General features: G+C 40.6%; 3 protein-coding genes across 8 annotated transcripts in view; 1 reads left to right on the top strand and 2 right to left on the bottom strand.

Moving 5' to 3' along the window:
• Positions 1 to 8,399, top strand: part of blvra (biliverdin reductase A) — a 9,883-nt gene extending 1,484 nt beyond the window's left edge. The window contains exons 2-11 of one of the 6 annotated variants that reach the window (XM_029524838.1): positions 567 to 1,761; positions 2,166 to 2,315; positions 3,165 to 3,288; positions 5,012 to 5,131; positions 5,985 to 6,082; positions 6,265 to 6,372; positions 6,538 to 6,703; positions 6,973 to 7,551; positions 7,890 to 8,011; positions 8,103 to 8,399. In XM_029524838.1, the coding sequence (XP_029380698.1) occupies positions 1,290 to 1,761; positions 2,166 to 2,315; positions 3,165 to 3,288; positions 5,012 to 5,131; positions 5,985 to 6,082; positions 6,265 to 6,372; positions 6,538 to 6,703; positions 6,973 to 7,228 (1,494 nt within the window). In that variant the 5' untranslated portion in view covers positions 567 to 1,289 and the 3' untranslated portion in view covers positions 7,229 to 7,551; positions 7,890 to 8,011; positions 8,103 to 8,399. Of the gene's footprint in view, positions 1 to 566; positions 1,762 to 2,165; positions 2,355 to 3,164; positions 3,289 to 5,011; positions 5,132 to 5,984; positions 6,083 to 6,264; positions 6,373 to 6,537; positions 6,704 to 6,972; positions 8,012 to 8,102 lie in introns of those variants that run through there. The other 5 variants (XM_029524837.1, XM_029524836.1, XM_029524839.1 and 2 more) reach the window with 5 other exon arrangements.
• Positions 8,400 to 21,879: 13,480 nt separating this feature from the next.
• On the bottom strand, positions 21,880 to 23,780 carry LOC115058107 (zinc finger protein 184-like). Its single transcript, XM_029525418.1, has 2 exons — positions 23,515 to 23,780; positions 21,880 to 22,768 (listed from the first exon to the last, which is right to left on the bottom strand). The coding sequence occupies exons 1-2, from the start codon at positions 23,687 to 23,689 to the stop codon at positions 22,113 to 22,115; spliced, it is 831 nt and encodes a 276-aa protein (XP_029381278.1). The 5' UTR covers positions 23,690 to 23,780; the 3' UTR covers positions 21,880 to 22,112.
• Positions 23,781 to 34,210: 10,430 nt separating this feature from the next.
• Positions 34,211 to 67,522, bottom strand: LOC115057464 (junctophilin-1-like). Its single transcript, XM_029524597.1, has 7 exons — positions 66,968 to 67,522; positions 56,377 to 57,136; positions 46,762 to 46,880; positions 45,635 to 45,907; positions 42,778 to 43,208; positions 38,772 to 38,868; positions 34,211 to 36,422 (listed from the first exon to the last, which is right to left on the bottom strand). The coding sequence occupies exons 1-6, from the start codon at positions 67,344 to 67,346 to the stop codon at positions 38,788 to 38,790; spliced, it is 2,043 nt and encodes a 680-aa protein (XP_029380457.1). The 5' UTR covers positions 67,347 to 67,522; the 3' UTR covers positions 34,211 to 36,422; positions 38,772 to 38,787.
• Positions 67,523 to 72,089: the final 4,567 nt, after the last annotated feature.

The following is a 72,089-nucleotide window of genomic DNA, read 5'->3' as shown; positions in this document are numbered from 1 at the left end:
GCAAAATTTATGGGTTGGGGGTATATTGGGACTGGCCCTTCGTGTCTTTTTTTTTTTTTTTTTTTTCAGTATTATAATTTTATTAGGGGCCTCTCTGGGCCCCTCTCAATCATGGGTCCCTAGATCCCCCCTTTTTGGAGTCAGAGTCATCAGGAAACCCATGCAGGCACAGGGAGAATATGCAAACTCCACACAGAAAGGCCCCAGGCTGGGAACTGAACCTGTGACCTTCTTACTGTGGGACAACAGCGCTAAACACTACTTCGCCGTGCTGCCCAGAGCTCAATGCACTGCAACTTAATTTGACAACACATGCACAAATTATTAAAAAGAGGCGCTGCATTAATTTGACACTGCCTGTTCTCCTCCCCCTCTCATTCTGCTGCTCCTTTAGTTCAAGGTCAGAACAGAAGTTTTGTTAATATATCCAGTTCATAAGGACATATTTAATAAAGAAAGATAAAGGAACTGCATTGGTACAAAAAAAGTGAAATAGCCATCAATTTTACTTGAGCTATAACGTGTAATAATTATAATAATAATAATTAACCTCTGCCTGCACTGAGGAATTGTGAAGAGGATGTGTGTTGGCAGAAGATAAGGAAGGCCCCAGGACCTGAGGGTGTGTCCCCTTGCCCCCCTGCCTGAGATCCTGCGCTGACCAGCTGGCACCGATCTTCTACAGATCTCTGGAGCTGTGTGAGGTTCCGTCCTGCCTCAAACGCTCCACCATCATCCCGGTCCCCACGAAACCCACCATTACAGGGTTGAATGACTACAGGCCTGTCGCCCTGATGTCTGCAGTCATGAAAACCTCTGAGAGACTGGTGCTGAATCACCTGAAGGACACCACAGAACCCCGGCTGGAGCCCCTTCAGTTTTCCTGCTGGGCAAACAGGTCAGTGGATGATGCAGTCAACATGGGACTGCACTTCATCACCAACACCTCAACTTCGCAGGGACATACGCACGGATCCTGTTTGTGTTCAACGCCATCATCCTGGGAACCCTCAAGTTCAAACTCACCCAGCTCATCGTGCTGGCCTCCATCTGTCAGTGGACTTACAACTTCCTCACCGACAGGAGGCAGCAGGTGAGGCTGGGTAGCATCTTCTCCAACACCTGTAGTATCAACACTGGCGCACCCCGGGGGTGTGTTCTCTCCCTGCTGCTGTTCTCCCTATACACCAATGACTGCACCTCAGAGGACCTGTCTGTGAAACTTGACACTAAGGTTTGCAGATGACACAACAGTCATTGGCCGCATCCAGGACAATGACCAGCCAGGTATGGATCAGAACCAACTGGAGCTAAATCCGCTCAAGACTGTGGAGATGACAGTGGATTTCAGAGAGAATCCCCCCACCCTACCCCATGTCACAATCCTCAACAGTACAGTGTCTAGTGTGGATTCATTCAAGTTCCTGGGAACCAGGAAGTGGACATCCCACATGGCCCAGCAGTGGTTGTGTTGGCTGTGTCAGCTGAGAAAGTTCAGCCTGCCTCAGGAGCTGCTGGTCATTTTCTACACCGCCATCATTCAGTCTGTTCTCTGCACTTCCATCACTGTCTGGTTTGGATCGGCCATCAAGCAGAACAGGAACAGTCTGAAACGGACTATAAGGTCTGCAGAGAAGATTGTTGGGGCCGACCTGCTCCCCATCCAGGACCTTTACTCGTCCAGAGTCAGGAACCAGGCAGGTCTCATAACTGCAGACCCCTCACACCCCAGACACAAACTGTTCAGACTGCTTCCCTCTGGTAGGTACTACAGAGCTCTGTTCACCAGAACTACCGGACTTTAAAAAAAGTTTCTTGCCCCAGGCGGTCTCCCAGATCTCCTTATAAGCTGAATATCAACCTCATGAAACATTTGCACATTGCTGCACTATTTTAAATATTCCACTGCAAATATTTTTTATATTCTAATTTCAAAGTATATATATGTGTGTGTGTATATATATATATATATATATATATATATATATATATATATATATATATATATATATATATATATATATATATATATTTCCTTTTTATTTTTATTTCTTATCTTTCATTTCTGTCTTTTCTTTGTCCAAGTTTGTAACACCGGAGTCAAATTCCTAGTATGTTAAACATACCGGGTAATAAAACAATTTCTGATTCTGAACTTTTTTGAGGCCGAACAATTGTACTCCTCCATGGCCTGCCCAAGCTTCTCCAAGACCTGAATTTTTGCCTCTGCAAGCAACCAGGCTGCAGCACACTTCGCCTGCTGGTACCCATCAGCTACCTCAGAAGTCCCACAAGTCAACCAGACTGTCGCGGAGGTTGGAATTGAAGACACCTGTGACAGAGGGTTCAACCAGGTGTTCCCAGCAGACCCTCAAAATATGTTTGGTCTGCACAGTCTGTCTAGCTTCCTCCTTTGCCAGCTAATGGATCGTATTTTCTGATTGACCTGTCACTGTTATATCTATCCCCTGCTAGTGTTACCCCAGTAGTTTGCCTCTAATAATGGAACTAAACCATCCATGTTGGTTTGATTTGTAGTCTAAAACTGAAATATCCAGCACTAACAATCACCTCCAGTCTGTCTGTCTGTCCCTCTCTTTCTGTTTTTCTCTCTGTACCAACTCCATAAAGAGTTTGGTGTAGACCTGCTCTGTGTGTGTAGTGCCTTGATGTAACTCTATTATATTTGGTGCTATATAATAAATACATTTGATTTGGTTTTACCTCTTCCCTTTCTAAGGTGCCACACATTGAACAAAATAATCCAAAACCAAATATTTTGGTAGATATTATGGTAGGAGTCAGGATTTCAGTTGAATGGTTATATTCTTTGTTGTGTCCGGTTTCAAAGAGGCCTGAGCTGTATATGAGCTATATAGTTTTAATTATATATATGTGTATATATATATATGTGTGTGTGTATATATATATATATATATATATAGTAATAGATTTTTAAGTGAAAATTACAGATCCTATTTCCAATCTGTTCAAAGTTGACTGCAGAATTGGGGCTGTGGCTTCTTTTTTTTTTTTTTATCATCTATCACCTTGGATGCAATTTAAAGGCATTCACTTGGTTATTTGTGATTTGTGAAGATGTGGACACCCAGTATATCTGAGCTCACATAGCCCCAGTCTCATCTGTTTTCTTTGTGTGTCAGTCAGTATGTTTGGAGCTGTGGTAGTCGGCATTGGCACAGCAGGCTGGGTGAGAATCAGAGACATGTTGGCTCCACTGCCTGGAAGCCCAGCAGAGAAACTCGGCATCAAAGGATTCATATCCAGGTAATCCGGCATTCACCAATAGGACAGCCATCAGGTAATGGCTGATCGTCAATTAATATAATACCATTAAGACAAAGAGAAGACTATGGTTAGCACATTTAAAGCTGTAATTAACAACTTGTGAAAGAGCATCAACTTTTTCATTCATTCATCTTCCACCAGTCATTCGTTTCTGGGTCGCGGGGGGTGCTGGAGCCAATTCCAGCTCACACTGGTAGAGGGCAGGGTACACCCTGGACAGGTTGCCAGTCCATCACAGGGCCAAAACACAGAGACAAAAAAGACAAAAGACAAACAACCAAACAAACTAACCACTCACACTCAGAGCTACTGACAATTTTTTGTTATTGATATCTTTATTGAGCTTTTTCCATTTAACAAAGGACCTATACAAATATAAGGCAAGAGGCCAATTTGTGGAAGGTTATATCATTTGCAACAAAAATAAATAAATCAATAAATAAATAAAGGAGCACCTTATATCCATATCAATGATTGAATAATTGTCACAGTTTATGTTCCTTCCTATATTCAGTTTGTCATTGCAAGTAGCCAAACACACACAAGCATAAACCAACAGAGACAAGCACCAAAATAAACAAACAAGCAAACACACAAACAAGTAGTGCTGTCTTACACAGTAACAACCTTAACTACTAGAGCAACAGGGGATATGGCCATATCATCCGTAAACAGAAAAGTGAAAAATAGAAGTATACTTGTAAATAAAAGTGGGGGATTCCCCCCGCATCCAATTATACATTACACCACAGTGGCTTGTTTGACATTAGGTGCGTGCTAGCTCCTTTAGCCTCTCATGTGTTAACCCATGCTGTATTTCCTTAATTGTGGTCCACCAGGACCTTCAAGACAATAGCTGCTAGTCTTGTACCAATGTAATCTAGGAATGGGGACCAGACACGAAGGACCTCCATCCTTAACCTCCATCCTGCAATTGGACCTGTATGTTAAGTATTCCATTGGTAACATGTCAAAAATAACCTTATGCCATTCAGCTATTGTTGGGGGTTTAGAGTCTATCCATTTAAGCAATATATTCTTTCTTGCACAAAAGGTGAGGGCAGAAAAGAGTCTCCTGGAATATATACTTTCAAGTTGTGTGTCTGGCAGTCCAAACAATAGACACAAAGGGCATTTTTTGGGTTTGATATAAAAAATTAAACACATTCGAATCGCTACATCATTCCAATATCTATCAATATATGTACAAGTCCAGACACAATGAATAAAACTCCTCACTTCAACACTACACGTTGTGCACAGTTCAGATTTGTTGCTTTCTGGTTTATGTCAAACTGGGGAGTAATGTGTAAATGGTGAAGTAGTCTACTATTGACAGTTTTGATTCACCAATCAACCCAAACATGCATGTCTTTAGACAGGGAGAGCATTGACCCTGGGCAGAGCCCAGCAAATTAGATATCAAAATTTACGGCTCTGTCTTGATCAGTGTGCTATGTGTTGTTCAGATATGCATTATTGGCGGTGTAAACTGTAAGAAAGCAGACAAAAAAAAAACAAAAACAAAACAAACAGTGTCTATTAGATGTGTGTATCTGTGTTTAGTTTGACTAAAATATTTTACCTTTTTCCCAACCTTTACTACTTCCCCATACTTCGGCTATTTCATATCTTTTATACTTTTTGAGTCTGTGTGGAGACTATCACAATCGGTATCATTTGACTATGTTTGTGTCCACAGGAGGAACCTGGACCCTCAACAGGGGGTGAGTCCGATCTCAGTGGAGGAGGCTGTGAGCAGAGAGGACATTCAAGTGGCCTTCATCTGCACAGAGAATGCCTCACATGAGGACAGTGTCAGGTAAAAATGTGTGCAGTGAATTGGCAGACCGCTTTTTATTTTTGAGTGCTGTATTACACTGACAGTTTAGCCTAATCCCAGTGTCCCCATTAAGGCCCATTAAGGCCTAAATCCTGAACTCAGAATGGTATAAAGACTATTGGGACAGCACGCTGGGATCTTGTTACACTAACAGTGCGAAAACATGTTATAATAATTGTGTAGCAATTTTTGTTACATTGCTTACTCCTTCAATTTCTTTCCAGGCTGTAAACTGATTACCAACATTGGATTAGTTCTGATGGCATTGTTATTCAAAGAAACCTCAAAAATCATGGAAACCTTGTGTTAAATATCACAGTATCATACATTTTGCTAGCTGTTTGCAGATATACAAACTCACAGAAAGCGTGCTTCACAAAAGCACAAAATGTGGGGGTTACCCGATAGCTGACTGGTAGGCCACATGTCACATATGTGGACTCTCAGTTCAACACCTGGCCTAATGCCACATCATTCCTATTTCATGTCACTTTTCAATGTACTACCAAGTAAAGGAACACAGCTGCACAAAATAAGTCATGCCCTTGATTTTGAGTCTCCTGAGCCCTTTTCTCAGAGGAAACTTGTTAACTCATGTTTTCAGCTCTGTTTTGTATCATGTTTAGGTTTACTTACTTGAGATCCCCTTGAATATACGCCCAATTTTGTGTGCCATCACAGTGATCTGTACAAGAAGCATGAGCAGTTCAACACAGCTGTACTACCACAATCAATGCAGAATGGAAAATTGGTTTTTATTTCTGTAATTATGGCATTTCAGTAAGTAAGCTTCCGCACCTCATTTTGACCCAGAGAACTCGTTTCTCGTCAGAACTTTTCTGCAGGCAGGGAAACACGTCTGCGTGGAGTATCCCATGACTACGACCTACAATGCCGCTGTGGAGCTATGGGACCTCGCCCAGGAGAAAGGTGATGCTAATTTCTAAAAGTATGCCTCATAGTGTGGCCCTTGATATCTATTTTTAACTGTCATCATCCCTGAGATACCCCATCGTTATCATCAGTGCTGCTGATGATGTTTGAGGCAGCAATTAATGGCATCATCTCACTGTGAGGAGAATGTCTTGGCTAAATGTGTGTGTGTGTCTCAGGGGTGGTTCTCCATGAGGAACATATAGAGTTATTGACAGAGGACTACAAATGGCTGAAGAAAGAGGTGGAAGGAAAAACACTGCAAGAAGGAACTCTTCATTTCACAGGTCAGACATTGGGTTACTGTGACAACATGTTGGCTTTAACATGAACATGGACAGTGTTATAATTTTGGTCCCTGTCCAACAGTCACATTAAAACCAGCTGATGAACACTTTTATTGAAAGAACCAAATCCTGCAGCTCAAGCTATATGTCCATTGCAATTGTTAGGTGGAACTCTGAAGCCTGGCTTTGGTTTCCCATCATTCAGTGGTATTGCTCGCCTCACCTGGCTGGTTGAGTTATTTGGTGAGCTTTCGGTAACCACAGCAACCCTGGAGGAGGGCTCTGGTAACTGCAGCAAGATGACTGCCCAGCTGCTAACCTCTAACAACAGGTGAGAGGAGATAAACAGGTGTATCACAGTGTCTGCCACAGGCTCCACCCCCTTCTCATTTTACCACACCCACTCACACACCTGGTTTTCTAATGGGTCTGCTGCATCTGCAGTTAGCTTTTCAGACTGCACACCCGTATATCCGTGTGCCCGCATGTTTCTAGTCTCAGGGGTATTAATGTCATGTTTAAAGGCTACTATTGCAGCCGCCAACTGATCTGAAGGATTCAGGAATATGTCTAACATTTATCTCTGCCGCATGCTTTTAGACCTCTGACGTGGATTGAGGAAAGGGGGCCAGGCCTCCCCAGGGCCAAGAACATCAACTTCCAATTTGACTCCTGCACCCTAAACCAGATCCCTCCTGCACCAAGAGGTGCCACAGGCCTCTTCATGCAAGACTCCATCCATTTCGCTGCCAAGCTGGTTGGCCAAATCAGTACTGTAGAGCTCCAGAGAGAGAAAGTCAGGATCCTGCACTGCCTGGAACTTGCAGAGAAGATACAAAAGCTCTGCCAAAGCTAAAGAACGACGTTCAACTACGATGACAACAGGAACCTGGAGGCAGACCATCATAAAAACATCATCATCATTTGCTTCTATCAGAATCATTGCCTTTAGTTAATATCTGTTTCACTAAGTTTATTTTGTTTATTATAAATAAATAAAACTATGGAATATCACTAGCTGACTTTGAGAATGTATAAACTTGTACAGACAGCACTGCTAAGATGGCTTTTGTCTGCCTCTCTGCACCAACACTGTCATTTACATATTATTGTGCCCCTTTTGCCACAAAGCAGTGCTGACCCTGGAGGCCACCACATTCCACTCACGACACACTACTGGTTAGTATAATCCTGTGTGAGGTCTGCAATGTGGTGACAAATGGAGTCTGGGCTCTGATGTGTAAACCATAGACCATAAACCTGTAAGTGGATGTGGGCTCCAGCGGCTAGATTCTCCAATCTCCTATGCTGATGGGTAATTTGTTCAATGTGCCACTAATGTCAAACAAGTTTAGAGTTTGACGGCTCTGCCACAAAATATGTAGCTTTATTGCGTCAAATGTTAAAATGTTTAAAGCACAGGACGCAGTTAGGCGACACTGTTTCTTTTATCACTGTTATAATGTGTATGTGTGCAATGCACTACTTAATACTAATCTAGTCTCCATTCATCACAGGACCTGCCATCCCTCTGTCTCACTTTGAACCAACAACACAACATATCCCAAGTAACAACTCTGAAACTGAGACTGATGTGGTTAATGATGGAGAAGGGGATTTCAGTGTTGAACGAACACAGGTATGTTAGCTTGTCAAACAATTTGGCAACATTAACTGTGAAGCCTATAGATTGAAATTACCAATATGGACTTAATTGTTAATTTTTGTAGACTGCAGTGGATAACCTTCATCCAGCCCCCTCAAGTGAGGACCAAGACTGACATGGCAGAAATGGTTATGTTGCAGAGAGAATTGCTGAAAGAGATTTCAGACACTGGTACTTGTAATGTATGACAATAATGTTGATGTATCATATACAAAATAATACTAGTTTGGATCTAGCTTTAACCTTTTCAGCCTTACAATATACATCCCATATGCGGTTCTGATTTGGGTTAGGGTTAGGGTTCCGGCTTATCAAGTGGTCAAATTCAGTGTTGTGACTTTAGGGTCATAATAAGGTCATAATAAATCATTGCAAAATGTATATATATATATATATATATATATATATATATTATTATTTTTTTTTTTTAAGTTGTTTGCTCATCAAAGTGCTAAATAGCTTTACTCTCTGCTGTATGTATGAGGAAATAATGAGTGTTTGAACAGTATCTTTCATAAATCATAAGATAAATGGTGGGTGAATGGGGACAATACATCTTTTTTTGCCATGTACCCAAACCACTGAAGGCACTTCAAAATAAAGTACTGCCAAGTAAACTTACTTTGATTGCAATACAGGTCCCACCAACATGTTGAGAAATCTTGAAATCTCAAAAAACTGCTGCATTCTGCTGCTGTTGTTGAAAGCTTTATGAATTGCCTCACTATTCTGCTAAGTGCATTACACACATCCCTAAATATACAGCTGACAGAGGATTGACCTGCACCTAGAGTGCCCCCTAACACCAACTGAAAAGTTCCTGACACAAAAAATCTGTAGGCAATCATAACTTGAAGGAGTACAGGAAGTGGTGGTGATCTATTTGTGGTCATTTGTAGCTCAACCCTCAAAATATCAGCCAGAAGCAAAATTGCCCTTCGCAGAAGCCTATACTGTCTCATTAAAACATAATCTGGCAGTCTCAGTGGATCCACTCTGCCCCTCATCAGTCTTGGTGGGTTTTCCTCCCAAACTGCAACCCAAAGTGCTTCCATCTACAAAATAATAGTGTGAAAACTCAATAACAAGTGATGTAAAATATGATCTCTGTTGGTAAGTGTTAAATCTGCTAGCTTCTTTTAATTGACATGAAACAGACCAAATAAAGTCCAAAGTAAATGTTCACCTTAATGATAGGTGTAAGGGAATCTATAAGGAGCTTAAACTATGACCTACTTCCCAAAACCTGTATAGAATTTGGTGAAAAATATATTCGAGACTTTTCACTGCATGAATTTTAAGACAGGTCAAGGCTGAACGAATTTGAGAAGTTTGTTTACAAGAACACCATTTATTCTGAATTTTTTTCTCTAGAAGAAACTTATGAAGAATGTTGAGAAAATACTTCAGGACTTTATTTGAGAATATCACTTTTTCTCTTTTCTATCCTTAAGACAGAAGTTAGGAAAAGGCACTTAAGAAGATTTTTTTTTCCTTAAGAACGTTTTGGCCCCAGGGCTGTAAAGGTAAGCCCATGCTGAAAGTTGGTTTCCTCTGGTTCTTAAAAAGAAAAAGACAAATGACAGGGCTGCAACTAATTATTATTTTAGACTAGTCATTGAATTTATTTCAATAATTAAACTAATCATTTAGTAATAAATTACTTAGTGGCTCTATTTAGCTACCAACTTTTACTTGTAGCTTCAGATTGTTTTGAGCACTAACAAAGACTGCTAATTTAAAAGGTAAATAAAAATGCTTGCAGTTTAATTCATTCACAATTGAGGATTGCAGGACTAGCAAACAACAAACAAAGTTTTTTTTTCTCTATATGAAGGCTATTCAAGGCCGAGGCGATGAAAAAAAAAAAACTACATGAGCTATACTGACTGATGTGCCCCAGTTTACACAGGAAATAAGTGCTACAGATGTGAATTGTGACATTTTAGCTGATTATCACCTAGAATCAAAATGAAAAAAAAAAAACACTTTTAAAAACTTTTCTGTTATTAAAAAGAGAAGTAAAGGGCATTTGCTGTGCATACATTACTCGTCTGTTGTCTCCTGCTGTTCACTGTAACCCAACTCTCAGCAGAATTAAGTTGCGTGTTGTATCCCTTGTTCGCTATTGTTTATTTAGAAATAATTGCTTGTTTGCTTCTGGGTTGTATCTCAGGATTTCTTTTATTGCTGGTGTGTGATGTTGCATGCTTGGACCACAAGGGGGCGTTTCTTTGTTTTGCATGCCAGTTTGAGAAGACGTGTATATAGAAAAGGAAAAAAATGGGTTCAGTTGAAAACGTTTGAACAGAGAGGTTGTTTTATGTACTGTGATATTCTTTAAAGGCCAGTAAAAACCTGGAGGACAGCAGGAAGTCCTGCTTTGTTTTATCATAGAAGGTGCATATGAGTTCCCACATTTTTTGGTGCCAAAACGCGGGATGGGAGACTTAACAATTGAAGGTGGGAACTGTTAGCGATAGCTGCTGCAACTAACCAACCAACGGCAGGAACTGCGACAGTGACGGAATGGCAACAGACTAAAACAAAAGCGAGGAATTGTAAAAGCCTCGGGTTATCAAAGAGGAAACATCCAAGGATCATGTGAGCATACGAGAGCTGCTGTCCATGTTATCGGTGAGGTGCATTTACATAGACCCAAAAAGAAAATACATATTTACTAGTTGCTCTGTTATGATAACATAAATCTGTTTAATTTGTCAGGTTAATAAACCCACATTACTCCATTGATCAACGACCAAACTATCCAAGTGAATAAAGAAAAATATCCAACACCAGTTATGGCATTAACTTTGTTCAAACCTTTTTTGTCGCGGTTGACAGGGACAGAATAACGGTACAACCAGTAGTTGTGACAGTTTGTTGTTTTTCTGGAAGGTTAACTTTGGCATACTAACCCTAACTCCGTGTTTTGTGTTAAAACGCAGACATAGATTGTACTCCATCTCATAACAAAAAAGACATACCGGTTTTTCTCCTCATAGACATAGACATGTATTCGCCTTCCCATCTTTCATCCGCAACAATTTTACTCCTCCTGGACATTCTGGGATCATTTGGATTTCTCAATTCCACTGTTGAAAATCGCATTGATCTGGAAAAAATGTAATGGCGGGATGCTGTCACTTCGCGGGCAACATAATCAGCATTCATTGTGGGAAATGCAGTTTATGGTCAATGCACATTTTTGACTTCAATCAGACATTTTAAGCTCTCGCAGGCCACATAAAATGACGTGGCTGAGCGACATGAGCGCCCACTCAAGCAGAATGACCAGTGAATCGTCTGTAAAGTTGCCAAAGTTGTACACAAACAAATATGACTATTATATATTATACTAATATCTATTGATGTGGCAAGATTTCTGGGACCAGTTTCAGACTTTTGATGGACCAATGGAGTGTCATGTAGTGTGTGTGGATGGAGACACCACCCCATGATGTGTGACAAGGATGAGACCGGTGAAACCCAGAACAGTGCTCAAGAAACAACTGAGGCTGTCATCTCATCCATGGCCCCTCACACAGTAAAGCAGAACACAGTTCTACAAACAGTAACAGGGGAAGAAGACGGTACATTGTCCAATGGATGGAGGAAGTCAACAGACCTTTACCCTGGGGAGACCTTAAAGCTTCACACCTTTGGCAATGAGATCCCGGTAACAATGGAACAAAATATTGTTAATTAAATTAAGTTAATTTTGCAAAACTTCTATGACAACCTGATTTCCTCTTTTCCACCTCTTTCCGCCACAACATAATTGGTGACCCTGATGTGATCGAGTTTGTATCCTTGGCTGGGATGGAGGCCGCTGCATCCCGCACCGAACAAAGCTGCAGCATAAAGTAGGTTAAATTAAACCTACACTAGTATACTCGCTGCGGGGGGTGACGGCTAAAGTCTCAGCTATTGTGGATGCACTCGAAATGAATACCCTTGAATTGAGGCTATTGGAGAAAAAACATTGTTGAAGCATTGTTGAAGGAAAGAGTGGTGGAGGATCAGAGGGGGACACAGGTCCCGGGTGAAACCTGCACATGGAGGTTCTGCCAGCAAATTCTGTAAAAGTGTGTGTTGTGTTATGGTTATGTATTTACGAGAAGCATGGAAGGTGCTCTGTGGCAGCTTGATCAACGTAGGTATAAATTCCATTTTGGCTGATTGGACATATCTGGCAGTGCGACTGGCCAGTCTTAGTGCTTGGATAGGCTGTCTGAGAGAAAGGAGGGACGAGATGGGTCCCTGTTGTGTGTTAGAAAAGCTAAGCCGTCCAACCACAGAACGGAGCCGGAGATGCTCGAGCTGTGTGCTGTGGAAATAAGAGTTTAGTGAAGCGTTGAATGATAAGTGAAGAGCCGCGCCAGGAGCCCCCTGGTTTGTGTGCATGCGATAACCGCAGGCTGAGGATTTAAATGAGATGGGAAGCGCACTGTGAGCTATGCTGTAAATCGGTGGGGCTATGGTGAAGTCTTTGGGTGGCAATACTCTTAACTGGGGAACCACAACCCAAATTGTACTTACCTATTAATAAACATATATGTGGAGGGGTATCATACCTCATGCACTAGTTATGGAATGAAGGCGAACTTAAAAGATGCATTTCAGTAGCAATACAAAAGAAAGGAGAAAGAAGCAGTTAAGCTGCAACCTATAAGTTCAGTTTCGTCCAAGAAAATCAGTCAGATCTTCAGCCCTGGATTGGGGCAATTTATAATTGATTAAGTTACAATTATAATACCTGTGTATAACTCCTAGCTAAGAGTGAATTTCAGACCTCTCTAATTTCCAACTTACAAAAGTTCAAACAGGAGAAACATTTAAGGTCACAACAGGTGGGAACTGGTCTGGCCAGCCAGTTCTCCCACTCCCGATAAATTAGTTGGTTAAAGATTAAATAAGTCCCATAAATCTCCTGAACAACCAAGTAGGTTTAAAAAAAACCCCAGAGAAGTAGGACATAAAATAAATAATAAACTAATGCATGTAGATAATTTCCCCTGACAAAGACAACTAACCAGACGTGACTTGGACTGACAGTATGTGTCTGTGTGTGTGTGTGTGTGTGTATGGAGTGAAGAAAAGTGAGTGCTTCTGAAAATAAAAAAAGAAAAAGGGAAAGAATTAAGTGTGGGAGAGAGAGGTGCTGGGTGAAAGTATTACATTGGGTGCTGCTCAAATCTTCATGGTTCCAGTGGATCTCTCAAAATTAAAACAAAAAACAAAGCAAAGCTGTTTGTGCTGATACGCTGTGTGACTGAATATACTGTAGCAACTCTAAAATTCTGAAAGTATTTTGCATGGGCAAAACTCCATTCTATGAACATAAGGTTTGTTATAATGGAAGCTGTCTTTGCAATGTGTGGTTGTTTTGAAAAAAGGCATAAATGTATGTTGATCTGCAAAGCTGGGCGTAAGTGAATGGATGAGAGAGAAGTGTTTTATGGTTTTTATAGAGACCGTTGGAAGTGAATAAACAGAGTAAGGTGTTTAGGCCAGGTTGTGGCACAGAGTAGAAATTGTGAAGTCAGAATCCAAGGAGTTAAATCAAAGTTAAAGTAAAAGGAAAATGGTGAATGAGCAAAGAGGAACGCCTCCAGGCTCCTCCTAGTCAAGAGCGATTGGTGTGAGTGGCCAGTGGGAGTGAGTAACTGGTGTGTGGGCGTGGTAGTACAGTCTACTCAGTTGGCAACTGGCCGAGAAAAGTACACAGACACAGAAGGCTAAAAATAGCTCCCCCTCCCTTGTGCTTTTCCCAAGTCCTGCAGAGAAACTTAGAACTTTTTTTTCTCTCTTCCCCTCTCACATCACATCAGTTCAAACTAGTTTAAAAGTGCTAATAGCAAAATGAGTATCTAATAAGTATCTGGAATACTTGAAACAAATTATGAAAATCTCAAAAAAATTGGAGAAGCGAACCAAACCAAAGGAATGATCTCTGCATGGCCTAAGGATGGCACATTCAATGTGTCAGTGTGTGAGGACATGGAAAGGTGAATCAAAGATCATAAAATAAAAGACAAAAGTAAGAAAAGACAAGATAAAAGAGATTTGGAGATAAAAATTTTAAACATGATTAAAAAAGAAGGAGAAAAATACAGGAAATTCTTGAAGGGAAGTTTGACTGAGTTAAAAGAAAAACAAAATAAGTGTTACAAAAATTCCAAGCAGGAACCAGCAGGGGTAAATCCATCCCTGGCTGGGGTCGTCAACTTTTCAGGTGATTTTGATGTGTTGCCACAGGCTGCATTGAGCCAATGTGACCCTAATGATAGCTCAAGAAAACAAGAAAACACTCAAACGAGAAATGATAACATTAATAGTAATACAGTCCTGGGCAGTAATGCAGGAAACCAGGAGAACTCTCAGATAAGCAGAAGTCAGTCAACAGGGTTACACAGAACACCACAGAGTGGCATAACCATGTCCCCAGTATACTGTAGCACTGGAAGAAAACAACCAAATGTGCTAGACTGTTATGCAAAACATAATGAGTGTGCAGGGGGGTCGTCGTACTGGCTCGAACTTGACCAAACAGAAGTGGACTTGCAAAGGGGAAAATCGCACAGTGATTCAAGAAATTGAAAAAGAAATTGACAGCTTACATAAAAAGGAATGTAACCTGGAGGAAGCACAGGTAGCCAGTAATGTGAACAAACCTGCTAAAAAACCAACAGAAGGACAGCATGGGGGTCAAACATATGACCAAATCTAAAAAAACCTGACCGTTACACAGACGGCCAATATCCAATATTAATTAAAGGAACTGAAGGACATTATGTACCATGGCAAACACTTGACCTCGCTGGGCTGGTTAGCCGGCTGCCTGATATCCATGAAGGTGAAAACAAATGGATCAGAACTTTTGGGGAAGAAACTGTTGGCAAACTGCTGGCCCTGGGGGACATTAAAGCCATATGGGTGCAGTGTTGTGGAGCCCCTGTTATGGAAAACATACTAAAAGCCAGCAAAAATGACTGGATGTTGAACCCCAGAGCAGATGGAACTGAGTTCAATTCATATCAATCCATACTCTGGAAGGCACTGCGTGGTGAATATCCGACAAAAGTAGCTCCAAAGTTATAAAAGGGGAGTTCCTATTAGAGACTGAATATGCTGCAGCCTAAATAACACGTCAAATGAGGAGGTGAAAACAAGAGACAGAGGAAGAAATAGAAAACAACTTGGTGTTGACCACACTGTTTCGCAATGCCAGCCCCTGTCCAAAGAAGGTCAGAGGATGTTGTGGGATTGACATCCATGCCACACGAGCAGTTTCGTGATCATGTGGTGCACGCTGTTGACAAACACAGGATGGATGAAGGTCAAGATAAGGGTGAAGGCTATCCACACAACACACACACATAACCTGTCCTAGGTATAAGAAGCATGTCATATGTTTTTCTGGTTGGTTCTGTCTCTGACTACGTTGTTAGTAGGGCTGATGTGAATAAAGAGATTCCCCATCTGACACCTGTGTCTGCACAACCTGATTTCCTCTTTTCCACCTCTTTCCACCACAACAGGCTTCAGCATGGATCCTGAGACAAACGACTGCGTGTTAAAGGTGCTTGGCCTCGTGTGGAGACCACAGACTGATGACTTTGTTTTTAATCTGACACACCTTATGGACATTTTCAAGGACAAAGAGAACACAATGAGGAGTGTCCTGTGCTCTTCAGCCATTCACAATAAGAGTGAAATGTCTCTTCCAGGACATGTGCCAAAGAGACATCAGCTGGGATGAGGAGCTGCCAGATGACCTCTCACAAAGGTGGCAGCAGTGGTTTATGAACCAGATGATACATGATTCATAAATGTATACATTTGGACCTGGCAAACATAAATTTCAGCCAGGACCAGGACCAGTTCTAATCAGTCTATCTAATATGCATTCCATCCCAGAATGCACCTCTTTTAATGGCTTACATAGAAAAAATTCAGGCCCCATCCTCACCTTTAAGTCAGTTTGGAGTAAATTTTTTTTTACTATCAATATTGTTGTTAATGTAAATAAAAACAATAAGTTATTTTCAATAATAACTTCAGCAAAATAATAAAAAAAACATAACTTTGCCATGCCATGTCTGCCATGGTTGCCATGCAGAAGAAAATCCTGCTAAGGGAATCCGTGTCAAAAACTGTCAATCAATCCAATCCAAGTAACAGTAATAAATGCTAGACAATAGAAAGTTTGACAATAAGTCAAAAAAAATTAATAATAGCAAAATTTTACTATCATAATTAATTCACTTATTAGAAGGAGGAATGTGTTACACTCAAACATATAACTCAAGAGAGCCATATGAACTGCTAGGAACACACACTCACCCTACCATCATCATCTCTGCAGCCTGGCACCATAGGAGCATTTTTAAAGGACACTGAGAAAAGACAACACTTAGGAGAGTGACGTGAGTGTAACCCTAGTATGACAACTTAAAATCCACAAGATGCATCTGCTATTTTATTATCAACACCCTTAATATGGCAGATGTTAAAGGTGTAAGGCTGCAAAAACAGTACCCACCTCATCAACCGTTTAGGTTTAGGTTGATGTCATCATTCCACCATTATAGGCTGGTCATAGTTGAAGCTGTCCAGTCCCTGGCTTTGATTGTGGGCTTAACAACTGCAAGGCTCTCATAAGTTTCCACATTCATGGAGCGCCTGTCATCCATTAAATTGAATGATCTTTCCACCAGTGGACCTGTGAAAATGGAGAGAAGAGCTTTAACCAACTTACACAGGCTGGGATCTCTCAAACCTCTCTCTGGATTTTTCAGAGATAAAACAAGGCTACACCTGTCTGGGCATGAGGTACCAGGTCTATATCAATCTGGTATGCCCAAACCTCTTCCTCGAGGTGACCAAGCTCTTCTGTCGGAACAACATGAGGCAAGGCCTCTCCTAATTTGACATAAGTTCCACAGACAGTGTCGCACTGAATTAGAGATGGAGTCAGAGCAGAGAGTGAGATTTTTATGCTGTTGTCCAGGGGAAGGTCTGCTGCTTACTGCTTTAATACCCTTTTTTACCCTTCTCTGAGAGAGTTGTCGACATTTCCAACCCATATGCCTCTCCCCCTCTTTTTTATCCAGGCCCAGCACCACTGATTTTTAAGTCCTTTGTCTCCGCCTGGCTTCATAAACTTACTCTCCATCATCTCCAACAGTAAGCATGTTTACATGCACAGTTAAAACGAGCTATGGTTGTAGCTCGATAAAGCCATCTAATCGGACTTCTGTCCTTGTCCCAGTATACATGCATGGGAATGAAATCATGTCACCTCTGCTGCGATAGGTGGCGATATGCACTCTTTCGGCTTGTGCATTCAAGTTGTTTTGAATGCAGCATCACCTGCTGCTTGATCTCAACCAATCTTCCAAGACCCACTCCCACCCTACTTCTGATTGGCTAGTGATGTTATTTTGGTTGAGAGGGAAAACTGCATTACTCTCATGTTGGAATACTTCAAGCCCTGTTAAGGCGAGCCAAAGGTTGATGAAAGTTACAGGGTGGACTTCTTTGTTTTGTCTTACAGTGAGTGGCACCAGCTTTAAGGTGCATTACCGCCACCTACTGTGTTGGAGTGTGGACTAGAGTGATTACCCGCATTATCCCTTATACCTGAAAACACACTTAATCTTAATACATGATAATCCTAGATTCTTTGCACCTGTCTCAGTAAGGTACTTGAATAACCATTTTTGTACAGCTGTGACCACATCTTTCAGTGTCATCTCAGCCCCCAATTTCCTAATTTCCCTTCTCAATACATCTTGTTTATCTTCATAATTGTGTCAATGGAATAAAACATGTTCAACTGACTCCTCAATGTTACACTCTTCACAAAATCCTGTTGGATGTTTATTAATCAAGTGGCGTGTCTTCTTTAAACCTGTATGTCCTATCGTAACTCTTGCTAATATATTTTACTCAAATGTTCTGCTGCCATTCTTACTGGTGGCTGTACTCCTTTCTGAATTGTATACAATTGCCTTCCAGTAGTTTAATTATCCCAATTTTGTTGCCATACCTGCATTATTTGACTTTTCACCACAGCTTTAGCCTCATTTTTACTGATTGGGATATTCAATACATCATCATGCTTCAGAGCCCTTGCATGTGAGTAAGCCATTTCATTGCCCTTAATTCCTCTATGAGCTGTTATCCACATCAATCTTAGGTCTTAAATCTTAAATCTGAATAATGTTTCATAAATTTCATTAATAATGTCTTGTCTACACTATGATTGAAATGACTGTAGTGCTAATAAGACTGAAGTCGAGTCTGCACAAATAATAGTAATAATTTTAATGTAACATTCATCAATCCTTTGTATTGTTGTAAAAATAGCTAGCATCTAGACTGTATACACTGACAAATGATTTGTTGTTCTCCTTTTGACTGAGACCCATTTACCTGGAATAAAAATGGTATCCCTGTGCTGGGATCTTTTGAACCATCTGTATGTACAGGGATGAAGGGCTGATACACTGTGTGTAGTCTATCCTCTACCAAAATATCCTCAGTTCTTTGGACCTTATCCAGAAAATAAAAATCTACAACCACTCAAGGAAACAGCCATGGAGGTGTTACTGTAAGCATACCAGTTACAGAAAGTGTAATTTAGTTTAGCGCCATTCCTTTTGCCATCCTTTCACTACTCCATGCAAAACATTCATGCTGCGTTCTCTCCCTTTCCCAGCATGGAAGGAATACCTTAGTGGTCAGGTGCTGCTCAGACTGCCCTTGAAGGTTAATCCAGTAATTCAACATCAACCTGTAATGCAGACAATGGAGTTGTTTTAAAAGCACCACAGCACAATCTTAAAGCCTGACTTTGCACTATATTTAATTTCCTCAGTGTTGTTTTTGCTGCTGATCCATGAGCAAGACATCCATAGTCTATCACTGCCCTGACCAGTGCTACATATACAGTATATATTTCATTGCTGACGGTTCTGCCCCCCATTCTGATCCTGTAAGACATCTCATGAAATTCACTTTCTCTTTGCAATTATCACTAATTCTATCAATACGTTCTTTCCACGTCAGCTTTGAGTCAAACCACACATCAAGGAATTTGATATGATCTACTTGTTCTATGATTTGTCTGTACATCTTGATCTGTGCTTTTACTCTGTTTTTTCATGTAAGCATAACTGATTCAGTTTTATCAACAAAAAACTTAACCCCACAGGAGTATGACCATTCTTCAACTTTATCAACAGTCCCCTGCATTTTCTTTATAAGACTCATTTTCCCCTTTTTCCACAGAGCTCCATCATCAGCAAATAGAGATCTTCCTATCCCTTCCTCAGCTTCAGCAAATAGATAGATAGATAGATAGATAGATAGATAGATAGATAGATAGATAGATAGATAGATAGATAGATAGATACTTTATTTATCCCAGACTGGGAAATTGCAATGTAACAGCAGCATTACATATAGGGAATAAAATATATAAAAATATATGCAATAGGAATAAAAAATATATATACAGTAGAGTAAAGTGCGCATTGACTGTAAGTAATGACCAGGGTTATTTAGCTGTTATTGTATAGTGTGATGGCATGTGGCAGGAAAGATTTCTTGTATCTGTTTCTTCGACAACGGAGCTGTAGTAGCCTGTGGGTGAAGTTGCTCTGCTGTCGGTCCACTGTGTAATGGAGAGGGTGCTGCTCATTGTCCATAATGGATAACAGTTTGTTCAGTATCCTCCTCTCCACTACAATCTCAAAGGAGTCCAGTCTCAGACCAAGTACAGAGCCAGCCTTCTTGGTGATGTTGTCAAGTCTGTTGGTGTCGCTGGCTCTGATTCTGTTTTATTTTTCTTTACTTTTCTATCATGATAAATAGATCATTTATCATGATAGAAAAGAGTATAGGGCTAATAACACTCCCCTGCGGCGTACCATTGTCCACTATTTATTTCCCTGATAATGTAGAGCCCAACCTTACCTGAATGCATCTATTGAACAGAAGGTTTTTAATCCAACTGAGTGTTTTACCTTCAATTCCAATTTTGCTTATCTTAATCAGAAGTCCTTCTTTCCAAACCATTTTGTATGCCTTCTCTACGTCAAAAAAGATAGCCATCACCGATTCTTTGTTAACTTGTGCTTATGCTTTTTCTGTTTCCAGATTTATAAACGGTTCCCCTTCCTCTCCTAAAGCCACTCTGATGAGGATTTACTAATCCCCTGCTTTCAACATAAAATGTTAATGTTTTTCCATCACCTTACCTAAATTTGAAGTCAAGGCTATCGGCCTATAATTCCCTGGGTTAGGGTTAGGGTTACCAGGTTTCTTAATAGTAATAATAACTGCTTCTTTCCACCCAGACAGTAATATCCCTTTATCCCATATATTATACAATCCAAGTAGTTTTCCTCTTGCCAAAGAACCAAGATATTTTAGCATGGCATAACATATTTCATACTTTCCTGGGGCTGAATGGCCTGATCTTAATATGGCTCTTTACATTTCTACCATTGTAAAGCAAGCATTATACCGCTATTTTCTGAGTTTTCTGATTTTGTTAGTTGGGATTTCATTTCCTTGATTTCTTTCCACATTTCCCCTTCTCTGGTTCACCATTTTGACTGCATCGGCCTAAGGGACTCTTTAATTTTAATTTTTTAACTTTAACCTGCTGAACTTCCACTGTTTCTTCATATGCGACGCTATGGTTGCCGCCACAGCTGCAACATTTCATTTGTTTTGTCGACATTGTTCATATTCGTGTTCTTCCCCACATCTAGCACATCTTCTCCTGCTTTTACATGTCTTAGCTGTATGCCCAAGCTTTTGGAAATTGTAGCATCGCATCGGCTTTGGAACATATTCCCTGACATTGTAAGTTAAGAAGCCAAGTGTCACTCTTGCAGGAAGGACTTCCTCACTTTATCCCTGGTTATTTGTATTCGCCATGCGGCTTTCACCGTTCCTCCTTTTAGATTGGCCAATGCCTCACCAATAGAGACTCCTCAGATCACACCTTTAATCCATTTATTCCTGTTATCGTTACAACTCACGAATACAATTTTATACCGCTCAGTTTCTTTTAACCTCACAGCACGCATCCTCCGCTCTTCGTTATTACAAAAAAATTAAAAATAAAAAAATCAACAAGTTTCCATCGTTCAGGACTTTTTCTATCTTTATATCCTCTATCTGGTTTTTCAAAATTGTGCTAAGTCTTATCGGATTCTTTGTTGATACTCCGTTTGCCTCTCCGAAACGTATAATTTTAAATTCTGACCCTACCTGCTTCCTTTCTTCATCTCCTCAAACACTCCTAGATTTCTTAGGGACTGCTTCAGCAGATTCACCTTTTTCTTTCCTTTAATTTCCAACCACCTGAGTTTACTCCTGTCTTTCCTCCGCTGCCGTTTCCGACTGCCTCAGCGGCGTTTCTTCGACCTTCCTGCTCCGATCTGCTCACCTGCCGCTTTGTGACGTCACGTCACGCCCCCCTTAGGTTCACAGAGAAGCAGCCCCATCCCAACTATCAAGTTAAATGACACATGAGGGACCAGGAGATACTCTGCGATACTCAGGTTACGTTTCCCTAGTTTAATCATTAGTGGAAGGTGAGCCTGTTGTGTGGAAACTGCACAGTCCATACTCAAATGTCCACATACCAAATCTTCATGCTGAGTTTCATCCAGGGTTGTGGTCGCAATTCATACTGTTATATGATGTGCCATCTGACATACTAACATGACTAAAAAAAAACAAAACAAAAAACACATATTTGATTACCAGCCAACCAAAGTGTCAATCTGGTCAATTAACTGCTGTTTCTGTCACATGCCTGATAAACAATCTTTATTGAGTCAACTGAATTGAATTAAAGAAACCAGACACCATACACAAAGGTTGATATTTAAGACAGATAACAGATAAGTGAGCATGTACAGTCAGTAGCTGAGCTATAGCAATGTCCTAAGGTGCAAAGTGAGAGGCTCATTGAAACAACCAGCACCTTTCTTCCCATTGTGCCTGAGATGATAAACACAGTTCTGTCTTGTCCCTTGGTCTCTCACCAGCAGAGTTTCTCCCGTGTGTGCACTGTCATGTGCTGTGTGAGGTTTCCTCTCTGTGAAAACTTCTCCCCACAAACAGGACAGTTACATGGTTTCTCCCGTGTGTGAACAGTCAGGTGCTGAGTCAAATTTCCTTTCTGAGTGAATCTCTTACCACACAGAGAGCAGCTGAAAGGTTTCTCTCCAGTGTGACACCTCATGTGGGTCTGCAAATGGTGCTTCTGTCCAAACCTTTTCCCACATTTTGAACAGCTGAAGGGTTTAATGCTGTTGCAACCCCCTGTATCACCTACAAGATGAGTATTTACTGTCTGAGTGCTCCTGATCTCAGCTTCAGAGGAGCATGAGGTCTTGTAGTCAGAATTAACCTGGGATTTAAACCCAGATTCCATTTCTCTTCCTCCACAGTCCTTTCTATCAGCCTCTGTTTTTGCCTGTTTAATCGAGCTGCAGACTACAGACTCTGGACTCAGCTCTGTTTGTCTGGATTCATGCAGTATTTGAAACTGACCGCTGGCCTCTTCACTGGTCCAGAAATCCCACTTTTCCTCCTTGATGTGTGGATGCCCCGTGTCATCCTGGTCCAGACTAGGGATCCACTCCTGCTCCTCAAAAACAACCTCTTCTTTAATCACCAGCTGCTGCTGCACATCTGCATGAGACATTGTAGTCAAACAGAGAGATAAAATCACTACAATATCCAAAGGTTTTTTATGTTGATTTGGGATCAGGGCTGAATCACAATGATTTATTCTTTTTGGGGGGGGTGGAGGGGGGCATATCATTCAGCCACACATTTCCATATCTTGTCATCAGCCCATTTTACAGGCCTACTGTCATGCACCCAGTCTCTAGTTTCAAGCCTTTAGTATGACATGATGGTCATTTTTTTAATTATGGTCCCATTTAGAGGAAAACAGACCAAAATGCAGGGAGATAGATTAGGAGCCGTTTTACTGTGTGATTGAAAAATGACATTTGGAAAATAACAAAGGAATGTGAAAACAGTAGCTCAAACCAATGGATGACATCATGGGTTGACACTTGTAGGCAATGCACTCCAACATTCTTATCCTGGAACATAACTTTAGCATTTAGAAACATCTGGATTCAACCAACACCAGTCCACATTTCTGTATTTAACCTGAACACGTGAGCTACAGCTGAAAGGACTCACAGGGGATGCAGACAGGAGAGCGCTGACGTCACAGATTATTTAAAACGTGAACTAATGAGCAGCGGGAAGCTCTTCTCGTTCCTTTAACGTGATCTTTACTTTATGTTTCCAGTCTCGGGTTGGTGTGAATGAAATCTGGTGGGAAATGACGAGTTACTGTTCCTAGGCGGCCACGTTAGCATGCACGGCAGGAAAAGACAGCGGAGCAGATCCACACCGACCTGCTCTCTGACGCTCATCCTCGGGCTTTGAAGTCAAGAGCAGCAGCCTCTGGTGGCGGCCCTCGATCTCCTCCTCATACTCGGTTATCGCCCTCTCCAAGCGGCCCATCACCTCCTCCACCGCCGCCGCCAGCCGCTGGTTGATGAACACCTTCAGACTATGGAGCTTAGACATGGTCCTCGGAGAAGCAGGGAGACAGAGACGAAGACAAAAGTTCACAGTGACTGTTACACGGCTGTTGGTCCAGTTCACTCCTTCTTCTGGGCTTCCGGCAGGCTTCCGGCAGACTTCCGGCACATTGCTGCCCCCACAGGTCGGGATCAGGGGAAACCGAGAGGCAACTCAAGTTTGTCATTTGGTCGTCAGCCATCTGGGTCTCTGGAGACCAGACGAAACAATGTTTGGAGGAAAAACTGGATTTAGAAAACAGTTAACAAAGTGGAAGGGACATTTTCATATTGTCTACCTTTTTGAACTTGAGGCGGATTTCAGGGCCATGGCAAAAGCTTAAATACATGTTCATACACTCTGAGAAGATGCTGCTGTCTCTACTGTGGTTGCTGGGCAAAATGAGGTCATTCTCATTCTCTCACTTTCTTACCCCTTAGCTGGTAGATTTGAATTAGCGGATCCCGTCTCACTTTCGTTTTCTGGATCAGTTGTTTAGCCACCAGAGGGCAGCATGACAACTGTGTACTGCACTGGATTACTGAGCTTCATATTAAGATGCCAAATATTTGGTATCTGTTTGGACTGTAAATATCACAAGTTAGACAAAGCAAGGCATTCCGTGGTACAGGCCACATCCTGTGGTTGAAAATCTGACCTGTTTTCCAAAGTGGATTTCAGTATAAGATTTTATATGCTGAGTAGCAGCGGTTTACCGGTGTGCTCAGTGATGGAGCAGTACATTGATGCCATTGTACTTAAGTGTAATGTCAGGTGCACCATGCATTTCTGCTGGGGTCCTTGGCCATGGTGTTTGTAAAGCAAACTTGGCCTTGGTGTTACACTGTTGCAATGTAAAATTGTGTTGAGTGTTCATTCATTTTGTTCTTTGTCCAGTATGTGTATTTAGTGTCACACTGTTATGCAAAGTCACTAATGCAAAAAATAAACAATATAGCAACTTTGATACACTTGAGCTATATTTTGGTGTTCCCACTGTATGCTTTTTCTCCATTGCAGAGGGAAATTTTCTTCTTTTTGCTCAACGACATTTGTTTGACAGCTGTGGTTAAAAAAGCCAGATCCTGTGAACTCTGAACAATAGTAGTTACTTGAGTACTTGCCTTCGGTGTCCTGGATTTTCTTTTAGCCAGAAGAAAAGAAGTTGATAAACAGTTGATTGGCAGGGTATACATTTTAGTCTGCCTATAGGTACATCCATCTGCATTTATCGTCTATGGGTGACATTGGCTGAAAGGTCAAAATGAATCATTGTTGTAAGTGAACCTGTTTTAGTAGTGCTGAGACAAACGTGCAGTAAGAAAGAGATAAGATGAAAGTTTGTTGATCCCACTTGGGGAAATTTGTTTGTTACTACAGCTCTGTACAGATAGAATAGAAACAGAATAAAATATAATTACAAATCACAGACAAAACCCTTATACAACAGAGAAAAAAAAAGAATAGAAATGCTTTCTACAGAAAAATATGCATGATGCATTATAGATGACTACAGTGGAAAAATATTGTAATCTGATGAAACACAACAGAGTTGTCCTGGTCTTCATATTTACTGCATATGACTCTGATGTTTCCATTAGGTAACGCAATAGTAATGAAGGAATGAAACAGAGGAGTGTTCAGCCGAAACCCCAGAGCACCTGACTCCCCCACGAATTACCTGCCAAGTATCTGATGGTTACTGACAGAGACAAATTAAAGGAATATACAGAAAAATGAGTGGAGACCCCGGATGAAGCATTTCCCTACACAGAGCAGGAGGGGTCCTTGAAAGTTGAATATGAATATGAATGAATAGATATACAATAGATAGAATATCTATGTCTTTATTAAAACTCAAAATCATTAAGGACTTTGTCCTCATTCACAAAACAGGAATATACATATTCATAAAAAAGTTCATTAATGAAACAATTTAAAACAAGCATAAACAGAGGTGACATTTATTGTAAAATTGCATTTGAATATGAAAAAAAATATGTTAAATTACCTTCAACTAAAGAATGATAATGTAATATTATATTATGGTTAATTACTTGTAATTCTAAAGGGACATTTTTAAATTCCAGAACATTTCTTGGAATTTTACTTTTTCTTTGTTCATGTGTGGTCCTTTATACATCGCTTCTGTTGCTGTGTCCTGGATCAGTTTCCTGTTCATTGCCCTTCAGGTGAGTAACTTGTAATAAAATGACAGTCACCACTTCATAAAAGACAAATCCTGGTTCTCCCTCCAATCTGCTCCATTCTGTTTTCATGTTGGTCTGCAGAGCCCCACTTAATCCACACTTCAAGCTAATGGATTTTTCTGTGTTTCCAGGCTATAAACTCAGTTTATATATCACACACTGTGATGTGATATATAAACTGAGTTTATAGCTAGCAGGTTTGAGGCTGGTGGAACACAGTTTTCACTGGGAGATAGAGGAATAATATCAGTTGCTTACTGCTGCCATTCAGTAGGAGCCTCCTGACTTCAGATATGATTACAGCCCTTCTCAGAACAGGCAAGACAGAGGAAATGTGAGTGTGTTCCAGTTTGTAAAATCAAAGTTAATGTTAGTGTTAGTGTTCAAAATTTGACGCTCAGGTGGGGGTTCAGGTCCTGAGTAGATAAGTGAGACTTAATCTGGTGAATTTTCCTGCAGGAAACAGCAGTTATTACAGTAATTTTTGTATTAACAACGAGACTGAAGTTTTGTTATACCACCAACGCGATAACATATTTCTTTTCCTGTTCACCATGGTGAAACAGGGTCATTGTTGTTATACAACATGATTATATCTGGCAAAGGGTTAGAATTTGCAAATGTGAACCTGAAAATGTGGGCGACAGAATGGTTAGTGCTGTTGCACCAGAACAAGAAGGTTTTTGGTTTGGTTCCTGGGCCCGGGGGCTTTCTGGGTGGAGTTTGCATGTTCTCCCCATGTCTGCATGGGTTTCCTCTGGCTATTCCAGTTTTCTACATATAAAGAAGTAGGTTGGAGCCTGATCCTGTCTTGCAAGCCAGATAATGATCCAGACGTCATCAAGCAGTAAATGAACTACATACACCAAAAAAGTTTTTGTAGCGCACAATTCATTCATCTTCACCCCCTCATCCGCTGCGGAGGGGTGCTGGAACCAATTCCATTGGGTGAGGGTACACCCTGGACAGGTTGCCAGTCCTTCACAGGGCCACACGTGGTGACAGACAGAGAGAAACAACCACTTGCACTCACTGTACCACACAGTAAATATGTTTATTTTTGCTGCAAAGTCTATGGGAAGTGACTCACTGCAGCCAGACCGTACTTTGTCCGAATAGGAACTGCAGCCTTTGGCTCTTCAGTGCTTCATTTTCTGAAGTCAGTGCTTGGTCCCACTCTATTAAACCACAAGGCCACACCTCCCTGGCTGTGCTCACTCACTCCTCTCGCAAAAGAGATCTGCAACAGAATATTAATTTAATGCTTGCTTCTTTCCATGACTGGAAAATTCTTAACTTTGGGATTCACGTCTGATTTGGGCATGGTTGTCATACCTGTCAGCTGACAGGAAGGAGAAAGCAACATTTTAAAAGACAAAAGAAGCAACTCACTTAAATGTACTCTACTGCCAAAGTAAAATCAGCTGAAATCTACGCATAAAAAGGCAAGACAGATGATAAAAAACTTTAGTGTTTTACTCACAGTGTTGTTTGGGCAGTCCAACATATGAATAACCTTTCAAATATCTTATTCTTTTTAAAATACTTGCAATGATACATTTGAATGCCCCACTTTTATTTGGTGATGATCCTGTCATCAGGACAGATATAGCATGTAAGTCACACAATACAGATCATTTGTCCAACAAGTTTTTGGACCAAGTGGAGCTTGAAGATCCATTGATCTGTTAACAGAACCACCCGACTCTTGATATTTCCTTGAGGCTGCTTGCTCCCTGCTTGGTAAAAACTAGTGCAAATGTTAATGCGTGTGCTATCTCCACAGAGAAGTGATGACCTGTGAAATATGAGTGGGTGAGTGCATCGGGAGATGGTTGAGGTTTGACACTGTCTCTCATTCACATGCTGGTGGCAGCCTGAAACTGATGCCGATTGACCTTGGCAATCCTCACACAGAAATACTGTGCCCCCCAAACCGTAGAACGTAAACAAAGTTCACCCTAATCCTGTCTTGACAGAACAGACGGACTGGCAGATGAATGTCTGAGCCCTCCCTCAAATGTCAACTGAGCCCAGCTCCTCATGGGTCAGAGATTTTTTTTGGCAGGGCTGGCGAAGGCAACAAAAGCGAAGTTGTTAAAATTTTTTTCTGCAGCAGAAACACATCTGTGGCTGAGGGGTTATAGTTTTTGGAGGCTAGGCGATCAGATTTCTGGAGGACAAGCTCATTTATTCAGAATCAGCTATTAGAAAGACCCAGGCCAGAGCTCACAGCTCTTCTCTGTTGGGTTCTATTAAGCACCACTGACATTGTAAAAGATTCATGATGTTATTTGCCCATGGTGTTTTTGTTTCAAGACATTTTAGTCATAACTAAATGCTGTTTAGCTTCTGGTCCCCAAGAGCAGATGTTGCACACAAAAGATCAAGTCCAGCTGGAAAAGACTGAAATTGGCTGGATGAGGCTGTTACCTCTTTAAACTAGTGGTGTAATTAGATTACCTCCTCCCGTATCCAGGATTGAAGGAGGGGTCACTGTAAATTCCAAAACAGGATTAAAGACACAGGGATCAGTAATTAAAACACACTGACCAAAAATACACTTTTTTTTCGTCAGAAGTTGAATTTAAAGGTTTCAGATTTTATTTCTCCATTAAATGTAATTAACATTTATATTATATGCTTCTATGACATAAAAAGTATATCCTTCATTTTCACAGTTAAAGCAATGGCACACATCTATATTTTAACTATATTTACCAATCAGACCCAAATATGGAAACCCTCCTCAACTTTCAGATAAACAAATAAATATACTGGATGTCAAACTATTTTTAATAGTAGAATCTGTGATCATCATGTGTTTATCACTTCAGAAATAAAACATATAAGAAACATATACTAGCTTTTCCCTCACTTTGCAGCTATTGCAACTACTCTACACTTGTTTTGGTCAAAAATCAATCCACTGCCTATAGTTTAGGTAAGGCTGCTGCAGCTTGGCTCCTAGCTCAGTCCAAAATATTTTCAGACCGCTTCAGCCTTACCGTCTTAACACTGGCTTCCCATTCATTTTAGGATTGATATTAAAATAATTTATATCACTTTTAAGGCCTGGGCTTGGCTTGGGATCTGAACTTTGATCCACCCATGTTTAGAGCCTATCTGGAATCCTCTGGTGGTTCTTTGCTGGCCTGAAGGTCCAGGCTGAACAATAAGGAAGGATCTATCAGAATCTGCAGAATACCATTTGTCAGTTTATTTCAGTTTAGGATACATTTTTATATAAAAATGCCTTTTATTGTGTGATATTAAATTTCAATTAGATTTACATACCTCTTTGAATTTTTGATTGGTGAAGCACTTTATCATTACAACCCTCTTAACCCTCTTAGCCACCTGGCATGCGTGACAGACCCAGATGTTGATCAGACAGCATCAGTACTGCACAGCTGCTCATAGGAAAATAACATTTTAAAATGTTTTATTTTGAAAAAAGTAATTAATATCCATCAGAGCCATCATTTAATCTGTATCCACTTACTTTCAATCCAGTACCTGAAACTTGGAAGATGCTGCCCCAATAAGCACCTGATCTACTTAGTAAACACGATAAAGATTCACAGCTACTGAAATATTTTCTGAGCTTTCCAAAACAAAACCACACATTTTAGGAGACATTTTTACAAGGGACCTTTTATTGTGACCATATCACACCTTCAGAAAAATGCTACAAAAACCGGTAGTGTAGTGTTTATATTTTTGTTCTTTATAAATTAGAGGAGTGAACATGCATATCTTTTCTGGCAATTTAAAACAGTGAAGACAAACACACAGACAGTCAGTTTGTCCTAAAACTTAGAGAGGACTTTGTCTTTAAGAGGAATCAGAAACTTTTTGGTGCGTTGGTGTAGTTTGTGCCTTTATTCTTTTGACTGGACAATGTAGAGAGAGAGGGAATTGGACAGAGTAATGACATGCAGGAAACATGCTGGCTGGGATTCAATTCTCAGACTTACGTGTACAAACACGGGCGAAATAGTGTTCCCTGCCAGTTGGGTATCCCCAAGTGTCAGCCCACTTTGACGTTCCATTGGTTTTTAAGTTCCCATTGTGAAGCCTCCTGATCGTAAATTTTCTGTTGGCCATCTTGGTTTTGGAAACCAAAAGAAATCGTATCTGGAGAAGTTGGCGTTCGGTGGACTGACTGTAGATCTGACTTGTACCATATCCCAATGTGTCTGTAATAGTCAATTTTCCTTTAAATGGGACCATCGTTTACAAAATGAACATCATGCAAACTAATTAGGAAAAGGTTTGCAAGAAATCAAGGTCATTTTCAAATATACCTCAATAAAATCAGATTTTTTACAACCAGTGGAATATTACACATTTCTATCAAACCTTCACTGATCTAATCTGTTTCATCAAGAAAACGAATGTAAATATAACTTATCAATGAAAATAAATGTGACTTGATGTCTGTACAGTCACTTCTTTGTTGAGCGCAAGCCTCAGTGTGGAGGCGCCACCCTCTGACAGCATCAATCTCCAGGCAGGCTGACAGCTGTCAGCTGTCACAACTATTTCAGTCCCAAGCAGTCGAGCCAATTTTCACACTTTAATCAGAGCCTCCATGAGTGATCAGAAGGTAGCACACTGAGGACCAGATTGACAACAGGGAACCTCCCCTATCCCCGCCATTGTCTGACTGGACGAGTCTGATCATGTGTGGTATCAAGTTGTTGTTTTTTTTATATTACCAAGACAAAGGGCACAGATACAGCTTTCAAAATGTAAAATCACATTTTTAATTAATTTTCATAGACACAATGTCCCCCAAAAAAACAACAGAAAAATAAAACAGGGAAAAACAATGTTGTAAAGTTATACATGATAACAGTGTGTGTACTGTGGTGTGTGTCACCATTCAGCAAACCAGCCAAATACTCACAGTACAGTCACAAGTGTTTTAGCAAAAGACTCTGAAATATCAAACAATGTTCAAACACAAAGAAAATCAGAGATTGTCTTTGTCAGCACCAACACATACATTAGTGCTTGCAGATTGTCCTGTCAACAGCATGCTACATAGTACAAATAAAAATCTGTCTTCATCAACAACTGTCCCATTATCTACAGTACTGGTCAAAAGGGTTAGACAGACTATGCCATTCAAATTCATAGGAAGGCATGCCCAACCTTTTGACTGGTACTGCATATGTCCAGGTTAACCTTCAAATAATTCAGTACTACCTTCACCTCTGACAAACTCCTTCTTTAACAACCTGATTTCCTCTCTGACGTCAAAAAACATTGAAGAAGGTGTCTGTATTTGCTCTCCTGAAAACTGAACTACACCCACACGCTGGCAAAGCAGCTCAAAGGTCACCATGTCCTGATGGAGGTCTTCCTTGCTGCACTGAGGATGGCCCAAACACTCCCTTCTACTGAATGAATATTCAGGCTAAAAATAGCACAAATCTCTTTGTTGCTGCAGTGAGAAGATGCAATATTGTATATTAATGTCATAGACACCCAAACTGTCAACACCAGTTCATACTGCAAGAACAGTAACTTAACCCTGATGGTCATCAGCAGTGATGAGCCCAGGCTGCAGTACATTGCTGGTAGAAAGCAAAAACTCTCCTTGTGAACACTGATCATACTGAGGATCCTCCAGTGTTATCCTGAATCATCATCACATGCACAGTACTGCTCCATTTACAGCCTGAGTTCCCGTCAGTCCAGAGAAAACGGAGCTGTGTGATGAAGTCTGGAGAATGCTTATTGAGGAACCACTGAAGCTGTAGAGACCCACAAACTAACCAGCTGTATAACATGTGTGTCATGGTGCTTCCTATTGGGACCCCAACACCATGTTCCAGATTTGTAATGAATCATGCGAAAACAATTTCCTAAACATGAATCTGTATTTGTGAACACAGATTGAGTGTGAACACCTGATCATTCTGAAACAATATTTAGACTGTTTTTTAGTGTGTGATGAGATGGACAGAAGGGGAAAAATAAAAAACAAACCCTAAGTGGTCAACCGAAATTATCGTTGTTTGAGGTGAAAGTGTTTATCCATAAAAAACTAACTGCTCATAAAGGCAAACATTTGTCTGTGTTCTCAATGTTTCCTTAAGTATTGTATACCATTATATCCTCATTATATATTTCAAGTCCCTGTGTTTGATACTGTTTTAATATTCACTGATCAATGTCAGCGCTTCTGTAGCCTGAGGAAGATGTCTCCGGTGACAATGAAGACATCTCTAATCCTGAGCAAGACGTTTACGGTCCTGACTGACAAAGTTCAGACAAAAACAGAACTGTTACATTTAATAATGAGCTCAGGTTGTGACAAGAATCTATGAAATTATGTTTCTTTTTTCAAACCTGAAGCATCCAGTTTCTCAGTAAATGAGCTCCAGAAAACAGATGACATGACTGTAACTTTCTGATATTGTGTGTCATGAAGCTTTAGACGTCTGGCACCTGAATGACACACACCTTCATGTGATGTTTTGAATTTAAAGTTCCTTCCACAGCTGATACAGAGTAAGCTGACATGATGATCAGTGATACTTCAATTTACTATGTGCGCCACATAGAACATGAACATTACTAAACTGACTAAAGAGACTGCAGAGTAAGAGCTGATGATTGACGTAAAGGTGAGTGAAAAGCTTGAGCAAATCCGTCCCAACAAAATAGGATTGTTACTTATTTTCATTTAAAAATCCTGTGTTAACAATGATGCACTGAAAATGAAAAACTACAACTGAATCTTTTCTTTCAACACAGCAGCAACAAATTCAAGTAGAAAAAGATTTCCACACATAAACAACCTGAGGTCTGATCACACATTTGTACTTTTTCTCAACACAGTCCACTGTCTTCTCTCTCAAGACAGAAAATAACAACAAACAACACTTGGCTTTTAATTTCCTGTGAGTGAGTCACTAAAAACAGGAAATGAGCTTTGGCAAGTGGGAGAAGAAAACCTCTTAAAGTTAGATTTCTGTTGACATGACAAACATACACATATCCAGACAGAAAGTGAAGAAAATGTCTTAGAGTGACAAACCAAAAATAAAAATAAAAACATTTGCCTTTCAGAACTTCTGAAGTGTGAATACACTGTTCATTAAATATGTATCAGTTACATGTGTTATTCTGAGAAAGAAGTATCTCCCTGCAGACTTGATGGTACTATGCTGCCAGTGAAGGAATGAAGATGCATTTTAGTGGTATTTAAATATATTAATCTGCAAAGGAAACTGCAAATAAAGGAAACGAAAAAGTTGGCTTTAACTTAAATAATCCATCCCAAACCAAGATGTTATACAACATTTCCTAATTTAAACTAACAAAAAGAACAAAACCAGCTAATAACTGCATGCTAAACATGCTAAACCACAATCATATATTAACAAAAATAATTTTAATCCAACTATCAGGGTGGAAACTAATTTAAGACAAGGCCTACTGTAAACTTCAGAGTTCAAATATTCCCATTGAAAAGTTTCATCCATTTATTAGAAAAACCCCTCAGATCGTAAACTGTTTGAGGCAGCATTTTCTACACCCTGAACCTAATCAAAAAATCTATCACATTGCTGCAAAGTGACCATCTCAATGGGACAAATATTTGCTGCAGTTGTGCTCCAGCTGTGAGATCAGATGCTCTGCAGCAAATCAGAAGCCTGGTCAAACTCAGACAGGAACAGCGACATCTTTATCCAACCTTCCAACTAGTTTAAATCTATATCTACACGTGAACCATCAACCATCCAATAAATCCACAGATTTATCTTTACAATCAAATCCTCAACATGTTCATCTGCAAAATAAATCCCAAAGCATTGTAGTACACCCAGCTTTTTATTAGGTCTGGGGCATATCGACGATTTAACATCTGCACAAAGTTTGACCCAAATATTGTAATATACTATGTTAATGTGTGTATTGCATAGGAATATGACAATTTGTTATTTTTGTACTTTTTTCATAATATATAAGTATATTATTGTATGTTGAGTTACAGATTGAATCGATACTGTCATCAAAGTACTGTTTTTTAAAACAATTGCCCAAAGAGAGATATAACAATATCTGATATTATTTAATATCAGCCTGTGTCTGCTTATTCATATTAATTAGCAACACATTATTTATTTGATTAGTTTTTACGTTCAAATGTGAATAAATAAATAAATAAATAAATAAATAAATAAAATATATTTATATGTTCTTATTCACAACCCAATGATTTATACACTTACTGTGAAAGTGAAAACCGAATAGCAAAAAAAAAAAAAAAAGAATTTAAAGATTATATTATGGTCTGTGTTACTGAAACCAGTAGGAATCCTGCAGTCAAGGAGGAATTTAAAACTTTTAACACTGTGGCTCGTCTTTAAAATGCCAAAATCAAGTAAGACAAACTAAAATGGTACAAAAAAAAACGTCAAAAAACATAGTTGCTGTAAAAGGTGGATGAAGGTGACTAAGCTCTTCAAACTTTCTGCTTTGAACACAAACTGTCACTCTTCAAGATTTAGAACACAGACTAGAAACTATACTTCAAGACAAAAGAAAATCAGTGTATAAAAAACACGTCACATGTTTTTGCACACTGATACACATGAGGAGACAGAGGACTAATCTTAATTCCCACCATGGTGCGTAAGATAATGCAAAAGGAGAGCAACTTGTTCTTGGAATATGCCTCATAATTTCCAAATGTCTTGGCTTATCCTGTTGTTTTAGTGGATAACGTTTTCATGCCCATCACTTTGATCAGGCATACTGTAACAGGAACCTACTAATGGTCACACATGCCTGAGCCCTGTTCACAAGTGGCATGCATGTTACTGATGTTTATGGTAATCAGACAGCATTTAACCATGTGTGTGTTGATGGGGAGAGCCCCTTGCAAAGTCTCAACTCATCAGATTTAGATTCAAAGTTTCAGTTTCTGATTTAAATATAAGTGTCACTTAACAGAAGTACTGTGTAATGCAAATGCCACACAGAAGGGCCCAGGGCCTGAAACATCTTTGAATCCAGAACCTATGTGCTGTGAATTATCATTTATAATGGACCTGTGAATGAGTCTAAATGTATCATATTAGACTGCTGTCACACTGTACTTAGTAGGAGACCTGAGTCAGATTTAAATGAAGCTCCACAGGAACCAGGAGAGGGAAAATGTACAGACGCCATGATCGTGAGTATCTGTCACATATTCATTTAAGGAAGAAAATGACACCTCTAACATTGATGCTTACAAAAGAGGTTGTAGGTAAGAAATGCACTTTGGGAGAATCTAAGGCTGTGGTTCAGTAGCCCTCCTCCCTGAAATGGTGCAGAAAGCAGCAGGTGCAAGGAAACAGATAAAAACAGATCTGAACAGATCAATAGACAGGCTGATAGAAATAGAGTTTGCTCTCCCTGGGCCTGGGAGAGCGAGAAGGGGGGTGGTGGTTTGCTGTGTGTGTGTGTGTGTGTGTGTGTGTGGAGGGAAGGGGTCAGCCGAGAGCTTCACATTCCTGCCAGGCCCTTCTCACCCAACAACAACGTCATCCTGTAAAACAGTAAGGCAGCTGCTGGCTTCCATCAGCTCAAAGTGCATCTCCTAACATATCCAGCACATCATCATCCTACCCACACACACATAAATGCACAAACATACAGATACACAGACACACACACACCTGAACCAGAAACACATGTGAAACATAGTGAGATGTACACAAGCTTGGTTTCCACCCAAACCTGTTAGTGTGGATTTTTCTGTGAGAGAGAAAAAACTTAAAGGAAGCAGTGTGTACTACAGCTCACGTGACCACCACAGCCTGCAGGTTCTGTCTGTCCACAGTATGTCTGATAGCATTTAAACTGATCAAGTACCAACTTCACTCAAACTGAGAGGCGACGGGTGATCTGGCGTGCTCACTTCCTCTGGTTGATCATTTAAGAAACAAATTCTCTTCAACTCAGCTGGACAAGGCACAAACTTTTTATTGCAGCTTTTTCAAAACTTCCATATTTGCTGAAAACTTGGTTGCAAATGGAGCTGGAGACACACACGCACACACATATGAACAGGCATTTATAGGTAGTATAGATGCCAGGCCTCACACTCACTCACATCCACTGTACTCTCTGTAATCTCTAACCCTGATAGAAAAATCCATAGCTGGGGTTCAGGGACCAACTGTTTTCATTGCACATACTTGCCAATCCAATCGGGTGGGACCAGAGCATCAAACACAGTCCAACTAGAGAGAGGGTTTGGTGGATGGGTGGGGGATTGTGTGGGGGGTCAGGTGGTGGCGTTGATGGAGGTTTCGTTTTTCTCTCTGTCTGCTTTTCCCCCTCTTTCTCTCTCTCTCTCTCTCTCTCTCTCTCTCTCTCCTTCAGACATCCTCTCCTCCTCCTTCCTCACTAGTCTATTTTCAGTTCTCCATTTCGCCCATGTCTGCCATTTTTTTAAGAGGCCCCTTTGGCTGATGGAGGGATAGTAGCTCAGACGACTAGTTTGGACGAGTCCACTGCAGGTCAGAGATAAATACAAATAAATATAAATGTTTACAAAGTGACCAAATTGTTGGTAAATCATTTGTCAACCCCGTTCAGCTTCTACAGAGTCAATTAACTGCTCTGCTAACATATACTATTCACAGTTCAGCTGCTGTACCTTATAGCAACAGGCTGGTCAGGCTCTGTCTGCAGGCTACAGTGGTGGTGTTGCAGTAACAGCAGCAATAAGGCTACATATGCATGACTGTTTCAAGACTAGCACACCTCAAAACTCACATGAAAATTTTAGGCATTGAAACAATCAAGATTTACTTGAAATGCAGACTTTCAGATTTAATTTCAGGGTATTTACATCCAAATCAGGTCAATGGTGTTGGAATTACAACACATTTTATATGTGCCCTCCACCTTTTTAAAGAATCTAATATAATTGGACAATTAGCAGCTCAGCTGATCCATGGCCAATCGTGTGTTATTATTGATTATTTCATTTACAAGGAGTGGACAAGGAGCAGGCAAACATTCTAGAGTTCACTTCAAGTGTGGTTGCATTTGGAACCTAACGAGGTCAATTCTAAAGAGCTGTCACTATCATGAGCCATCATGACTAAGATCGGCTAAGACCTCAAAAAAAAAAAAAAAAACCATCAGAGAGACAGCAAAAACAACAGATGTGGCCAAATCAAGTGATTGGAACATTCTTAAAAAGATAAAACGTAGTGCTAAGTTAAACAATACCAAAAGATCCAGAAGAATGTGGAAAACAACTATGATGGATGATAGAAGAATCCTTTCCCTGGTGAAGGAAAACATCTTCGCAACAGTTAGCAGGCTCAACAACACTCTTCAGGAAGTAGGCGTATCTGTGTCAGAGTCAATAATTAAGTCTTCACCAGAGTGAACCCAGAGGTTTCACCACAAGGTGTAAACCACTGATGAGCCTCAAAAACGAGAAGGTCAGAATACAGTTGGTCGAAAATCATCTATTTTATTTGTTGATAACATAACTGCTGACAAATGCATTAGGATGATTTCTTAAGTATTTTGGGAAATATCATCTGCTCGTATTCAGTCAAATGCTTCAGAAATCATTGAATCATGAATCATGGTGCAGATGGACAAGGACCCAAACCATACTGCAAAAGCCAGAAAAGAGTTTTTTTAGGCAAAGAAGTAGAAGGTTCTGCAATGGCCAGGTCAATCACCTGACCTGAATCCAACTGAGCATTATGCAATATTGAGGCCTGGCAGAGCAACACCTGGGATGAAACCTTGCGTTTGGTAATGCCAATTGTGCTCACACTTCAGGTTGTCATTGACTGCAAAGGTTTTGCAACCAAGTATTAAAAGTGACAATTTGACTCATTATTATAATTCATCCAACTACTTTTGGTCTCTTAAAGGTGGAGGGCAAATGTTCACCATTCACCTGATTTGGACGTAAATACCCTCAAATTAAAGGCAGGAATCTGCACTAAAAGCTTATCTGAACTGTTTATTTTCAAATCCATTGTGGTGGTGTACATAGCTGAAATGTTTAAAATGAAATATTTATGGACTTAATTGCACATGACCATTTACTGACTGTAAGCCTATATGAGCCAATGTGAACAGAATGCAGTTTAGCTCCTCTCAGCTGAAGTCAGCTCATTAGTTTAGGGATAAACAACAAGTGTGGGACAGGAAACTCTTTCAAAATTCTCCATTTTAAGGGATCCAAAACGCTGAGCTTGTGAGAGCTCACGACCACAGAAGGAACCATAGCTATAGAGATTCTTTTTAAACCAAAACATAGTTGTATGGATGTAGCTTAGGTTCATCCCATGAAATGTGTGGTTAGTTATTTCTTCACTGTGTAAAAGCCTTTTTTTTGCTCCAAATCAGACTGATGCTTAATTTGTTTTGATGTATATTGTGTATATTAAATTACTGTACATTGATTGCAGTCGCCAGCTCCCTGACTACATGCCTCAGAGCTTTTATCAGATAAGCAGATTATGGACGACTGATGAAAAACTACAAAGAGTGGAGATAGTTACTGATTTAGAAGATACGTGTCTGAGGCCTGGTACAGGACATGCAGTTCCCTCAGAGGTAGAAGCACTAGTTTTATCTGGCAGAGAAAACATCCACCAGTCCATCCAGCACAGTCTAAGTCCCATCAAAACTAAATCCAGAGGAGTGTCACAAAACTGATTTAGCTGATGTGCATTTCCTTTAAGAGAAATGAATAACGATTCGGATCAACCTGAGACAAGAAAAAAAAATAAAAAATTCCTCAAACATAGGTGGTGGAGCAGTTGGTAGTCATGGTTTTAAAGACTGACAAAGTGAGACGATTAGCTAATGTAAAGTCTTACCTGAGTTAAGGTTTGGTCAGGTGAGGAAATGGACAAAGATGATTGCTAGACCTACATTTAACAACATCACGAGAGCCACCAGTATAGAATTAGGACCCTGTGGAAACACATGAGAAGGTAATTGAAGGCGGGATTGTGTTCTGTTAGTTTTGCAGAGACAGTTTCAGTCTGAAGTTTAAATAGACTCATCATGGACACGAATGCCATTTTCATTTTTGGCTTCTGATTGTTTATTATAAGTTTAATTATTAAGGTTGATTTTATTTTGGATTTTCTCTAATCCACACAGGGTCAAAATTGTACATACAGGCTCAAATATATATAACATCACAAATATTTGGTTAAATGCCTCTTAGCAGGTTACACCTTGACCAGATGCCTTTTGTAGCCATCAACAAGCTTCTGGCATGATTTTGGCCAGATATTTGACCACTGTTTTTGGTAGAATTGGTAGAGTTCATTTAAATTGCTTGGTTTCCTGGCACAAACCTAGCTTTTAACCATCGTCCACAAATGTTCAATAGACCTGAGGATAGGGCTTTCTAGAAGGCCATGTGGGCAGTTGCAAATTTCAGTTGAGCTTTCTTGGTTGACACCCTCTCAGTACATGGCAATGTAAAACTTGCTTCAGTTCCAGGAGTTTCCAGTTCATGGCAGGTTTGAACCTTGCTGGTTTCTGGGTTTTCCTGCTCATCCTAACCAACTTCCTTTCATATGAGGGTGACATTTAGGGTCTTCTTCCAGACCTTGGCAAAGTGGTGACGTATCCAAATTCTATTTTGGTACAATTGTTTGAACTGATGGTCTTAGAATCTGCAATTGTTTAGAAATGGCTCCAAAAGACTTTCCCAACTTGAGTAAATCTACTTCTCCTTAGATCTTCACTGAGTTCCTTGGATTTTCCCATTGTTTTGAGTATTGGTCAATCCAATGAGTGCTGTCAATCGTATCCTTTTATGCTGGCAAAGAGAAACTACCAGCTGCACATTAATAGGGCTTGGCCTTGTCAAGACATTCTAGAACCTTCAGCACCACTTATTAAAATATTTAGGTGAATGCACATATATTTGAACTTTTATTATTTTGACCCTGTGTGAAAAAATCCAAATTAAATTCAAACCTATCTATTCTTGCTTTTAGAAATCATTGAAAATGTATGTTGTCTCATCATTCCACCATGGAAAAAGGAAGGTTCAAATGAATCATTAGAAGCCCAAAATTAATATGACATCAATGCCCATGATGAGTGTTTGCAAACTGACCACAACTGTATACATAAGGTTACATACCACTGCACTTTAGAGTACAACAGGTCTACCACACTGTCATGCACACACACAGGCAGATGGACATAAAGGATGACTGTGGTCGGGACATGTTGAAGTGGAACTGACTGATACCTGTTGTACAACATGCATGACAAGTCCAGGAAATGCAACACAACATCAGCCACATACTGAACCCAAACTGACTTTTCACTTATTATCTCAAATACCAACAATAATCAGGGACACAGTGAGATTATAAACAGGATGCATGATGAAGACAGTTAACTCAAAAGCTAATGACAGTAAAGCAAGTGCCAAATAGAAGATTAAAACACTTTTCCACCAGTTATGACATGTAGTCAGAGATGAAAGCCTCATAATAAGCATAAATATTTGACCTGTGCTGTACAGTTATGTGATTATTTTAATTGCAGCAAACTTGTGATTTATGTTGGATTCAGGGCCTATAACATCTACCTTTAGACCCTATTGATCACTGAAGCAGATAGGTTTGTATGATTAACATAAGGGGGTAGGTAAGGGTGTGACAAATGACTGATTTGAATAGGAAAATTAGCTTTGATTTGAAAGATGTGAGTGCACTGATACACACATTCCTTGATCAGTCTGTACGTAGCAACTGTCTGATGATCTGATTTCAAAGTAATGATTCATTTTTATGCTGTTGCTGTGCTGCTGAATCGTCCGTCTGCTCATTGTCTGCAGCCCCCTCACTCTCTTTTGCTCTCACACACACATACAAGCACCCATAAAATTTGTGAGACTTGTCATAGTAACATCAGATAGCACTGTGTTTGCGAAGGACGGCCAAAAAGTCTGACATGAGTCACAATGCACCGTTAGGCTTGTATTCATCGTCAGGGGTTTTGTAAAGTTCTTAAAATGCAATACAAAATACACTGTTGGGATCGCCTCACGTGTGCTCTGAAAACAGCAATAGAGAGGCCTACATTTGCCTCCAGAAGCCTGGGCCAGAGTTGTCTGCCTGTTTGAAAACGGCGCCACGACCCCCACGATCCACACTTAAAATGTGGATTCGAGTTTGAACAGGAACTGAACGCAGACATTGGCTGGGCTCAGGCGCCCTCAGCACGGTTCCCCGGTGACGTCACCCAGGTGATGAAGATGTACGGCGGCCCTGCACCGAGCTGCCACCAAGGAACTTATCACATCGCTGTTGTCTGTGGAGAACACGGACCGCTCGACCAACCTGAAGAACACATTGCGGACACTTGGAGCAGGTCTCTCTCTCTCCTTTTTACTCCCTCACTCCGGGGGAGCGGAGCAACAAAAGTAAGAGGCTTATGTCTGGGCAGAGACAATTAGAATAGCGTGCATTGCATTTTGTTTTGCCATGTTTTTTGTTTATTTGGGATTCAGTTTTATTTGTTTGTTTGCTTAGTTTTATTTCCCTTAAATCCCATAAATTGTAAAATTGATTGGTGCTATGTGTAGGCTGTCACCGTGATCAGTGATTGAACAATATCACTAGTTGATCACTAGGACCAATACCCAACCAGTGAACTCGCCGGCTCTGCTATTGTGTAGTGATATTGTAATAATCAACTGTGGTGACGTCGTCTATGATCCCTTTCTCCTTATCTTTTCTTCCCCCGACACACATTCACACGCGGCGATCAATCAATCGCCATCTTGGCTCCAATGAGTGCATAGCCGATGTCACTCCGTCACCATCTTGGCTATTGAAGATGTCACTCACATGACTCTCAATAATCAATAATCATTGATATTAATTGCCAATCTCCAAGTTACTCCTACTAGTGCACAACAACACTAATAAACATGACATTACATTTAACATTTTAATGTTTATTGTCAACATTTCTGAATTCATGTGTCAAAAGTAACAAAATACTTGTTCCCTGGTCTTTGATAAATCTATTTGAAGGTGAGAAATGCCATATTTTTAGGACTGGCAGAGTTTAATTTGTAATAATTAAAATCATTTACACTTTATGTTTAAGAAACTAACTGTATCAGTTAGTACCATAATCCTAACCCAAATCATATTGAATCCTACTGAATGTGTCATCACCTGAATCATATTGTACCCCATGTATCTAGATATAGATCAGATCATCTTTTTTGGAGAGATGCACACCAGAACTTGAAGTTTTAAACTTCTTCTTACCCCTTTTGAACAAGTTCTATCGTTACTATTTAAATCACATATTGTGCTGATGGTATTGCTTGTTCCTTTTGCTTTCTTTTGATTTTTTTAATTCGCCACATTTGAACATTTTCAATAAAGAAAATGCCCATCTAAACATCAAAGGTCCATACGGTCTAAAGGTAGACGGTATGGAACCTTTAACATCTACATTTAAACTTCAAAGGGACTTCAAATCAAAGTTAGAATATCAGCAAATGACAGCCCTACTCCCTCATTATAAACTCTCTTATTTCTGCCAGAACTTAATCAACACCATGAGAATGCTGCCAGAGCTGTGGTTTCCAGCCCATATCACTTAAACATGTCCCAAATGACACTGCCACGGCAGTGGCAAGGAAAAAGTTCCTTTAAGAGACAGAAACCGCGGGCAGAACCAGGCTCTGGCAGCCATCTGACCTGACCGCCAAATGAGAAATAACTCCAGGTGATTTCAAAGTGAATCAAATTGTGCATTTGGTTCCATGTCAAAACACTCAAAAGTTAGAAAAAAATCACACATGCATCTTGACTTGGCCTTACTCACCGAATCCTCCTCTATGATTTCAGGTGCTATTTCAATGCTGGCTTTCTTGGTTTCTGCAAGGCTTTTTGGTTTGCTTGATTCCTGTCTTCTTGGCTTAGAAGACTCTGCTGCTTTGGTGCTCTCCTTAGGTGGGACCGGTGTAGGACTTGGGGACGGCAGAGATCTCAGTGCTGGTGTCTGAATCGGCTTAGGAGATGGCGGCAGCCGTGCAAGGCTTGATGGGTGAAAGTCATCCTCTACACCACTTGGTTCTTCAGGCGGTGGGCTCTTGATGTCTGCCTTGACATAGTAACCGTGGTACTGGGAGTGAATCTGCCCGTTGCTGGGATAACTGCTGATTGTTGTGGTAACAGCTTGTTTCACATCTGGAGGAGCCTCCTTTTGCCTCATGTCCTGTTTGAGGGAAGGTTTTGATGCTGCCTTTGTCATATCTGCCAAGTAGAAAAAAGAAGTGTAACAGTTAACTACAGCAGATTACATATTTCTAGAGCTTGGTCGGCAGAGCAAGTTGATTGGTGGTTCCTTCTCCAACTGCTCTAGTCTGAGTCAAACAACTCAGGAAAAACACTGAACGTCACACTGAATACATTAAAACAAAACTGAAAAATACATGACAGCCAGATGCTGTCTTAATGCACTTAATGCTAGATTGCCACAAATACAGACCAGTAGCTTTATTTACTTCAACTAAAGAAGACAACAGAAGCTAAAGTCTTGATCAATGGTAGGCCTTTCATGTGTATTTGAATCATTCTGTCTTACAAAACCCCACTCAGTGAGAAATTTGGTGCATGGTCATGATCCTCATTTCCATGATTAATGGATTAATGATCCATTAGCCTGACAAAAACACAGTCTGAGCCACAGCCTATGAGTCACTAAGTGGGGAAATAAACAGGATGGCTGTGGCTGAAGGAATAGAGCACATTGTCCACAGGTCAAAGAGTTGGTTGTTCAGCTCCTTTACAAACTGAGCTCAACAGTAAACTTAAGGACAAAAGCTTGCACAGTACAGTATTTTATAGTCTGAACTTTATCAGTCAGAACCAGAACATCTCCATTATGACCATCTTGCTACAGAGACTGTTACATTGATCAGTGAATATAGCAAGGAGACACTCAGATCCGAAAGACTTGGAGCTCATTGCAAAAGATGAATGGACAAAAATACCAGTGGAGAAATGCAAAAAGTTTTTCAATTATAGGAAGTGTTTGATTTGTGTAATAGCCAATAAAGGCTTTAGTGTTGATTACTGAGAAAGACTGAATAGATTTAGACATGGCACTTTTTGTTTAAATGTAAATAAAAGCTGAAAAATATTTTTCCTCAATGATGCCTCTTGTACATTGTCTTATTTTCTTTTGGGAGAAGCCTGTGCCATTTCCAATCAAGAACAAAACAAAACAAAACAACAAACAAAAAAAAACCAACCTATGACCTAAAACCTACGGGTATGAATAATTTCAGGCTTAACTGTATACACACACCCACAAACACACATACACATCCTTAAATTTTGGCTAATGTTTACTTCCCAGCTTGAAAGCCTGGGCACTTCCAGGCCTGAGCACCATGTGTGGCTGGAATGGTTTTTCTTTGGATTTAGCATTAGGTTGTCTCTCCATCTGCACATGTGTATCAGTGCCATTTCCTATTGTACTGCTGCAGTTGACCTTTCCTAATGGTAAATCAACTAGTCATGTGTGATGTAGTTTTTACAGTTTTATACTGGGTGTGGGGGGGGGCATCCAACTTGTATATCTGTAACCTAGCAACTGATGTCATCCCACTGTCATCCCACTGAGTTGTTTTAAACAATTTCTCAATAAAATCTCAAGAAAAGGCACCAAAACAACAGTGTTCATTTAACGTAAAGACAGAAGAGTTTCTTATGAAACATCGATCCATCCATCAGATGTGCTTTCCAGATATCGAATTATTGGCAGTTGGTCTGAGACCATACTATGTACCATGAGAATTTAGTCATTTTATAACAATACTTTGTACATTCCAACCAAGACGACTGCTGAAATTCCATGTGAAGTTCTCCATGAAACTGGTGCCAGGATACAGACTAAACATCCTGAGGCACTTGTATTAATATCTGGAGATTTCATCCCCTGCTGACTGGATAATGTTTTTTATATTTTGAATGGATAATGTTTTGTTTTTTGTTTTTTACATTTTTTATTTTTCTTTTTCTTTTGATGAGCTCCTGACTGGGTGAATTTCCCCTTGGGGATTAATAAAGTTATATCTACCTATCCATCCATCTTCTACCGCTTTTCCGTTTCTGGGTCACGGGGTGCTGCGGCCAATCCCAGCCAACATTCCGGGCGAGTGGCAGGGTAGGCCCAGGACAGGTTGCCAGTCCATCACAGGGCCAACACACAAAGACAAACAGAGACAAACAACCTCTCACACGCATTCAGACCTACGGACAATTCAGAGTCAACAGTTAACCTAGACATGCATGTCTTTGGACGGTGGGAGGAAACTGGAGCACCCGGAGGAAACCCACACAGGCACGGGGAGAACATGCAAACTCCACACAGAAAGGCCCCAGGCTGGGAACCGAACCCATGACCTCTTATTGTGGGGCAACAGTAAACCACTACACAGCTGTGCTTCCCTCTTCTTATGAAATGTCTGGAGCTAAATCCAACAACAATGACTTAGGAAATAAAAGAGAGAGACCGTGCGTCAATAGATAGAGCAAGATAAGAAGAAAGACATAGACTGTGAGGTAGAGAGAGAAGGAGAGAGAGAGAGACAACTTTATCAAATTCCCACTGCACTGATGCTCATGGCTGTTTCATGAGAAAGGCATAATGGTTGATCATTCAAGAAGCTTACCCGCTGTCAAAGACTCAGTTGTTGGGATTCTGTTCTCTTTCCCAGCGGGCTTTGCACTTGTGGTGTCTGGGGCTTTGCTGCTGAAAAAGGACTTCTTCAAAGCAGCAGGAGATGGAGTAGGACTGGGACCTGGGCTCTGAGATGGAGAATTGCTGGGTGTTGTTCCCTTCCGGTAGAAATGTGGGCTCCCTGATGGAGATTTCTCCTTCTCCTCAACAGGAACGTCATTCACCTCTACAGGCTCATTGTACTTCTGCCGTATGTAGTCGGGCCCTAGAGTCAAGGAAGGAACACTTTAACAGGATTCTGATTTATCACAAATGGATTGTGTCTCATGTTGTTATTTTGTGTTTAAAACCTGAGGAGCCTATGAAATCCAGTTGTTTTCTTGATAATTCCATTACCCAACTGTATCATGTGGGGCATGCTGGGATAATGAGTCCAAACTTAAAAATGACGGCTGATAGAGATCAGAAATTAACATCAGTCAAGACTGAATGCATTCAAACAAAAAGTATTCTCATCACATCAACGTCAGTCAGAAGTCAAACTGAATTTTTCTGTCTCATGCCACAATACAAGATGCTTGTGACATGTCATTTAAATAATTTACATTGAGAGGAGATTCCTGAAAACCCAGATTAGACCTTAATTTGTTACCCCAAAACTGTGCTTATGAATAGTGCCTCTTTAACAATGGACTACTCAGTGAGAGGACAAAAGCAGATGACAAATATTCTAATGGAAGCTTCATGGGCAGCTCACCTGCCATTTGATGATCAAATATTTATTGTACATTCATCACCGTCAATTTAACAGTATGAAGTGTAAAACCTTAGACACATGACACTCGGACCTTTAAAGAACCCTTTTTGGCTTTTTGGAACACAATTTTTACAGTAATTAACACACTTTAGTTACAATTATTACATCATTTAACTGATGTTATAGCTGTCCTATATTGATGATGACATATTTTTGATGAAAATGACTAGCTCACAACAGCCAGTCATTTTCACTGTAGCAGGTGCTCATTATTATGGCTGGTTCAGTGGTTGTGGCTGATTTTGTGGTTGTTGCAGTTGTTTAGGCTGCTGTGGTTGTTGTTGTTGTGGCTGTTACATTACCTGGTTGATGGAAACTGGGGGACAGCTCTTTGGCGACAGCTCTGGCAATGTCTGAGTCCTGACTGGCCGACTGTGCAGCCTGGTCTGCAGCCTCTGCTTTGGCGCGGGCATGGGATGTCCTACACAAATAAATAAATGTAACAAACAGGAATTAACCAGTTGACTTGCTACACATTAGATGATGACGGATCTCCTTTCTCTCCTTCTCTGCCTCTCTTCCTTTGTACAGCTAAGTACAAAGGAAAAATACCTCAAAGTATTTTTAAAGGAGGAATTAATATAGCCAGGTCTGTACCTGTACAGTAAGAAGCACTCCACTTTTTTGTTTGGTTATTGTCATGTTGGTCTTTGGAAACCATATTTAGAGGAGAAGGTGGAGATGAGTGATGGGAGAATCAGACCAGCTCTGTACTCATCTGTACTATCCACACTGTCACGCTGTGTCACACTATGTGTTGTACAATGTGCATCAATTACACCAAGCCCTACTGCATGTCATGCTTTATGGTATTTCTATTAAGGGACCATCATTAGGAAAAGGTTTATTGAGTTAATTAACCTTGAGATGCATGTCTTTGAACTGTGAGAGGAAACCCACACAGGCACAGGGAGAACATGCAAACTCCGCACAGAAAGGCCCCAGACTGGGAAGCGAACCTACTACCATCTTGTTGTGGGGACACAACACTAACCAGTAGGCCACCATGCTGCCCAGACATCAATGCAACCTTTTTTATTTTCGCAACCAGTGCAGTGGCCCTCTGTAGTCATAAAATCCAATGCAGGTTTAAGGTTCTTCAGCATTTGCTTTATTTTTTACACCCAGCTTCTGTGTCCACTTTTATATACAGTCAGTTATAGTATGATCTTTCTTTATCATATGAGGTTTGACTTATTAAAATTGGCTATATTTAGAAACATAACTTTAGTCCAGCTTCTGCTAAAAACCCATGTTAGCTGTTAAACACGAAGCCCTCAAACTGCAGCTGGTAACAGAATTTCTACTTGTGGTCTTTGTGAATTTGGGGTAGAGGGGCATGAAACAGTTCTGAGCAGAACAAGAACCACTGTCACCAACTGTAGTCCAGGTTGGTGGAATTTCAGTTCCACCACCAGAAGGGAGGGAAGACAGGAAGTGGAATGAGCCAAAGCAGAGATTTAATTTTCATATATCACTTCATATATAAACAACCAATGTCCAAATAAAGGATCCAACTTAATGAAGCAGAACTGATTGGGTTTAACAGTCAATGTGTCTGAATGATATGAACAATAGAAATTAGACAAGGATAACTTGAGTGCAACCTCCTAGCACTTTCACACTCCTCCCGGTTCATAACTGTTGCTTTGGTGTTTCTTCTGAAGCTGTTCCCACAGACTTAACTGAGACAACAGTAGAGGTGCTTAGTGGGAACAGAGTAAAGTGACCCTGTGTGACCAGTAGACCTTTTACTTTGTCTTTGTGAAAATCTGACACTTTCAACTAGCAGGTGACAAACAAATGAAAAACTCTTGCAGGCAAAAAACATAAAGGCAGACATAACTCTGATGAAGAAAGAACATAACTGTCAAAGCTGATGTACTTTTTCAAAGTGTGACTGAGTTGCCTCTATACAGGTGCATCTCAATGAATAAGACAAAGTAACAAAAAGTTACTTATTTCAATAATTCAGTTTGAAAAGTGAAACATATGCTATCTACACTAGCAGTCAAAAGTTTGGACACACTTTCCAATTCATTTAAATGAGAAAGTGTGTCCAAACTTTTTAATGGCATACATTCATTGCAAACTTGTTTATTTCTTTTAATTTTGATGACTATAACCAGAGGTGTGGACTTGAATCACATGACTTGGACTCGAGTCAGACTCGAAGAACAAATTTGATGACTTCAGATTCGACTTTTTATTTAGAGTAAACACAAAAACTTGTGCAACAAAAAATGGACCAGCCAAAAAGTCAAAAAAGTCAAGTCAAAAAAGACTTTTCCACTTGGACTTTAGCACCAAAGACTTCTGACTTCACTTGACTTGAAAACACTTGATTCACCCCCCCCAAAAAAAATAAACGTGTAATATTTAAAAAGTGCGCCATAAATGAATCCATCTCCCTTCATTTCCTGTATCAACTGACATTAACCTTATGTTTATGACATTATGAATTCCCAGCACCCCCCAGCCCTCCATTCAACATCCTATCAAACGTTACGTTGTTGAGTAGGTCCAGGTAAGGCAAGAGCAAGTGACCAAAAAGATACCAAGGGTAATTTAATTCACATTCCAAGACTACACAGTGGTCAACAAAAACAGACTGCACAATGCAAAACATGCTGGACCAATGTGACGGATATGCAACAACTTCCAACTTTTTCTGTCATTTGGCACTGCAAAAAGGCCGCTAAGTCGACTGTCGTGAATTCTTCCATGCTGTTGAAATGGCAGCATCTAGTGGACCAAACCAAGGATGCATCTCTGAAAGGAGTGGTAATTGCTGACAGGTGTGTTAGGAGTAGAGGTGTGCCTGCAGTCAGCATTTAAAGCCCAGCTCAGTCATTCAGAGTGCTCTCTGACCTCCATCCTTTCCCCGGCCATGTGTCTTTCACCATGTAAGACTGCTTAACCTTTGTTTGACTGCATTTTCTTTCTGTTTGTTGGAAATGGGAAATGGATTGTTTGGTGAAAGTTAACTTATTGCTTTGGTTGTTTGTCAATACAGAAACCATGGCTATGAGTGGAATTAAATCCTAAAACTGGCTTCAGTTGTCATCGGCTCTTTAATTTGAGACACTTGAGTGGTCAGCACATTCAATAGAACCCACAAGTTTCAATACTACAATAATAGTTCGCAAGTGAACACTAGGTAATAACTTTACTTGCTAACTTGTTAAAATCAGTTGGGCTGGGAACTATGACGCTGAGTATCTGAATCAGAGTTAAGGGAAATGTTTTCTACCCCCGCCCATCTGCAATGTGCAGAGCTGTTTTGGAGACTGCTGAGTTTCTGAAAAACTAACAGTTATGTCAAATTGTGCGCCGCAGCAAAACTCATTCATGTCTCATAACGTTTCTTCCCATAGCCCATAAATTGGCAGTATGTAATGCTGGGATTTAGCTGTTAACCTCAAACAGAATCTTAACACAATTTAAATACAGTTTCTTTATTTATGAAAACATCATGAAAGGTGATTTCACTGATATTTCACTATCCAGACTACTTAGACCAAGTCCAGGTCAAAAACTGTTAATACTTAGACATATCCAATCCAGAGACGTATTAATGCAGTTTTAAATTTGTGAAAACATTATTCTATTTTGAAATCTGAAAAATGCTGATTTGATTTCACTGATCTTGCCCTTAGACTCAGAACAATTCCACATCTTTTCATTTCATGGGCAAACATATGGATGGATAGTAAATATCTAATCTGTCTAATGTAGTCTGAATGGAGTCAATTAGTCAATTTTTTTTCTGTTGTAACAAGGAAAGCAAAGGTTACATAACTCTGCAACTGTTAAAATAGTAGCTTATTAAGTCTAAATGGCGGGAAAATGGAGAAGATGCTTCAAGAAGAAGATTCAGCTTTTTTTTTTTTTTTTTTTTTACACTGAATCGGAACTGTTAACTTCAGCAATTGTAGTTTCCAGCTTCCAGCTCCGGGCAATCCAGATTCCTCCCACCAAAAACATTTTTAGGGACTAGGCTAATTGGTGATTCCAAATTAGCACAAGGTGTGAATGTGAGTGTGAATGGTTCACTTTCTGTGTTGCCCTACGATAGGCTGACAACCTCTCCAGGGTGTACCCCGCCTTTCGCCCAAAGTAGCTGGGATAGACTCCAGCTCCTCCACAAACCCAATAGGGATAAAGTGGTAGAAAATGGATGGATGGTTAAAGAGTTCATGATTTGTTTAAAGTTGATATATTATGTCTTTGTTGCTAAAATGGAATTACATTTGGTGACATCATGACTTGTTTAAGACTAAAAAGTGGAAGTTAATGACTTTGACTCAAATTGGGACTTTCCTGACTTGACTCGGGACTTTATTGCAAAGACTTGAGACTTACTTATGACTTGCAAAACAGTGATTTGATCACACCTCTGAATATAAATTATAGCTAATGAAAACCCCAAACTCTGTGTCTCAGAAAATGTGACAATTTAACACCAATTAAAAAAGGATTTTTAACACAAATGTTGGATGGCTGAAAAGTATGAACATGTACAGAACTCAATACTTAATCAGGACTCTTTTTACATAAATCCCTGCAGCAGTTGTACACTGGAATGTGTCACTGCTGAGGTATTACGGAATCCCATGGGGTTCCTACACCTTGCACCTACTGCTTGACAGAAGTGATGGCAGAGAGTGGGTGTAGGAGGTATGTGTACACACTGAGGATAAAGTGCCTTGGAGGAGGCTAGATGGCATGGCCATACAGCGGGCTGTGCTGGAGTATTCTGGATTGTACTCTGGTGTATATGAAGCACCGGGGCGGTCACAAACTTCCTACAGAATAATTGAGGCCAACTGTTTCCTGAACAACGACCATCAGAGTCGCTTGCCGGTTTGATCTGAAAATTGCAACTGTTGATTGCTCCAGCAGCTTTCATAAAAGGCTGTGTTTTGACAGCCATGCAAACTCACAAGTTACTGCCAGAGACTGTGCTCAGCCTAAAATCTTTCCTAGTGTCACCCTGTCCAAAAACCTTTGTCGCACAGGAACAGCCAGGTTGATCTTGCAATACAGGGGTCTGGTTTGTTTTGAGAAGGGAATAGAAGAACGGGAGAGGAAAAATGGTTGATTAAACAACAGGTATATAATTTTAGTTAATAAGTTAATTTTATAGCTTCGATAAGTTATGGCAAATCTATCTATGCACCTACCAGTCAAGTGCCAGTCATCTACCCATATAAAATATAAAATAACCAATAATCTGGTTTGGGTTATTGGTTATTTATTTTTTTTTTACTGGTTTTGATAATGATCAAATTCATTACCAAACATTTTCATATTAAATTAAGGTCAGGGTGACCTTAAGGTAAGGTAATGTCAATTGTCAAAGTTAAATGGCATGAACCATATCTGTATATGTTTTTTTTATATGATGAACGTGAATGTGATATTCATGTAATGCATTAAAGGGTGCGCTAATTACTGTTAACTGTTTGCTAGATAATGATGACATTACTGGGTTAAAAATAACAGGCTTACTGCTCTCCTCTCAGCTGGAGATAAAACAGATGGAGGCAGCTCTCCTCTTCCTCCAGTATAATGTAAATTGAAAAAATAAAACCAACAGCTCTGTGCAGTGGCTGGGAAGTGCACTAGGACTAAACAAATAGGACTAAACAAATTTACATTTATGAAAATAAATGTATAAGATGCAAAACATTTTCACAAGCATTGTAAATGCATGAGTGACAGAATAATTTTATCATTCATGAGACAAATTTACAAATTCCAGAATCTAAAGGGAATCTACTAAAAGCCGAGGTTATTTTTTCTTTTTAATTGGTATAAAATCAAGTACAAACATTCAAGGTACAGTTCAAATGTACAACTGCAATTCAATGCAGATTCCGCTTCATATAAAATACATGTCCATGGTCCTCATACTATCTCTAAGGCTGAGCCCACCTTACTGAGTATGGTCATTTCAATTGCTTGTCTAGAAGACTTTGTTCAGTGACTACCCACAGCCATGACCATACATGAGGGTCAGGACAAAATAGACCGGTAAATTAAATGCTCTGCTTTGCAGCTCAACTCCCTTTTCACCACAACGGACTACTGCCCTAACTGGTCTGAATCAAGTAACATGTAAAAGTCTAATTAGGAAAATATTTTTTGCCCATTTTTTTAGACAGAAAATCCAATTGTCACTGTCAAGTCCTAGTTTTTCCCTTTTAATATTACTCCAGCTTTAATTGACATGGGTTAAATTTTATCTCTTTGGAATGACGCAAGGCACGGCGGCATCATAGTGGTTGCCTTGCACTGTTGCCTCACAGCAGGATGTCTTGTTTTTGATTCCCTGGCCTGGGGCCTTTCTGTACAGGGTTTGCATGTTCTCCTTGTGTGGGTTTTGTTCGGCTACTCTGACTTCCTGAGTCTGTGGTGGTTTTAGTGGAAAGACTACAAGATGGTGTTTTACCAATTTTGCATTAAGCACTTGATGGCATTAACACTGTTTTCCTCTGGAAAACTTTAAAAACAACGGTAGTACGCATACTTCATCTGCCACATTGTTCGGTAGCCAAACTGTTGACCACAAAGTACTCACAGAAAAAGTAAAAAAAGTCCACAACAATGTTTGTTTATATAAACTTCTCAGTAAAATATGCAAATCAAGTCAAATCAAATCAGACCCAACAGAACCCCCGATGAGCAAGAACTTGGCCATAGTGGCAAGGAAACTTCCTTTAAGAGGCAGAAACCTAAGGCAGAACCAGGCTGGGGGGGGGGGGGCATCTGCCTCGACTGGTTGGGTTGAGAGAGAGAGACAGAGACAGAGAGAGAGAGAGAGAGAGCAAAATATTGCACACAATAATGCAGGATATTTGTATTATCCATGTTTTGTCCATTAAAAAATGCAGAATCTTTCCACAGGATGAGGAAAATAACGTCAAATTGTTTAAAAAGTTGCCATAAAATGGGCAAAACATAATTTCCTTCCCTTTCTCTTTTTCTCTTTCCGTTTCTCCATTCCCTTTCTGCTATGGTTCTTTACTTTGTAAATTTAGCGCTTGTAAAAGTGTCAAGCACCATACTTTTCAAAAAAGGAAACTTAGTTTTGCCCTTGATAAGTGTTTTACTTATGTAATTTTGCTTACAAGATATAAAAATAATTTCCAAAATGTTTTAAGCTTTGCAAGAATGTTTCAATTTCCTCTGAAGGTTATAAGGTCCCTTTAAACAGGGGTTGATAGAGCCTTTGCAGGTGCCAATGGAGGAGTTGCCTCCATAGACTGTATAGGCTGTGTCCTTTGAAGCAAACTATTTCAGACTCCTCTGCTCATAGAGGCTACCTTTTCAACAGATCAATCCCATGTTCAAATGAATGTTTGAATTTCAAATAAAAAGTTATAGCCCTTGCGTGTGTGTGTGTGTGTGTAGCTGGGGCAGCTGAGCCAGTGTGAGACAGTAGTCCTGTCAGCTGTTGATAAGCGTCCTTCTCTCAGGCCTTATTTAGACAAGCACTACTTCTGACGCACAGAAATACTTGTACTATCTTTGTGAGGACATACGTTGGGCTAGTGTATTCCCTTGCTCCTTACCGTAACCATCACCACTTAAACACAACCCTGACCTTCATCCTGGCCAAAAGCTAAGCATTCACTTGAACAGGCAATAATGCCCTCACTCTGTAGGATCTAAATTCAAAATCCAGCACACACACACAGACAGACGACATGTGCTTACACTGGTAAACATGCACTCTCACACAGACCCCCCTACACACAAAATGACTATCTGGCTAAAAATGTATCTACTTGCTTTTCTCTCTCTCTCTCTCTCCTTCATACTCACCAACTCTCTTAACCTCATTGTTTCTTTGTTCCCACTCTCACTTCACTGTTTGCTCAAATGATGCGAAAAGTGATGCAAGCTGAAATCCATCCACATGTTCCTGAGTTCAGCTCTGGACTGTCTGAGCATGTACTGATGTCGGTATGTATTCAGGGATAATCACATTCTGTGTCTGTAGCTCCTTTGTCTACAGAGCCTTTGCATAGTGTTATGGTAATAGTAATAGTAATAATAATATTGCTCACACTGTTACAAGATCATAAAAAAAGTTTATAATTGTCAGACTGACATTAAAGGATCTCAACTAGCTGCTTCCATCTCTGCACACATCTCTGTTATCTCATTCTTTCACTGTGTGTGCATCTTTCTACCACTTTCAGTTGATGCCATTACCACCCTTGCTTGATAAAAATAGACCGAACTGCCAAATCACCATGGTAGGAAAGCCAAGTCTTTCCTGTATCCAAGCATCCTTGCTTCAAAATGACCAAAATGCAAAGCTCAGTTTGCTTAGTTGCCATTAAGGACGTAGGTAGGTAGAAAGGGGGATTTGTAAGGAGGTAGGCAGGTAGAAAGGTGGGTGGGTTAGTAAGGAAGTAGGTAGATACTTCATTCATCCCAAATTTGTGTCAAGTTGCATAATGTACATAGAAGGTGATTCCTTACTGCCAGGCCACCCTCAAGTTGTAAGGTACCCTCCTCAGTTTTGTCTGTCCCCAACACTGAAGGCTCCTTTTATTAAGACGTAGTTTCAGGTCACTGGCCATCCAGGGTTTGTTGTTGGAGAAGCGGCATACAGTCCAGACAGTGAAGGAGATGTGTAATCACTGACTTTGATGTATTCTGTGATGTCCTTCCAGTGTGTCAAGTACATCCTGATCTGCAAACCTGAAGCAGCCCTGCAGTGGTTGAATCTCCATTACAGTTTTTTGGACAATGAAAGCGATATTTCTAAAATTCTGGCAAAGTGCCTTGCATGTGTTTCCATTGAAAGGTGTTTTGTGAACACTAATTCTCGTAAAATTTCATCCTGCGAGACTCCACTTTGAGGAAGATCAACGAAAGCAGTTGCGTTTCCATGGTTTTGGAGCACTGATTTGCAGCAACTGGTCACATGTCCCCCTATGTCCTGTCCTGGCAAGGTGTGCATATGGAAAAAGATTTTCCATCACACTTATTTGATATACATCTCTATCGAAAATGACCTCATGAAAAAGTCATTTTTTTATTTTTTTTATTTTTGAGATTAATATTTTGTGCTTCTATTACCATTTTTGGGGTGGGTGATATTTAGGTTTTTTTGAAATGGAAATGCACCAAGTGCCTCCTGAGTTGATCAAACAGTTTTAATAGATCCAAGCTTCTGTTGGACAACAGTTGTTCGCAGTACCAGCAGCAGTACCAGGAGGAGATTTAACAGAGATGTTGGTAAATCCTATTGTGGCAGAGAGAACTGATTTAAAGTGATCAGTGAACCAACCCCTCACTTAGTTCTGGTTAGTTTCGTATTGTTTTCCTTGCTGACCATAGGACTGCCTGATTTCGGGAACATTTCTAACTGTGATTTATTTATTTCAGATATTGTTATTGCAATTTGATTTGCGATCAAAAGATCTGGTGGAGGTTTAGTTAAATCCTCATGCTGCGGCTCCCATTTATCACTCTGCCAGTAATGAGTAATAAAACTGACACAATCGAAAAGTTTGCATCACACTATGAGCTGTGGTCTGAATCTTTTAGATTGTTTTCTCCTGTAGGAGTTTGGACAAATCACCGTAATAACTGTCTACATTCAAGGCCCAAATAAAAAGGAAGCTGCAGAAATTTTAACTGACAGCTTCAATGCTAAACTTTCTCCATCTCCCAACTGGGTGTATACACAGATGGCTGGTGCCACTTCTGATTGGGCAGTATAGGGTCCAGCTCACTTCACTGCTTAGTATGGCTGTCTTACAAGGAGGAAAGCGATGCTTTTGCTGTGGGTAAAATTCGCTTCATAAATTATTTTCTTTCTGCTTCGCAGCCTTTTGCAATTTTCCAATTTTTTGGTCAGACCTAACTGACCCCCACACAGGATTCTTTACCTGGAGATGGCAATCTCAACTTTGGTTCTAGCGATGGCTGCTGCTCTTACTGCTCCCTCAATGGCTCGATCCACCTTCTGTTTGGTCTTGGTGTTCTTCAGTGGGATCAGGTGCTTCCTAATGCCCCGGGCCAAAGTGTTGTTCTTATACTTCCCTTCTTCCTTGGTGCCATCAGGAAAGATGGTGCAACCATAGCCATGGCGCTTGTTGTTCAACCATTCACCTTCATACTTCATGCCATTGGAGCGCTCAGAGACACCAAAGCCACTGCGCTTGTCATTCTTCCACTCACCCATATATGACTCAGTAGTGGTGGCATCCACATTGTCTTCCTGAGTCAGATAGTCATCACCTGGGTCTCCATCCCCAAAGCTAATAGTGGAGTTGGCATCACTTGAACTAATGCGGCTCATGGTGGTGTCACTGTTTGCTGAGCTGCGTTTACTGGAAATAGATGAACGTGAGTCTGATTTGCGTAGTCGCTGGAGGCTGCCGAAAAGGGAGCCACGGCGGAAAAGACCCTTTTTTTTCTCTGAACCTTCACCATCTGAGTGGAAATTGAGCACGAAGCCTCCACGTGTGCCAGCTGGGCTGTCAGATAGGCTGTCACGCAGCACTGTACCATTACTCTGCTCACTGCGGAGGGATGCCAGTGAGGTTCGTAAAGGTGAGCGGATGACAGAGGCCATACCATAAGGGACACTTTGACGTACACCGTAGCCATGTCGCATCCCACCAGTCCACTGACCCTGGTATGTACCTACAAGATGGAGAGAAAAGACACACAGTAAGTGAACTGTAAAATACACACATCAAGGGTCAGATTGGTATGTAGGCATAATAATAATGATAATCGTCATCGTCATCATTATTAGGTGTCCAGTGTCTCAATACCAACCAACACAGAGATTATGTTATGCCCAAGACCTACATCTATTGTATCTAAGTGATATCTACTGAATTTAGCATGCTAACCAGCTAGCCCCTTCCTGTCTTGTAATACCACTTTGTGACAGGAAGAGACCGCATGCTGTGGTAAACCATTAGCATGTTACATCATTTCCATTCAGTGGTGGTACTGTTTGACTTTGTGTCGCTAGCTCCATGTGCTAATTCGGTGGATTACCACTGCCACTCACTTAAAATTAGTGACAGTTCATTTTACTTCAACTCAGTTAGTTAAGCATTTCCTTTTCACTAGCCGGTCCCCTGTAGTCAAGGAAGGCCACCCTACAGCAGCTCCTACGGCAGCCAAGAGAGTTTTCAGCCACCCTGACTAGCTCACAAGCAGTCGGGAGCTAGTCAGGGTGGCTGGGTGACTGTTCAAGACAAGCAGCATAGTTGTAGGGAACAGCCCCTGGTTCACCACTAACCAGTTAAAGTTTCCAACAAAATGTTTCCAAAAAGTTTCCTTTCAAAATATATGTACAAAATCCTTAATGGCATCTTCTCTCCTCCTGGTCTTGTTCTTTCTCCATCCCTCTACTGCACCCCCCTCCCAGCTTTTCCTCTTTTTCACACTCTCTCTCACTGTATCTCTCTCAGTACTTCTGATTCTCTCTCTCTCTCCCTCTCTCAACCCAACCTGTCGAGGCAGATGGCCGCCCCCCCTGAGCCTGGTTCTGCCCGAGGTTTCTGCCTCTTACAGGAAGTTTTTCCTTGCCACTGTTGCCAAGTGCTTGCTCATCGGGGGATCTGTTGGGTCTCTTTAAATCATTTTATAAAAAGTTTGGTCTAGACCTGCTCTATATGTAAAGTGCCTTGATGTAACTTTGTTATGATTTGGCGCTATACAAATAAATCTGATTTGATTTGACTAGACAGTTATGTGAGTCAGTGTAGCTTTTCAACTTGGGAGATATCTATTGACCAGGAAAGAGATGTTAGCAGCTTCTCTGAAATTCCCCCTTTTAATAAAAATTAGTGGGTGGTTTAATAACAGTGTTTGTCCATTGGGATTGCAATGAGACAATAAGTAAACCAAGCAAATACATTTATTTACAATATTGTAACCCTTTAACAATACTGTTATGAGAAAGGTCAGGTTTGAATGAGGGATGGGGGTGAATAAATGAAATGCTGCCACTATCTTACAAATTATACCTTTGACAAATTAGCAAAAATGTATTTTGTGAGAATAATTATTGGTTGCAGCGCGAAACACAAAACTCCTTCAAATGAATACTGACTGTGTGTCCTCTTTCCCAACATAGAAGAGAAGTGGCTGCTATAATTTTTACAATCCAGTTTTTCTCTACTGTTCTACTGCTGACAACAAAACCTGAGGAAAAACACTGTACATTAGTAACTGTTTTCAAAAGAGACAGTATAGTGAAGGAACAGGGAATGCATTCAAAAGAGTACAAATAACTATAGTATTTTTATAGTATTGCCCATTAGCATAGGAAACAGTATGTCCACCTGTCATGTGGAAGACTGCCATTCCATTCCCCATTGGGGAACCCAGCCACAAGGCGCCCACAAACCAGGGGTATTCCTGTCCAAGGCCCAGATAAATGGAGGGTCATGACATGATGGAAATCCGGCGTAAACCTTTAGCCTAATCAAATAATGCGAGTCACAGAAAGTTGACTGAAATAGGGAAAAGCCAAAAGAAGAGGAAGAGTATTTTTTACAGTATATAGAATGACCTAGCTCAGCATTTACAGGGAGCCGTGTGTGGATGCCAGTTAAGCTGTACTGGCATCCTAGGGCTACAGAGATGTCATGAGGGCCATATGGACCCAGCAAATTCTGTCACTTAATATTTAAACATCTGTGTGCCGATGTTTACAATGGGACAGTGTTAGAGAGAAAGAGTAATCAGCTAATTCATTCGTCCTCTACCGCTTATCCATTTCCGAGTCACTGGGGATGCTGGAGCCAATCCCAGCTCACATTGGGTGAAGGGGGGGTACACCCTGGACAGGTCACCAGTCCATCACAGAGCCAACATACAGAGACAGAAAAAGATGAACTGCTCACACTCAGACCTACAGGAAATTTAGAATCACCAATTAACCTAAACAGTAGAAATATGGAAATCAAGTATTGACATTGTTCCAGGAAGCACACTACAGATGCAATATTTTTCATTTAAATAATGCTAAATCCAACCCTCATCCATCTACTTTGCTTTCAGTAGAAAATGTCTTCACTTGTGACAAACAAAACTTAGTTTGCTTTGTTGTAGACAGTTGAACATAAGCACATAAAAAACACCTTAAGAATAAAATGTAATATAATTTACAATCGTGACCTGGGCCTGAGTCCCAGGTCATCATGGTGAATGAAAACTGGTTCTCAATTGACTCACCTGCTTAAAGAAAGGTAGTAAAAAATGAATTAAGAACACGTATACACATAGAACACATATGTTGGTAGAGGTATAATTAGAGCTTTTTAACTATGGAAAAAAATCATAATCACAATTATCTTCAATATTGAATAATAATAATAATTACGATTATTTAACAGTTACTCTATATTGGAACTTGAACTGGGAACTTTCCTTCAATACAGTTTGCTGTTGAATGTTTTGAATTTCCCTTGAAATTAATAAAAGCAGAATATTATTTACTGTAAAAATTTATTCAAATGTTGATAATAAAAGATTTTTAGTCAGAAATACCAGACTGCTTACATGATCTGATTTTAGAGATAAATGCAAGCAGGAGATGATATTTTCACTTGTGCTAAAGGCTCTCTGAGGAGGACACTCTAAAGCAGAACTAGTGGCTGGGATGCACATACATTCCCTAACCAAGTGTAACTGTAACCAACATACATTCCCTAAGTGTAATAATAGGGTCCATATCTTTTACTAAAAAGTAAGCAACTGCTTTATTATTTTGCTTTGCCTCTCTTAGCTTGATAGATAAGGTGTTGCACTGTAAAGTTTTTCTTTGATAGACAACAACATTCCACATGGAATTCTTCAAACCCGAACTGTTCCCAGACAACAGGATTTATTCTTCCATTCTTGCTCACCGAAATGCTGCTTCTCTCCCTCTGCAAGGTAACATTCAGTCGCTTCACCTTAAATCTTCCCTCCGAGCTATCCAATAATTCAATAATAATTTGCGATATGTATTCTGATATTTTCAAGTTCTAATACTTTACCATACTCTCAAGGTCTTCATGAATGCAAATTTACTTGAGGCATTTACACACAAGCATGATAATTCTAGTCCCTGAACACCTGTTTATTGTCTAACACTTATTCTGTTTCTACTAGAGCATTTTTTCATCTTGGCCACAATTATTCAATCACCAAATTGAAAAAGACAACAATTAAAACTTTTTATTTAATAAAGGATCACAAGATTAGTTGTAAGATGATGTTAGTAGTAAAAGAATAATTTTTACTTTAGCTTGACTAACTACAAATCAGATCAGATCATATTAAATGATTCCAATCTGTTTCACAGTTGTACAGATATAAGAAAAGATAATTACCCAGTGGTTTAGACTTGATACCTACAGTCTAGTATCTTAATTTTACATGCAAAACAGTAAAGACAAATTCGGTGCTGATATTTTGGTATTATTGCTATGAAATTGTACAAACATGGTTTCTGTAAATAATTCAAGGTACATCCTGAGCAAAACACTGTGTTTGTGTCTGAGGTATAAAGGCAATTTGAAGTCCTCCACAAGAAACAGAAAGGACTTTGAAGTCAGCGCCGGTGAGCATGGTTAGGTGATAAAACAGCTTGGTGGCCTGGTTAGGAGAGTTCAGACTGCTGCCCTGAAGGCTTTAGCTGGAGAATGTGAAAATGGGCTATTTTAAAAGAGGGAAGTAACTTGAGACACTGGGAAGCCTGTTGAGGGGCCAAACATAACTCCAGGCAGCTATCTTGCTATTTGGTATAAGCCTCCTCTGCAGTGGAAGACACTTGATTCGCCTCTGAAAAAAGTCCTGTTTTCCTGTATTCTCAAAGCTTCATAGAGGAATCCTAAGTGTGTCAAACTAAAACCACTACACATTTTTGGAAACTCATATTACACATTGTGAAAATCAGTACTCTGGATCAAATTCATTCATTTAGTGGAGCCCTTGGTAAATATAGTAACAGGGTGTCCACTGGCAGGTTTAGTGGTCATGAATCTTCCACTCAAGTGGCCCATACAGATGGGAGGTCCAAATTCACTGAGTCTGCTTTGGATGGGGCTTGTTTCACGATAAAATGCTTACAACAGGTACAAGAGGCCTTAGCTCAGTGGCTGAATGGAATGATTATTAGCTAAACATAAAGTCAATGTAAACAAAAAGAAGGACTTTTAGCATTTAAAGTCAGAACAATCTCTTTACAAGCTGCCATGAAGGAAAAATTACCAACAACAGAGTTGCAAGGTCAGTTGTCAGTTTCTCCAAATTAAAACTTGATTAAAGTCAGATACAATGAAATGTCCACAACTGTTTAAGCTGACATAAGCAGGCCAACCTCTGCTAGTGAAGAATCATTAAACCTGATGTAAATTGCCGTGCTGTGCCAAACACATTGCCTGGCAAATAAATATGGTCGCACCAAGGGGCTGACCCATGTGGGTTTTTTAATGGCCAATTAGCAAAGCTGACAATGGGCTGATATTATGTTGTTTTTATTTTTCTGTATCTGATGAAATACATCAATGTAGTCTTACAAAGTCCAAGCTAAGAACAATTTGACAAATTACGACGGATTAATTCCTGCCACATTAAGGTACTGGATAGAGCTAAAGATAGGAGGAAAGAGAGAAGCCCTCAGGCTGGGACGTAGAAATGGTTTCATATAACTAGCAGTGGGTAAAAGTACCTCCACAGACCCTTTAGGCTCTTCTATTTATTTTTTTCACTCAAAAGAGCTGAGGAGTTTATTGTAAAATAAACTCGTGAGGCAACAGTAAACATTTGTTTGAGTTTACGTCCTTGTCTGTCGCCAGTCCATCACAGGGCCCACACTAAGACAAACAACCGCTCACATTCAGAATCACCAGTTCACCTAAGCATGCATGTCTTTGGTCGGTGGGAGGAAACCAACACAGAGAACATGTAAATTCCACGCAGAAAGGACCCAGGCCGGGAACCAAACCTGCAACCTTCTTATTGTGGGGGGGTGACAGCGCTAACCACTACGCCGCCATGCTACCTGTAAAGAGAACCAAAGAAATATAAAATATAAAATGTAAACCCCTATTTCTTTATGGGGAACTGGTGCAGACAATACAACACGCATTAATGGAACAACATTGACCACTGATTACATACTGAATTAAAAATATTGATTATCTGGGCAAAATGGACCCAAATTTTTCTATTAATGATAATCACCATGTGTTCCGCCAGACTGTAATAAATAATCTTTAGATAAGAAGGTGAAACAGGAGGATTCAGAGTGAATGGTCCTAATGCAGCTGGTGAAGTTCATCTAGCTGTAGCCACAGTCCTCAGGCTCCTGTTTACATGGCAAAGCCAAAGATAAGGTTCAATATTGTCAGGACTGAACTGAATCAGGCAGAACAGCCACAGCCTGACTTGAAAACAAAAAGCCAAGAGGGTTAGGACTGGGTCAGGATTAAATCTCACTGGCCAGTTAATTAGGTCCATCTGTTCAGAGGTTAAAGAATGGCCAGACTGGTTTGAGCTGGCAGAAAGGCAACAATAACTCAAATAACCACTCAAAATCAAAGTGTTTGGACAGCATTATTGAACCCACAACCTTGAAGCAGATGGGCTACAGTAGCATAACATACGGTTGCCACAGAAAACTGAGGCGGCAGTAGGGCTGTTGCTAGTGAATATTTTGGTAATTGAGTATTCTACTGAAAATTCCATTGATTACTCGATTAATTGGATAAAACATGTTTTTGTTTAGTTAAAGACCAATTATAAATATACATGAGAAAATAAGACATTTCACTTAATAATGAACAATTGCTTTCCCTTTTTAGACAATCTACATTTATCTTTATCATCTTTCGTTGTGGTCACATCTTTCCTCCATAGAGACAGAGCACATTTAAGCCCCGCCCACACTGGAGAGAAAACAATCAAGAGCTCTCCATAGACTTTGTTTTGTGTGAAGGTGTCTCTCTGTGTGCCACTAAACACAAACACAAAATGGCCAAAAGCTGCTGTGTAGTAGGATGATCTACCAACAGGGTGAAGAACCCTGATCCAGGTTTTTACAAGCTGCCAAACAGAAAAAAAATGGGCCTTTAAGATGAGAGAAGTGGATACAGGCAGTAAGGCACAGTTGTCGTCTACACATCAGCCTTGAAGACTGGGCAGTCAGAGTTGGCTGGTTTATGGCGGAACACAACTTGGATCCATTCAATTACAAAAAGAGTTATCAGCATCTGCATTACAAAGATCTGTAATTTCTCACTGTTGTGTGAGTGTATGTTCCTGACATGAAGGAAGATAAATAACAAGCAATTAACCCTCACCAGATACTCTTCTCGTGCCAAGCTTTTATTAGAATATTTTGTAGCATAAGGGATCATCATCATCTTCATCCACTTATCCGGGACCGGGTCACGGGGGTAGCAGCTCCAGCAGACGACCCCAAACTTCCTTTTCCTCAGCCACATTAGCCAGCTCTGACTGGGGGATCCCAAGGGGCTCCCAGGCCATTGTGGAGATATAATCTCCCCACCTGGTCCTCGGCCTGCCCCGTGGCCTCCTCCCATGCAGACATGCCAGGAACACCTCCCTTGGGAACCACTTGAACTGGCTCCTTTCCACGTGAAGGAGCAGCGGCTCTACTCCGAGTCCTTCCTGGATGGCCGAACTTTACTCACTCTATCTCTCACTCTATCTCTAAGGGAGCCACCCTCCTGAGGAAACCCATTTTGGCCTCTTGTACCCGCAATCTCGTTCTTTCAGTCATGACCCATCGCTTATGGCAATAGGTGAGGGTAGGAACAAAGACTGACCAGTAGATAGAGTGCTGATCCTCATCCCAGCCACTTCACACTGAGCTGTGAACCTGTCCAGTAAGCACTGGAGGCCACAGGCCGATGGAGCCAATAGGACCACATCATCCGCAAGAAGTAGGGATGTAACGATCAGCTCCCCGAACTGCAGCCCTCCTCCCCCACGACTATGCCTCGATATCCTGTCCATGAAAATCACAAACAGGATTGGTGACTAAGCACAGCCCTAGTGGAGGCCAACCCCCACCTGAAACAAGTCTGGCTTATTGCCGAGAACTGAGGTTGAACAATCGGCTGGACCCTCCTTTCCAGCACCTTGGAGTCGACTTTCCCAGGGAGGCTGAGGAGTGTGACGCCCCGGTAATTGGCACACACCTTCTGGTCCACCTTTTTAAACAAGGGAACCACCACCCCGGTCTGCCACTCGTTTGGTACTGTTCCAGACTTCCATGCAATATTGAAAAGGCGTGTCAACCACGACAGCCCCGCAACACCCAGACAGCATTTGTGGACAGATCTCATCAATACCCGAGGCTTTGCCACTGTGGCGTTGTTGCCCCATAACACAATGGACCCTCCACCAAATTCCATGGTAGGCAATAAGTTCTTCTCATGGAATTCAGTGTTTTGTTTTTTTTTTTGTTGGCTTTTTTGCTATGCATACCTCCCCTTGTTCTGACCAAATAACACTATTGTAGTCTTATCTGACCACAGTAATTTTTTCCAAAATGCTTCTGGCTTGTCTAGATGTGCTTTTGCATACTCTTCTTGTAACACTTTTGTGCATCCAGCTTCCAATTAGCTTTTCTTGGTGCAAAGTACGCTGGATTGTGGAGCAATGAACAACTACACCATCAGTAGCCAGATGTTCTTGTAGTTCTCGGAAGGTGGTCTGTGGCTTGTCTGTGACCATTCTAAACCATCCTTCGCCAGTGCCTTTCCTGTATTTTTTTCAGACTACCACATCTTCCCATCACAAGGACTGTTCCTGTAGCCTTCCATTTCTGCACTACATTTCTGACTGTGGAGAGAGACAGTTCAAACGTTCTAGATAATTTCTTTTACCCTTCTCCTAATTTATAATAATGAATTATCTTAGGTTTTAGGTCAGTGGAGAGTTGTTTAGAGGTTCCCATGTTGCCACTCTCTAAGAAAGAACCCAGGACAAGCACAGCCAGCAATTACCTATGTAATAGCCTTTTTCATGATTGGTTCCACCCGTCTTGGTAAATGACGGTCTAACAAGCTAATCAAAGCAATTTTGTGCTGCAACCTGTCAGCTATAAATCCCTACAGGTCTTGAAATGAATGTGATTAAAAAGGTTGCCCAAACTTTTGTACATTTTATTTTATTATAATAAAACTATGTAATGCTACTGAGAATTTTTGGTCTGGAAAACACTGAAATATCTACATCTCTGTAGGAAAAAAAATGTTGTTGCTGTGATCTTCTCTTATAAACGTAGAGCAAATGATCATGAAACTTTAGCAAACCACACACACACACACATACACACATATATATATATATATGTATACATATATAGCAGCAGCATATTGATTTCAAATCAACATAAGCATAACAGGCCTGAGGGAATATGATGTCTACTTCAGAAATATAGCTTGCCTTAATTATGAAATATCTGATTTTTTAGCTCCACTTTGTCAAATTGCTAAATACTTTTGACTTGTCTGATAAGGCTTTCTTTTTTATTTTTCTTCCTTTGTTGTGCATTTGATCAGATCGGTTGTGTTGAAGTGTGTTGGATCAAGTCAGTTGTGTTTCTGTGTATTGGATCCAGTCAGTTGTGTTGCTGTGTGTTGGATCAGGTCAGTTGTGCTGCTGTGTGTTGGATCGGGTCAGTTGTGTTGGAGTGTGTTGGATCGGGTCAGATGTGTTTCTGTGTGTTGGACCGGGTCAGTTGTGTTGCTGTGTGTTGGATCAGGTCAGTTGTGTTGCTGTGTGTGGGATCGGGTCAGTTGTGTTGCTGTGTGTTGGACCGGGTCAGTTGTGTTGCTATGTGTGGGATCAGGTCAGTTGTGTTGCTGTGTGTTGGATCAGGTCAGTTGTGTTGCTGTGTGTTGGATCAGGCCAGTTGTGTTGCTGTGTGTTGGATCAGGTCAGTTGTGCTGTTGTGGGTTGGATCCAGTCAGTTGTGTTGCTGTGTGTGGGATGAGGTCAGTTGTGCTGTTGTGGGTTGGATCCAGTCAGTTGTGTTGCTGTGTGTTGGATCAGGTCAGTTGTGTTGCTGTGTGTGGGATCAGGTCAGTTGTGCTGTTGTGGGTTGGATCCAGTCAGTTGTGTTGCTGTGTGTTGGATCAGGTCAGTTGTGTTGCTATGTGTGGGATCAGGTCAGTTGTGTTGCTGTGTGTTGGACCGGGTCAGTTGTGTTGTCTAAATTTATTTTAGTCAAACTTCCACAACAGGTGTTTCCAGGGAGCTCTGTTTACACACAGCAACACAATTTCCAGTCTGGAGGTCTCAAAGGCCACTTTGACAAACTGCCAAACCTAAAATCTAATACAAAGAGATCCTTGTGTGTGTGTGTGTGTGTGTGTGTGTGTGTCTGTGTGTGTGTGCTCACTGGGCGCTCAGCACAATGCTTCATCCACACTGCACACTCGAACGTTGGACACATTAGACAACATGCACTCCAGCCAGCCTCCTCACCTCCGTCCCCGTACGTCTCCACGCCATAGCCGTCCTGCAGCCCGTTACTCCAGGTGCCCTCGTACCTGGCCGGCGTGTTCAAGCTCTGCCGGACTCCGTACCGCCCCTTGTACCCGTGCGCCCACTCTCCCCGGTAAATCCACCTCCCCTTGTTCTCTACGCCGAGTCCGTGGCGTTTCCCTTGCGCCCAGTAGCCCTGGTACACGTTCCCGCTGGGCCAAGTGTAGACGCCGACCACTTCGAAGCCGTTGGACCAGGAGCCCGAGTACTCGCCCTGGCCCTTGGGTCCTGTGCACACGCCATGGCCGTGGGCTTTGCCCTCCTCCCAGCCTCCGCAGTAGGTGCCACCATCGTCAAAGTCGAACCGGCCGCCCGTCATTCAGAAACGGAGGGGTAAAGAACTACTTGGTGTCCAAAGGATGCTTCAGCAGCAGGTTAGTGTAGGTAGGAAAGTTCTCGGCGGAGGTGTGGGAAAAGCGGGTGTGCCAGACACTGGGCGCATCGGGCGCGATGACTGTTACTGACAGCGGCTCCCGCGGCTGCCGGAGTCGCTCCACTGCGCCGCGCATGAGGACTCTCCTACTGCTTTAGCTGACTTGGAGACTGCCAAGGTGACTGTGATGAAATGAAACAGCGCTTCCTGTCTCCCCTCCACAATAAACCCCAACCGTTGAACCGATGTTTTCCAGAACGTTCAAGACTCAGATTTGTCTTCAGAAGGGCGCAAAATTCTATGATGTGGCATACTATCTGGGACATTCGGATGTAGGTCAGAAAAAATGTACACTTACCTGGGTTTAAACATTTGATGGCAATAAGCTTAAGAATTTAGCCAGTTTGATTAAAAAAAATAGACTTTCGCGGTTCTATTTTTTTTCTTCTTCTTTGGGCTTTTCCCGATTCGGAATCACCACAGCAAGTCAGCTCTGTGACTTGCATAATACATTTTTCCACAGTTTTTATTTGTCTGGGGTTTGAATCCGGGGCCTCTCTACCACTGGGCTACATCCCCAGACGTAGGTATGGTATACAATTGAATTTCTATTATTTATATGAATTTATATAGAGAGACAGATGGCCTGGCGACCTGAGTATAATAGTTTGTTCTTCTTTATCTGAATAAACAGCAGACAGTACATGTTTAAACATTTTCTGTGTAATATTAAACAGTTATTGAATTCCTGGCAAAACAGCTTTTTCTTTGAGGCCGGTGGCTGGAAACCTAAGGACAGGTGTGGGCAGGTGGTTTTTCAGCCTTATTTTTCTTTCTACAGATGAATTCAAAGCCAACAATCTGGACCTTGTATGTTCCCATGTGTTGTGCAAAGGTACAAATAATATTCTCCTGTTCCAATAATTATAATACTTATTATTTACATATGTTGTATTACATATTTTACAAAAATTATAACAAAACTATTATAAAGTTAGATAAGGTCACAAGCAACCTGATAAGATGTTTTTATGCCATTGACGAAATCTTTGTTCTGACAAACCCCCTTTTTACAAGACTAAAATCTGGAAGTTAGGTAGGGTAGGAATTACATGTACCTGCTCATTCCCATTGCAGACATTTAAAACAAAAATCTATTAAAAGCTTTTAAGGTTTCTACATTTTGTAACAACACCAGTTCAAGCTGTATATTTAATGTGGCCACCAAATAATTATTGTGGAAATAAATATATTATTCAAGAGAGTAGCTGCAGTGAACTAGGTTTTGTCTGATTTATCTTATTTGCAATAAGTCTCGTCACATTACTTTCCCTGAAAGCCCCTTTACTCTGCGCTTTTATTCTGAAGGCAAAAACATCACTCATTTTGCTACGAACTACTCACCTTCACTGTGCCGGTCCGTATGTCTGACACACACAAGCTGAGATCTGTTGTGCATGGATGCATGGAGCTTACTGTTTTCAACCAGAAATAAATGCAAGATGTGAAGGGCGGATGTCCTCAATAATAATAATAATGTTAATAATCGTAATAAGACATATAGGGTATACCGCTTTAAAAAATACTTTTTAGGTCATATCACACATTAAACTCATTACATGAACATTAACCATGAACACAGTCAACAAAGATGTAAACTTTTATCATGAGATTCTGGGTCTGGAACGAGCTGTAGATCCATATTATCAATTAATGTAACAAAATTAGGAGTTATTGTTGATCCATGCTACAATTATGACGTAAATACAAATATGTGTGTATCTTTATCTTTTTACCCAACAAGCTAGTTGAAATTATAAGTTTACAAGACTGAATCAGAATAAGAATCAGAATCAGAAATTGTTTTCACGCCTGGTATGTGTAAACACAGTAGGTATTAGACTACAAAAATTGAAATTGAAAATTTGAATATGAGATATATTGCAGTGGAATATTGACAATAGTGCAGCAACGTGCAAATGTTTCATGAGGTTGTCAATTGGCTAATGGGGAGATCTGGGAGACCGCCTGGGGGAAGAAATAGTTTTTAAGTCTGGTAGTTTTGGTGAACAGAGGTCTGTAGTACCTACCAGAGGGAAGCAGTCTGGACAGTTTGTGTCTGGGGTGTGAGGGGTCTGCAGCGATGGGACCTGCCTGGTTCCTGACTCTGGACCTGTAGAGGATGAAGGGCAGGTTGGCCCCAATGATCGTCTCTGCAGACCTTATAGGCTGCTGTAGACTGTTCCTGTCCTGCTTGGTGGCCGATCCAAACCAGACAGTGATGGAAATGCAGGGAACAGACTGGTTGATGGAGCACAATCTCCCTGGACCTGAAGTGGACTTCAGGAACTTAAATGAGTCCACACTAGTCACTGTATGTCTTCACTTATGAAGGAGGGAAGGAAGGAGGAAATCCAGTGAAAACATTCCTACCTATATCTGGGTCAATGATGTGCTGTGAAGCCTCTGGACAGTTAGTATTCCCTTTATACAACTACATACTCTTTTACAGCTTCAAAGGTGCAACTATTCCATGAGGGCAGCATTGTTTCTGTATTATAGCTGCAGGAAGTGGACTGCCAATCCTATTCAGTGTCAAATGCTGCCATCTTGTGTACATTCAAATTTTCTCATGATGAAACTGATGCGGAAAGGCAGTGTTAATTCATTCATTCACTTTCTACAGCACTTTGTACATTACATTAGGCCTTTAAATTCCCTGAGGAACATAGGCCATTGATGAAACCCCTCCATCCTTTCCATCCATGGCCCGTCTGGCCAGTTTCAGATTCAGATAGATTCAGAAAGAACTTTATTATCATTGCAGGGAAGTGCAAATTTGTCTTTGACATGGCTCACAGAATAAAAGAAAGCCCATGTTAAAGGACCCATAAAAGACAGAAACAGACATAAGACATAAAAATACAATATAGAACAATACACATAAAGCTAAGGAACCAAGAGAACCCAGCCCTTAGGACTTATTGCGGGAGCAGTTGTTGCCAAGGAAGCCCTTCCTTCTTCATTTCCTGCTCTGTTGTACTTCTCCAGGTGGTTTTAGGTCTGCCTTGCTTCCTCTTGCCTTGCGGGTTCCATGTTAACGTATGTTTTGTGATTGAAGTGTTTGGTCTTCTCAGTGTGTGGCTAATCCAGTTCCATTTCCCGTGCTTGATTTGGTTTTCTTTTGGCTCTTGTTTAGTGAGATCCCTCAGGCTGGAATTTGAGATGATGTTGGGTTAGTGGATACCTAGGAGGCATTATAGGCAGCTGTTGAGGAAAGTCTTAAGTTTGTTGCAAGGTTTGGTAGTAATCTCTCATGTTTCCGATTGCTTTCCAGATTTTATTTAAAATGTTGAATATGGTCCTTGCTTTGCCAATTCTGGCAGTGACATTCTCTTCTGTTCCTTCGTCCACAGTAACCATATTTCGCAGGTATGTAAAAATGACAACCTCCTCTAGTTGGTTTTGGTCCATGATTTCTGGAGAGTTGTTCTTGTTATTGTGATACTCATTACCTTGGTTTTTTACTGTGTGGATATTGAGCCCAAGCAAACCAGCAGTCAAGTTGGTGAGTTGGTGTGTGTGCCTGTATTTGCTAGACCATCTGCAAAATCCAGGTCTTCTAGTTGTTCAGTCTGACTCCGTGGTCTGAATGCTGGTTTGTTTATAGCTGGTTACTTGTGTTGTGACCTGGTCTACACAGAGAAAGGGTGAGAGCTAGCATACTTGCTGTACCCCAGTCAGAACTTCAAAGATCTCTGATAAGCAGCCTTCATGGAGGACATGTCCCTTGGGGTAGGTGCTCTTAATGATATTAAGTAATTTATTGGTGATGCCATTATGCACTCATAGTCTCACAGCATCTCCTGATCCACACTGTCATAGGCAATCAATAAAACTGACAGCAGTGTTCCATTCAACAGATGGTTCAATGATGATCCTGAGTTGGGGTATTTGATCTGCACATAATCGTTTTGTAGTGGTGGCTGAATATTTTGCGACAAAATGTGGTGAAATCAAAGTATCCCACAGTGCATTGTGAAAAGTAGTGAATCGCTGATGGTCACGAACCAAAGAAAGATATCCCATGATGCATTGCACTTGCAGCAAAAATGGTGATTCCAGCAGAATAGTTTATTTTATAGCACATTTAAAAAAACAAGGCGGTTAAACGCACTTTACATGTTTACATGAATGTAAAGAGCCTTAACATCGTACAAAACACAGTATAATCAGAAATTCAAGTAGCATTAGATTACAATTAAAAAATGTTACCCAAGATCCAAGAGAATAGAAAATAAAAATATAATTAAAGAAGACCAACTACAGTACAGTGTAAGATTATCAAAAGCCTTTGACAAAATGCAGTGATAAACAGAGAAGTTTTTGAGAACCTTCAGAAACTCTTAGATGCGGATTTGGATTCTCCTGGTTGATGGAGATGGTGAGCCAGTGAAAACCTTACCCCAACGAGCAGAGAACTAGCACCTAAGCCTGAAGAGGATATCCAACCCTTCTTCACCTTAACTGAGTGTGTCTGTGGTAGGACCACCTCACACGCCCCTGACTACTGGACCCCTGACTCTTTGAACTTTCCTCCTGACTTCACTTGACACTCTTTTGACTGAAGTGTGCCGACTAACAACAACAACAACAATGAACGTAAAAGAACACTTAAAATGAATGTCA

The sequence above is a fragment of the Echeneis naucrates genome, chromosome 17 (genome assembly GCF_900963305.1).
Source record: "Echeneis naucrates chromosome 17, fEcheNa1.1, whole genome shotgun sequence".
Taxonomy (NCBI): domain Eukaryota; kingdom Metazoa; phylum Chordata; class Actinopteri; order Carangiformes; family Echeneidae; genus Echeneis; species Echeneis naucrates.
The sequence above is the reverse complement of the archived record's forward strand: the minus strand, read 5'-3'. Positions and strand labels throughout refer to the sequence as shown.

What these genes read in the sequence shown, in the direction of transcription:
- LOC115058107 (XM_029525418.1), bottom strand. Translation starts at nt 23,689, where the DNA reads ATGTCTAAGCTCCATAGTCTGAAGGTGTTCATCAACCAGCGGCTGGCG. An exon ending in GGATGAGCGTCAGAGAGCAG is followed by an intron (nt 22,769 to 23,514) that starts GTCGGTGTGGAT and finishes TGTCTCATGCAG; the next exon opens with ATGTGCAGCAGCAGCTGGTG.
- LOC115057464 (XM_029524597.1), bottom strand. Translation starts at nt 67,346, where the DNA reads ATGACGGGCGGCCGGTTCGACTTTGACGATGGTGGCACCTACTGCGGA. An exon ending in CCCCAGTTTCCATCAACCAG is followed by an intron (nt 45,908 to 46,761) that starts GTAATGTAACAG and finishes CCTTGACTCTAG; the next exon opens with GGCCCGACTACATACGGCAG. An exon ending in AACTGAGTCTTTGACAGCGG is followed by an intron (nt 43,209 to 45,634) that starts GTAAGCTTCTTG and finishes TCTACTTGGCAG; the next exon opens with ATATGACAAAGGCAGCATCA.